The sequence below is a fragment of the Engystomops pustulosus genome, chromosome 6 (assembly GCF_040894005.1).
Source record: "Engystomops pustulosus chromosome 6, aEngPut4.maternal, whole genome shotgun sequence".
NCBI lineage: Eukaryota > Metazoa > Chordata > Amphibia > Anura > Leptodactylidae > Engystomops > Engystomops pustulosus.
In genome coordinates, this window is record NC_092416.1 from 177,733,387 (window position 1) to 177,805,475 (window position 72,089).

At 43.8% G+C, this 72,089-nt stretch overlaps 1 protein-coding gene across 1 annotated transcript; it reads right to left on the reverse strand.

Annotated features, from left to right (window-relative positions):
- Nucleotides 1-19,714: 19,714 nt before the first annotated feature.
- On the reverse strand, nucleotides 19,715-57,079 carry MAP2K6 (mitogen-activated protein kinase kinase 6). Its single transcript, XM_072112567.1, has 12 exons — nucleotides 56,745-57,079; nucleotides 41,633-41,699; nucleotides 39,003-39,051; nucleotides 36,096-36,209; nucleotides 34,867-34,986; nucleotides 31,532-31,648; nucleotides 30,257-30,308; nucleotides 29,758-29,885; nucleotides 29,421-29,498; nucleotides 25,709-25,848; nucleotides 24,311-24,356; nucleotides 19,715-22,666 (listed from the first exon to the last, which is right to left on the reverse strand). Exons 1-12 carry the CDS (start codon nucleotides 56,764-56,766, stop codon nucleotides 22,589-22,591), a joined length of 1,011 nt encoding a protein of 336 aa, XP_071968668.1. The 5' UTR covers nucleotides 56,767-57,079; the 3' UTR covers nucleotides 19,715-22,588.
- Nucleotides 57,080-72,089: the final 15,010 nt, after the last annotated feature.

A 72,089-nucleotide genomic window follows, 5' to 3' on the forward strand; every position in this document is an offset into this window, starting at 1 on the left:
TATTCTGCTGCTGGTGCAGTCACTGTGTACATACATGACATGACTTATCCTGTACTGATCCTGAGTTACATCCTGTATTATACTCGAGAGCTGCACTCACTATTCTGCTGCTGGTGCAGTCACTGTGTACATACATGACATGACTTATCCTGTACTGATCCTGAGTTAAATCCTGTATTATACTCGAGAGCTGCACTCACTATTCTGCTGCTGGTGCAGTCACTGTGTACATACATGACATTACTTATCCTGTACTGATCCTGAGTTACATCCTGTATTATACTCCAGAGCTGCACTCACTATTCTGCTGCTGGTGCAGTCACTGTGTACATACATGACGTTACTTATCCTGTACTGATCCTGAGTTACATCCTGTATTATACTCCAGAGCTGCACTCACTATTCTGCTGCTGGTGCAGTCACTGTGTACATACATGACGTTACTTATCCTGTACTGATCCTGAGTTACATCCTGTATTATACTCCAGAGCTGCACTCACTATTCTGCTGCTGGTGCAGTCACTGTGTACATACATGACGTTACTTATCCTGTACTGATCCTGAGTTACATCCTGTATTATACCCCAGAGCTGCACTCACTATTCTGCTGCTGGTGCAGTCACTGTGTACATACATGACGTTACTTATCCTGTACTGATCCTGAGTTACATCCTGTATTATACTCCAGAGCTGCACTCACTATTCTGCTGCTGGTGCAGTCACTGTGTACATACATGACATTACTTATCCTGTACTGATCCTGAGTTACATCCTGTATTATACCCCAGAGCTGCACTCACTATTCTGCTGCTGGTGCAGTCACTGTGTACATACATGACATTACTTATCCTGTACTGATCCTGAGTTACATCCTGTATTATACCCCAGAGTTGTACTCACTATTCTGCTGCTGGTGCAGTCACTGTGTACATACATGACATGACTTATCCTGTACTGATCCTGAGTTACATCCTGTATTATACTCCAGAGCTCCACTCACTATTCTGCTGCTGGTGCAGTCACGGTGTACATACATCACATTACTTATCCTGTACTGATCCTGAGTTACATCCTGTATTATGCTCCAGAGCTGTACTCACTATTCTGCTGCTGGTGCAGTCACTGTGTACATACATGACATGACTTATCCTGTACTGATCCTGAGTTACATCCTGTATTATACCCCAGAGCTGCACTCACTATTCTGCTGCTGGTGCAGTCACTGTGTACATACATGACATGACTTATCCTGTACTGATCCTGAGTTACATCCTGTATTATACCCCAGAGCTGCACTCACTATCCTGCTGCTGGTGCAGTCACTGTGTACATACATGACGTTACTTATCCTGTACTGATCCTGAGTTACATCCTGTATTATACTCCAGAGCTGCACTCACTATCCTGCTGCTGGTGCAGTCACTGTGTACATACATGACGTTACTTATCCTGTATTATGTGAATGAAGTCCATAGCTATGTATAGAGAAATAATAGGGAACATACAGGCCCACCTGTATTATTGGTGATGCAGTGTGTACTATCTGGCGTATCCTGCACACTTATGTCGGACTTGCAGACATAAATGTGTTGCACGGTGTGAATGTGCACCGGATGCCCCTTTAGGCACGATAATAGTGCAAAGACTTGATAGATATATGTGCAATCTACGCCATAACACGGGTGCAGACTCCTTCATAAGTGTGGCCCATAGTGAAGAGACGGAGAACATGTCCTCGCCTCCTACTTCTCTTGAGTACGGTCAGTCCGGTTTTCCGAAGAGATCAACTGTCTCGGAGCGTCTGTCTCTTTGTTATAATCCTGTGGAAACCTGGAGCAGACAGAAGAGACAGCGTGGGAGGCCGGGGACAGGCGTCATAGCCGGGCATAGTCCTGCCAGATGGCCAGAGATGGTCCCCATGTGGAGCTTACCAGTCCGTGTAAATCCTTGCCCCATAATTCCCAAACTTTGTGTCTCTTGGTCGGATTAGAAGAGTCGGTGGTGATAATGTTCCCGCTGGCCGTGCTCCGAGCATCCTACATCCAATGTCACATCCATGTCACCACTGCCGACCCTAGTCCTCAATCACTACAAGCTTTACTAGTAGTAAAGAGATAATAATTCCAGAGCATTTTTAAGGACTTGTTATGGAATGGTCCCCAACAGCAATAATCAATAATACACACAGTGATGTCACAGTACAGGGATAATACACACAGCGATGTCACAGTACAGGAATAATACACACAGTGATGTCACAGTACAGAGATAATACACACAGTGATGTCACAGTACAGGGATAATACACACAGCGATGTCACAGTACAGGGATAATACACACAGCGATGTCACAGTACAGGGATAATACACACAGTGATGTCACAGTACAGGGATAATACACACAGTGATGTCACAGTACAGGGATAATACACACAGTGATGTCACAGTACAGGGATAATACACACAGCGATGTCACAGTACAGAGATAATACACACAGTGATGTCACAGTACAGGGATAATACACACAGTGATGTCACAGTACAGGGATAATACACACAGCGATGTCACAGTACAGGGATAATACACACAGCGATGTCACAGTACAGGGGTAATACACACAGCGATGTCACAGTACAGGGATAATACACACAGCGATGTCACAGTACAGGGATAATACACACAGCGATGTCACAGTACAGGGATAATACACACAGCGATGTCACAGTACAGGGGTAATACACACAGCGATGTCACAGTACAGGGGTAATACACACAGTGATGTCACAGTACAGGGATAATACACACAGTGATGTCACAGTACAGGGATAATATACAGTGATGTCACAGTACAGGGATAATACACACAGTGATGTCACAGTACAGGGATAATACACACAGTGATGTCACAGTACAGGGATAATACACACAGCGATGTCACAGTACAGGGATAATACACACAGCGATGTCACAGCACAGAGATAATACACACAGTGATGTCACAGTACAGGGATAATACACACAGTGATGTCACAGTACAGGATAATACACACAGTGATGTCACAGCACAGGGATAATACACACAGCGATGTCACAGTACAGGGATAATACACACAGCGATGTCACAGTACAGGGATAATACACACAGTGATGTCACAGTACAGGGATAATGCACACATTGATGTCACAGTACAGAGATAATACACACAGTGATGTCACAGTACAGAGATAATACACACAGTGATGTCACTGTACAGGGATAATACATACAGTGATGCCACAGTACAGGGAGTATACACACAGTCGTGTCACAGTACAGAGATAATACACACAATGATGTCACAGTACAGGGATAATACACACAGTGATGTCACAGTACAGAGATAATACACACAATGATGTCACACTACAGGGATAATACACAGTGATGTCACAGTACAGGGATAATGCACACATTGATGTCACAGTACAGAGATAATACACACAGTGATGTCACAGTACAGGGGTAATACACACAATGATGTCACAGTACAGGGGTAATACACACACTGATGTCACAGTACAGGGATAATACACACAGTGATGTCACAGTACAGGGATAATACACACAGTAATGTCACAGTACAGAGATAATACACACAGTAATGTCACAGTACAGGGATAATACACACAGTGATGTCACAGTACAGGGATAATACACACAGTGATGTCACAGTACATGGATAATACACACAGTGATGTCACAGTACAGAGATAATACACACAGTGATGTCACAGTACAGGGATAATACACACAGTGATGTCACAGTACAGGGATAATACACACAGTAATGTCACAGTACAGAGATAATACACAGTGATGTCACAGTACAGGGATAATACACACAGTGATGTCACAGTACATGGATAATACACACAGTGATGTCACAGTACAGGGATAATACACACAGTGATGTCACAGTACAGGGATAATACACACAGTGATGTCACAGTACAGAGATAATACACACAGTGATGTCACAGTACAGGGATAAGACACACAGTGATGTCACAGTACAGGGATAATACACATAGTGATGTCACAGTACAGGGAGAATACACACAGTGATGTTATAGTACATGGATAATACACACAGTGATGTCACAGTACAGGGATAAGACACACAGTGATGTCACAGTACAGGGATAATACACACAGTGACGTCACAGTACAGGGATAATACACACAGTGATGTCACAGTACAGAGATAATACACACAGTGATGTCACAGTATAAAGATCATACACACAGTGATATCATAGTACAGGGATAATACACACAGTGATGTCACAGTGCAGGGATAATACACACAGTGATGTCACAGTACAGGGATAATACACAGTGATGTCAGAGTACAGAGATAATACACACAGTGATGTCACAGTACAGGGATAATACACACAGTGATGTCACAGTACAGGGATAATACACACAGCGATGTCACAGTACAGAGATAATACACACAGTGATGTCACAGTACGGGGATAATACACACAGTGATGTCACAGTACAGGGATAATACACACAGTGATGTCACAGTACAGGGATAATACACACAGTGATGTCACAGTACGGGGATACTACACACAGTGATGTCACAGTACAGAGATAATACACACAGTGATATCACAGTACAGGGATAATACACACAGTGATGTCACAGTACAGGGATAATACACACAGTGATGTCACAGTACAGAGATAATACACACAGTGATGTCACAGTACAGGGATAATACACACAGTGATGTCACAGTACAGGGATAATACACACAGTGATGTCACAGTACAGAGATAATACACACAGTGATGTCACAGTACAGGGATAATACACACAGTGATGTCACAGTACAGGGATAATACACACAGTGATGTCACAGTACAGGGATAATACACACAGTGATGTCACAGTACGGGGATAATACACACAGTGATGTCACAGTACAGAGATAATACACACAGTGATATCACAGTACAGGGATAATACACACAGTGATATCACAGTACAGGGATAATACACACAGTGATGTCACAGTACAGGGATAATACACACAGTGATGTCACAGTACAGAGATAATACACACAGTGATGTCACAGTACAGGATAATACACACAGTGATGTCACAGTACGGGGATAATACACACAGTGATGTCACAGTACAGGGATAATACACACACTGATGTCACAGTATATATATAATACACTGAGTAATGTCACAATATATATATATAATATACACAGTGATGTCACAGTATATATATAATTTACACAGTGATGTCACAGTACCAGTATGCCACATATATTCCATCACCTATAGCTATCACTCGCTGCACTGTAAAAGGTGATGGTCCGACTTGTGATTTGCACCCGGTAGGAAATGTGCTATGAAGAATAAGGCCCAGTTGTCCCGTGCATGGCACAGAAGTGGTTAAAGATGAGAATAATCTTCCTTTAAGCAGCAGGAAAACTTGGGATGCAGAAGCTTAAAGTGTCTTCCTCACAGGATATCCAGCCTCGGCCCATCGCCAGACACCCCCGTTAGATATGACCTCTATTCCATATGAGGGAACAATGCACATCATCTCTGAGAGACTTAACACCTCCGGGGCCCACTCCTAGGATCTGCCATCTCAGGGGCTATGGCAATAACAGGTGTGCGGCGGAGACTCCCGGGAGCGGAAGGCAGAGGTGGATGGAGCTCCACCACACTGAGTGGGCTCCACCGATTGTCAAGTGGTATGATGCATCTAATCTGCGTCTGTCTGCTCGGAAAGAGTCTGTCTCCATCCCAGACACCATTTACAATGGATTTGGCCATGTAACGAAGATATTTTTCTGTTTTGGATGTTGTCTCGCTCAGTAGAGTCTGGACAGTAAGACCGATGTCTCGGCATTGAAAGCTTCACCACCACCATCTGCCAAATAGTCTGAAGTACAAGAGATGTCAAACATTTCTACTGATTATATTTCCAGTCAGTCCATTGGTAATCTGGTGGCGGGGCAAGTAATTCCCTACAACTGGACACAGGCCTAGAACCCACAACTTCTTCAAAATAGTAAAATTGGTCACCAATAATCTTTCCTTCATTTGTAGTCAAGTGGCAACCTCCAAGAGTATAGGTCAAGGAGGCAACTGAGGTCTAGAATCCAGAACTTCTTAACTCAAGAGATTTGAGTGGTCATGTTCAGTGAAGTCCTTTACTTAGAAGTTGTGATGCTACTACTCCAAGACAAAGGTCAAGGACACAGCTAAGATCTAGAACCCACAACTCCTTCAAATCAGTAGACTTGAGTGGTCATGTCCAGCCAAATCACTTATATTCATGACCCTGAGTCAAAGATGCAGCTAAGGTCTAGAATCCAGAACTTCTTAACTCAGGAGACTTGAGTGGTCATGTTCAGTGAAGTCGTTTACTTAGATTAAAGTTTTGATGGCACTACTCCAAGACAAAGGTCAATGATACAGCTAAGATCGAGAACCCACAACTTCTTCAAATCACTAGACTTGAGTGGTCATGTCCAGCCAAATCACTTGTATTCATGTGGTACTAAACCAAGATCCTGGGTCAAGGATGCAGCTAAGGTCTAGAATCCATAACTATTTTAACTCAGGAGACTTGAGTGGTCATGTTCAATGAAGTCCTTTACTTAGATTAAAGTTTTGATGGCACTACTCCAAGACAAAGGTCAAGGACACAGCTAAGATCTAGAACCCACAACTCCTTCAAATCAGTAGACTTGAGTGGTCATGAGCAGCTAAATCACAGATTCCTCCACTTATATTCATGTGGTACTAAGCCAAGACTCTGGGACCCTGCAGCTAGGGTCTAGAATCCATAACTTTTTTAGCTCAGGAGACTTGAGTGGACATATTCAGTGAAGTCACCAATAGGCATTCCTTCATTTAGAGTAAAGTGTTGATGGTACTACTTCAAGACTATGGGTCAAGGACAGAGCCAAGATCTAGAACCCATTACTTCTTTGACTCGGGAGACTTGAGGGGTCATGTTTGTGAGGTCACCGAAGCCTTCAACTAAGGACAAGAACCTACAATAACTTCTTTAACTTGGAAGATTTGACTGGTGGTGTCTGGTGGAGTCACCGATAGACATTTCTTCATGAAGTATGAAGTGATATTTATGCTACTCCATAACTATGAATCAAAGAGGAGACCTAGAACCCATCTTTATTTGGATAAAATTTATTGACATCCCTTAACACAGCGTCAGTACTCAGTACTCAGTACCTATAACTTCAAGTTGGGAGGCTTATATGGTTAATGCACGTGTCCCCACTAATTTAGGGTGAACCCATTTCCTTTTTTAACTCCACAGACTTAACTAGTCAAGCCCAGTGTTGATGGCAATACTCCGAGAGTATTTATCAAGAAAGGAGCTGAGGCAGGAGATGTGACTGATCATGGTAGACTCAGGAGACTTGGTAAATGTTCAGTTTACACCCCTACCCTTGAATTAATGCTTCTGCCCTGAGGCACATTCACAGGTAGTCCCCCATCTTGTCACTCCTCTTGTTCTTCCATTAGACATGAAATGGTGGTCTTGTTATGGACATTGCCTAATAGACGGGCCCCTTCACTCATGACCTGAAAGAGTTTGCACCTGGACAATGCCCCATCGTATTATTAGATGTAGTTTAGAGGATTACAGGATGTGAATCGAGCTACGTGTGATCGACCTGTGAAGTCAATAGTTTTCTTATCATAAGAACTCCCATGGGTTACAAAGATGAGCCACGGTCTGTTTCCTGGGTCACTAAAATGTGACATCTTGCAACCCATTTGACCTCCCGGCCCACCACACTGGTCAGTGTAATTCAAATCCACCATCAAAGTCAAAGCAAATGTTACACCTAACGAAGAAACGATAGTGCAGGATTTAGGTGTAGACCTTTGGAGGGTCCTGTGAGAAGTTCTGTTATCAGGCCTGACGCTCCATCAAAAAAAGGATTAATTACCCGCAGGGGTCTTTTTGGACTTGGAGTCGTTTGGGCAGAAATTCTGTTCTTTTTCGGCACAGTTAAAAGAAATAAAAATCTATTGAAACCAAACAGGATTATGGATGAAAGCTTTTGTCCGGCCGGGCTGTTGTGGGATTTGTACGGCGATGATTATAGAAATAAGAACCTCTTACATGTTCAGGATTTTTATATGAAGTGATTAGAAGTTATCCAAAATAATACATAAATCCAAGTAACATCAAAGTGGGAAATTCATTCAAAACCAGAAAATTCGGATGTTAATACCTTCAGCGGGGCCGGATGCTGAGATCTGTATGATGTGACCCACATGGCCGTCTACTATATGGTGAAGACTTCATTACAAGGCACTTTGTAGCTCAGTTTTTTCGATTGCTGTGTCAAAGAGTGTGTATTTTGGGGGAGAAAAGGAATAAAGACAATGTCAACAGATCATCAGAGGATCCTCCATCAGGCCAAGACTCTCACCCAATACTGGACCACAAATCAGTAGGAGACAACAACCCAACTGAGAGGCTATTAGAGTCTGTTTACTTGGGGTTAATGGAGGTCACACCATATAAATTATTTAATCTGGCGGGTCCAAGGAACCATAGTCCAGTACTACATCGCAGACATGGATTATATTGTAGGCAGTTTGAACGGCCGTCCAAGGCCCATGGCCACTCGATCCATTCAACAAGTTTGATCCTGCCCTTTAGAGATTTTAAGGAAGGGGCATCCAGGACTGTGCCCCTCATACATCTGTGCCCTCTACCAACACACATGTATACAAGAGCCCTACTTGGACCTTTAAAGGTCTTCAAAAGGTCCGTAAACTGCACCACCTTCCTCGTAATGCTTAACTTTTTGAAAACTTGATTTGCAAACGCATTCTGATCATCTAGGATCCCTTTAACCAACAGTCCCAAAATAGTTGAAGTTATGAGATGTTGTTAGGAATCAAATTAAGAAAAACATTACTGAATTCAAACCCATAAAGATGCTGCTGGCCAGTGTTTTGGTGGATCTAAACATAGAACTATGGGGCAGATTTACTTACCCGGTCCATTCGCGATCCAGCGGCGCGTTCTCTGCGGTGGATTTAGGTCTTCCGGTGATTCACTAAGGCAGTGCTGCTGCACTGAAGAGCATCGGAACGCACTGGAGTTCACGATCTATTGCTGAGTGAAGGTAAGCACGTGTCCCGCAACACTTTTTTTTTTTTAAAATGCGGCAGTTTCTCTGAATCCGTCGGGTTTCAGTTCGGCCACGCCCCCCCCCCCCATTTCCGTTGCGTGCATGCCGGTGCCGATGCGCCACAATCTGATCGCGTGCGCCACAACCCGGGGCAATACAGGGAAAATCGGCGCAAATCAGAAATATTCGGGTAACACGTCGGGAAAACGCGAATCGGGCCCTTAGTAAATGACCCCCTATGGGTCCTCCATGTGAGATAGAGACATTTGCAACTTTTTGACCAGAAATGTCATCTTCTTGGCCAAGACCCAACAAGGAGAGGATGCAAAATACATTAAAATAGTATATCCCCTTTCTATAAGACCCTACAGTGCACGTCCAAGCCGATATGCAATCTGTTGACCGTCATACGTCGTGTTCTCCTAAAATAACCTGACGGCCTCAATCAGCGACTCGTCAGCAAACAGCCAAGGAGTTGAAAGTTTTCTATAATCTCTAGCAAAATCCCCCAAAGTCTTCTCCATTTCAGATGACTATTGATGTGTTGTGATGGAGCGCGGCTCGTGAGTCATCTCCTCCGCCCGCGCCCATATTGAATTATTATCCCCCAGCTAGATATTGGATTCTCCTAAATTACAAAACCTCAAACATGGAGAATCTAGGAAGCACGGATTCATTGACAAGTTTTTATGCAGAGTCCAGAGAATTTCAACATTTTTGGATTTACTCTATTTTTTGTTGTTTTAGGTTTATCTATATATATATAATTTTTCCTCGAGAACTTTTACGTTTCACACCAAAGGTTTTCATGTTTGTAGAACTTCAATAGAAATGTGGACGTTGACCATCCCTGGAGGAGGACTTCTGGAGATCTTTTCTTGTACAGGCCAATCTCTTTGATCTACTGTAGGTCCTCTTTGACCGTGAAGCTTCAAGTGTACCTCAACTTTGATGATATATTTATAAAAGGACTCTGCCAGGATATGGGGCACATAGAAACTAAACATACGGGAAGGTTCCTGCATCATAAGGTTGACTTTTTTTTGTGAAAATCCATGACAAAAAATGCTGAGAAAGCTACATAGTTTTTTTTATATGCAAATTAGCATTTAGTTGAATTGTGGGTGTGGCTGTGTGGTGAAGTGCACCCTCCCTTGCCCAGTTTTATGACCCACCGCCTCCCACTAAGCCTTAGTGACAGTAATTTATTTGCTACTTGGATGCGGTTTAATGCACAGAGCACAGCAGTGTGAGAATATCCAGTATTGCATTAGAAAACAGACACATTGGGGCTTATTTACTAAGAGTCCCGTGACCGCCTTTTCATCGGGTTTTCCGTCTTTTCAGGGAGCAAGCCGCCAGGACAGGTATTTAGAAGGGAATTGTGTCACACGCGATCGGATTTTGGCACAATCACGGCGGCTTCCATACAAATCAGGGGGAGGGCCGTCGGACGATCCGACAGATTCAGACAAACCGCGGGATTTAACCTTGAAATTGTGTCACAAGACAATGCACTTACATGCACCAGGAAGAAGAAGGTGAACTCCGGGGACCTGAGCGGGGAAGCGACACGTGCAGGATATCTGGTGCACGATCTTAGTGAATCGCGGCAGAGTTCATCCTCGTTGGACATTCCAGATCGGGGATCGCGCAGGGACCAGGTCAGTAAACGAGCCCCATTTTTCTCAGTCCTGCTACTATTAAAGACCAACACAAAGGTAGGATTACACAGATCTTCAGGGACAATAGAGAGAACAGAGCACAGCAGTGTGAGGATCTCAGCTATTGCACTCGCAGAAGCTATTATCCTGGAATATAAATCCATTTTCACAGTCCTGCAGCTACTAACAACACAAAGTTCTATAAGTGGTATGAGGGTTTTATTTCAGCATTAAACTGGGTGCAACTCCTGGCACCCTTACCGATCATCTGATTTGCACAAAGAACAGAATTGGAAGTAGACAGCTGCCTCCATTTTTAGTGCCCATCAAAGCTTCATCCGACTCCACGGATCAGCTGTCACCGATCATTGATCTTCACATACAGGTCATTAAGTATGAGCGGACCCGAGTTCACAGAGAACGGCCAAACCCAACAAGACCAGTCCGACTGGCTGCCAGTGTTTAATTGGTTGGTTGGAAGGGGGGGATGGGGGTATCCCAAACACGTTGGAGTTCGGTTCATTATTAATTTAGGGTCAGAAAACTCCTTAAAGTGTCAAGATCACTGACGTGCAAGATTTCCACCGTACCAGGGCACCTGCCCAAATTTTGTCGAAAACAACCCCCCTGCTGATAATTCTCAGCTTTTAGAACGACGCACAATACCTGTTGTCAGAGATTGACGATTGACAAATCTTCCCGGAGAATAAGTCATCAGCGCTTTGTTATAAGGCGAAGACGTGTGACACCACAACAATTACATTTCAGCTAATTGTTATATAATAACAACAACTACGTCAGATAATGTGTTTATAATGGTTCATTCCTAGAGGTTATCCACATACTCACACAGAAGTGCACCCTGGGAGATGACTCTGCTACTTCTGTAACCCTCATTCTGTCTTATATCTGAATTACACAGCTTGGTAGTGTATGAAGCCAGCCACAAACTTCATATAGCTGTCATAGACGACCATGATCAGATCATCCGAGCATGGACATGTTCCTTAAAGGGGTTGTCCAGAGTTTGAAAAAGATGGATTCTTTCTTCCAAAACCAGCACCGGACCATGAATAGTGTGCGACATTTCAAATGTGCTCCATTTATTTCTATACATCTAAGCTGCAATACTGTGAGGGATGATACTGTTTTTGGAAAAGTCGGACAACTTCTTTAAAGAAAAATCTTGCACCAGGATGATGGTTTGTAAACCAAGCCCACTGACATACTCCTGTGTGCTCCCTCTGGGAGGATCTGCTCTTCTGTTAGCTTCTTATTCCCTGTTTTTTTTTTTTCTTTACAAAAAAAAGCTTTTAAATTATGCAAATAAACCTAAGGGGCTCCAAGCTCCATAGGTGTTAATGGAGCCTGGAGCTCCTCAGGCTAATTTGCATAATTTTTAAACCATTTTGACTTAAAAACAAGGGTATAAGAAGTTAAAAGAAGAGTGGATCCTGCCAGAGAGGGCACACACCAGTATGTCAGGGTGCTTGGTTTACAATCCTTTGTCCTGGTGGTAGATGTCCTTTAAGGGTAGAAGGGAACACACCGCTAATCTTACAAGAATAAAATGATTGGAAATACTGTAAGTAGAGATAAGTGGACCCGATGAACGTATGCTGCACAAACCGGACATAATACCGGATCGGCAGCTGAATAGCCAATGCGACAAATGGACGACCCTTTCAACTAGCCATGGCTATGATTGGATCACACCGTGAAACCTGAACAACGGGTCTGCTCATTCCCAATTGTAATCCAACTACAAGGTTCTTTTCAGTCAACCTCAGTCTTGAAGGTCCCTATTTAGTGGCCTCTTAATTTCCATCAACTTTGCAATTACCTGTTCCAAAAAGTTGGATCTTCCCAAAAAGAACCCATAATCAGATAAATCTTTTCTCTGATCATTTGAGCAACAAGACGAAGACAAGTAACAATTAAGCAAGATCCAAAAGATGGTAAAGACATAAGAATCCTGTGGTCAACAGGCAAAAATTGAAGGTTCTTGATGAGATCACTCGTGAGATTGGATCATTAACTTATCTTCGATATTTTACTGCACCGTTTTCAATCTAATAGTCATGGTACATGTTCCATTTAGAACTCGAAATTCAACTAGGACCAAATCAACAGTGGTCAGATTGACCTAAAACTTGTGAAGGACACTATCTCCTAGTACTTCTTTCAACCCCTTTCCATCTCCTAAATCCAAGAAAATGCACGGCCAGTGGTACCAGCTCTCAGATCCTGTATTTATGATCCTGGATAACCAACTCGTACAGCAGGAGAAATCCCTTAGGTCAGTGATGGCGAACCTTTTAGAGATCGAGTGCCCAAAATGAGACCCAAAACACACCAGCTTTTCCCAAAGTGCCAACACAGCAATTTAGGCAGTAACAAACTTATTGCTTCCAGAATCTTTGAGCTCCAATCCGACCCTGTCCACATATTCTCACTCTTCGGACAGGACCAATCAGCACAGGATGGATCACTTTAAAACAGCAGGGCACTACTTGGACTGCAAGAGACAGAAGGAAGGTGCCATGTCTGGCAAACTCTGAGACAGCCCGCGTGCCCACAGAGAGGTCTCTGAGTGCCATCTCTGGCACCAGTGCCATAGGTTCGCCACCACTGCCCTAGGTTCTCGAGAGTCATCCTGTTGAACCTTCCTTAGATCATTAAAGGGTGAGGCCAGCGACCATAGTCCAATTATTCCTGGTCAAAAGTGAATTGGGTGGAACAGGTCAAATATAATTTTTGGGAAATTTGTAACAAATTTGGTTCTAGACCCAACTCGAACTCAACGCACCTTAGGGTAGGTCAGAAAACTGGCACACTATCCAAAAGGTTGACCAATTTTTGGCTGTCAGTATCAGGGTGGCTTCATGAAACTCGGTGGTACTAGGAGCCTATCATCTAAAAGAATTAGATGCACAGGAAACGTACAAGCATAGTAAGCGGGATTAGACAAGGAGCATGGGAGTAATGAGAATTACGGGATGTCAATTATGTTCCCAAAATTCCCACGATGACCACATAGGAAGTCCCAATGGATGGAGGCAAATAAGATGACAGCAGGTCGAGACATTGTAATTTTGGATGCTCCATGGAGTGATTCATCTTGCTTCCCATTATCAGTTCTATGGCTAAGGATGAGTCTCGTTTTCCAGGTTATTTCTTTTTTTGGGGGATGTTGTCAGTGTGATTGATGCTGCCCATCCTCTTCGTTCCCATCGATTGTGAGCAAACAGAAACACAATGGGGCGTTTTTCCCTCGTAGAAATGAGAAAACAATAAAGTCAACTTTTTTTTTTTTCTTTAAAACCATAACAGAGATTTCATCATTTCCCCCTACAGTTATAGATTTCTGATGCCAGGAACATAAAATGAATTGCACGCAGGTTCCTGCCGATTGTGTTCCCTATTATTCCATCTGAAGAAAAATAACACAAATAACCTCGTCGTCACCAGTTACCTCGAAGAGGGCAGGATGCAGAGAAACAAAGACATCAAGATCCCCCGGTGCAACTTTTTGAACTATTCTTATCCCTAAATGCCTCTTCAGACCTCTTTAGGACATTTTTGGGCAATCCATGTACATGTGGATTGCCGGTTCGCCCCGTTTTCCCCAATGGATGTTGAAGAGGTCCTTCACTTACTCTACCAAGTTCAACCCTTTCCATTTTTTCATAGTTGTCATTTTGCCAATTGCAATCAAGTTGGATTTTTGTTTAGACCCCATTATTTCTCCGACGCTTGGGACCAGTGGGACCTACAGAATAACTTTTTAATTTGGGCCAACAGCTGTGCATGAGCACCCGTCAAAGGGGACCTCTCAGGACAGTTTGGGACACTAAAAGAACCCACAGGTCCTTATCACCAGTTGTTAGCCCATTATGGGCAATAACTAGAGCACCATACTTACCTAGAGATTACCTTCAGACTCAACTTTGGAGAATTTAGTGGAAGCACGGTGGTTCGGTGAAGCTGGAGATGTACACTTCAGATACGTTCATGGTGGAGCTACTCCAAACCACTGCCCTGGTGTCGAGAGCACCGCGCCCAGGTAGGTCTAAGAGTTTGTTTTCTTCACGTTGTCTAAGACAACAGACTCTTTGGGACAGTAGAACACTGGGCCATTTGGACATGTGGGATGTTTAGTGTTCAAAGATTTAATCTTATTGGTTAAAGGCCTTCCTAAAGAACCAGAATAACCCCAGAGGGGCCCCATTGGCTCATGTGCCACAACTAGCATTCGTTATGCGATAGTCACAACCCCCATAACTTTCCCAAAATTCTCCAGGACCACTGTTAGATCTTCATTCCTAATTCCATATGGAAGTCTGGAAAGCACCGTGGAATACATAGGCACATAGGAAATAATGCCTCAAGTTGGAAGCTCCTGGAACCTCAGTACCCATATCCACGTATACTGTAACCTTACACAATGGGGCTCATTTACTAAGGGTCCAAATTGCTAATTTTTGTCCGGTTTCACAAATATTTCCAATTTGCGCCGAATTGCCCCGGGATTTTGCTGCACGATATCGGATTGTGGGGCATCGGCGCCGGCTTTCACGCAACAGAAATCGGGGGGCGTGGCCGTCGGAAAACCTGATGGATTTGGAAAAACCGCACAACAGCACTCACATACACCGGGACGAAGAAGGTGAGCTCCGGCGCAGCGCAGCACGACCTTAGTGAATCCCGGTAGAACCCGAATCAACGTCGGACAATGCACCGCGGAATGGACAGGGTAACTAAATGTGCCCCAATGTACTACAAGATTTATGGCAAATACAATATCTAGGGTTGCAGATTTACTCAGAGCCTCTGACTATAATTTTATATACAGTATTAAAAGAAATCTAGCATCAAAATCAAGCAAGTATAAACCAATGGACACTTACCCATAGATCTAGGCACCGGGGCTGTGATGATATTCTTAAATCTGCTATCCATGCCTTCTTTCTAAAATCAACTAGTAAAATGATGCAACTGAGGTTTTGCACCACGATGCAAAACAGCTTCACCGGCTGTTACACGGTCTCATCCACCCTGTAACAGCCTTCGAAGCTACAGCATGGAGCGGCTCTGATAATACCCAGAGCCCTTTTGAATCATTAGCATCATTTTAGAAAAAGGGAGGTCATGGGCTATAAATATAAGAAGATTACCACAGTCTTGGTGCCTGGATCTATGAGTAGGTGCCTTGGTTTATTAGACTTGATTTTGGATGGTAGATTTCGTTTAAACTCTTCACATGGGGAAAGACACACCACGTGGCTCCCTGAGGCCTGCTTGGCATGGGAATGACCACCTCTTTCACATGCTAATAGTTTGAGGCTTCACAAATTTCTGCACTATACAGAGTCCAGGGCCGGCTCCAGCACTGGTCATACCTGGGTAAGTGCCGGGGGCCCAGAGCAGTTTGGGGGGGGGGGGGCCCACATAAGGCTGTACATAAGGAATCCATGGAGTTGAGATGGGCTGGATCTAATGAATACATAAGGGGTGAGAGGGGAGGGTTATATAAAAAAATAAAAAAAACAGGGGCTGTTGGGATGATAAACTAGTTACTGAATTTAATGCCGCCACGTGAGTTCACTGCAAAAGGGCCCACTGAGGCTCTGTCGCCCAGGGGCCTACTGAAACCTGGAGCCGACTCAGAGTCGTATATCCCCAGTACAGCCAATCAAAAAATAGCCAAACTATCGAAATTAAGGAATGTAAAAAAAAAAAACCTTATTTTTTGGTAACCTCAAAAAACCTCAAAAATTATTAAGCATTTCAGATTAATTGTTTTTTCCTTTGTTGCGGTTGTTGGCTTTCCCTTTTAATTGATACTCCCAATAAAATGGGTAGTGAAGAGCCGTTACTAAAGATATCACATCTCGCACCTCTGCCAAAAAGATCCTGATAAACTGCAGACGCCTGACAAGAAAAACCCGAATCCAGACTAGAAAAATAAATATTTACCCCTGTAAAGAAGTCTTTGTAGTCATCAGCAAGAAATGTGCAAACAGCAATTTATTTTATCTGGACAGAGTCGCTGTTGACATTTCTTCTCGCTAATTCGAGGAATTTAAAAAAAAAAATTTTTGAAAGAGCAAAAATTTATTTGAAAAAAGCCAAAAAAAGGGGTCACCCCTCTTACTCATAGACACAAACAAATCCTATAAATACACAGAGGATCGCAAGAGGCGTCCAGATGGATCGACTTTCTTCCTTGAAATCATCGATATTCCCGTCATAAGTCGGGGAAGTCCAGAAACTTGCAAATTATTTTTGCAAAAAACAAAAAGAAAAATCTAATTTTAACCCGTACAGACCAAACGTGCCTAAATATTTCAGGATCTTTTATATACAGACAGTCCCCGGGTTACGTACAAGAAAGGGTCCGGAGGTTTGTTCTTAAGTTGAATTTGTATGTAAGTCGAAACTGTATATTTTATAATTGTAGATCCAGACAAAAAAAAAAATTTTTGGCTCCAGTGACAATTGGAGTTTCAACATTTTTTGCTGTAATGGGACTAAGGATTATGAATAAAGCTTCATTACAGACACCTCACAGCTGATCATTGCAGTCTGGGACTATAGACTTCACCAGAGGTCAGAGGGGTCTGTCTGTAACTATGGGTTGCCTGTAAGTCGGGTGTCCTTAAGTAGGGGACCGCCTGTATTCATCATATGATTTTCCATTACCAAGAACTGGTATTTAGGACCATGGAGGAACCATCTCCCTTTAGAGGTTACTCCCCAAATCTTGAAACCAGAGGCCTTCGATTCCTTGAAGAGTCGCCAAATGGAGCATTCGGATTTTGATCCGTTTATAAAAAATTATGGACATCAGATTGACCGGGGATCATGATTGGAGGAAGGCGCCGTGATCTGGTGGATCTCTCCAGTTCTGCGTTACATTACACACTCTTCATGAATAGACAATGTGTAATACCAGATTCCTCCTTTAGGGGTGCTGCAGGAAAATTCAACAGTCAGATTTCCTCAGATTCCAGATAATCATTGTGGGCTAAAGCCAGATTCTACCACTGTGGGACTTAATGGTTTGGCTTGGGGCTGGATTTATCCATAGAAAATTGACCGATTTTTACCCTTTGACCCCTTTATAGGTATCTGCAGGTCACTAGGTCAGTTCCATCATATGATCTCGGAGGTAGGTGACAGAGATAGCAGTAGAAGCCAGATAACATCATGGAAAGGAGAATTCAGGTATGGTTCATAGTCAGGTCATCGGTTGGGACAGACAAGCCAAGGTCAAGACTGGAGATTGGACAAAGGCAGAGGAACAAAGTTGCAGAACAGAATCATGGGACACTGCTGTCAAGAAACAGGAAATGGCCAGCTGGGAACCCTTAGCTCAGGCACCCGAATCATGGCACACTGCTGTCAAGAAACAGGAAATAGCTGGCTGGGAACCCTTAGCTCAGGCACCCGAATCATGGGAAACTGCTGTCAAGAAACAGGAAATAGCCAGCTGGGAACCCTTAGCTCAGGCACCAGAATCATGGGACATTGCTGTCAAGAAACAGGAAATAGCCAGCTGGGAACCCTTAGCTCAGGCACCAGAATCATGGGAAACTGCTGTCAAGAAACAGGAAATAGCCAGCTGGGAACCCTTAGCTCAGGCACCAGAATCATGGGAAACTGCTGTCAAGAAACAGGAAATAGCCGTCTGGGAACCCTTAGCTCAGGCACCAGAATCATGGGACACTGCTGTCAAGACACAGGAAATAGCCAGCTGGGAACCCTTAGCTCAGGCACCAGAATCATGGGACATTGCTGTCAAGAAACAGGAAATAGCCAGCTGGGAACCCTTAGCTCAGGCACCAGAATCATGGGACACTGCTGTCAAGACACAGGAAATAGCCAGCTGGGAACCCTTAGCTCAGGCACCAGAATCATGGGACATTGCTGTCAAGAAAAAGGAAATAGCCAGCTGGGAACCCTTAGCTCAGGCACCAGAATCATGGGACATTGCTGTCAAGAAACAGGAAATAGCCAGCTGGGAACCCTTAGCTCAGGCACCTTCCAGGCGTGTTATATAACCAGGGTCATTAGGGCAATGTTACTCCAGTGGGTGCACTGCCCTTCAACTCTTAGCGATGCACTGCACATGCCTGAGGGAAGGAAAAGGGAACGGCCAAGAAATAGGGAGAGACAACAGTCAGTGTCTGACTGTAGGCGGGGTCAAGACCCTGAAACCCACTTTAATAGGGATTGGAAACCCCCAGTCTGTAAGGGCAATTAAAGGAAATCTACCATCAAAATCCATCCTGATAAACCAGGGACATTACTCATAGATCCAGGCACCAGGACTGTGGTATCTTCTTATATGTATTACTCATGGCCTCCTTCCTTCCTTCTAACATCAACTTGTAAAATTATGCTTATGAGCCAGCAGGGCGTTACCAGAGCCCCTCCATGCTGTAGCTTCACAGGCTGTTACACTGTCTCCCCTTAAGCTACTCCTCCCACCTCCACCACCTCTCTCTGTCTGATATAATCTTAACACAGTGGGAGTGCTCCTGCACTGTGTGACAGCCTGTGAAGCTACTGCACTGAAAGGACTCTGGTAACATCCTCAGAGGCTTTCTGATTCATTAGCATAATTTAAAAAGTTGATGTTAAATGTAAGGAGGCCACGGATGACAAATGTAAGAAGATTACTACAGTCACGGTAAGTGTCCCCGTACTTAATTGTAATAATAGCGAAAGTTCTAGAACCTTTTAAATTAGTTAAAAAAAAAAAAAAAAACTACATAAAAAAAAGGGACACAGACTCGTTTTGACATTAAAAAATATAATTGATATGCAAGACATTTCATTGGATTGGAAATAAAGAGAGAATTATTTCCGGTTGAGTAGAATTTTTTTTTTCTTTTCTGACATGGCACAACCCTACAGTATCCCCCCTCCCCCCCGGACCCACCAACAAGAAGATCCATACAAGACTGCAGGCCAGAGGGATGGACCAGCCCTTCAGTAATAGAAAACATTACTATATGTCATGGGTGCCATGACCCCGCTGACCCCTTGCAATGCATTGTATGGCTGGTTTTTTCAGGGGGAGGGGAGAAAACAAAACACAAAATAAAACCAAAATCTGGGGGGGGGGGGGGGGTTTCTTATTCAAGGAGGAAAAATATATTGTGTGTAGGCAAAAAAAAAAAACCTTAAACAAAATTAAATGTGAGAAATAAGGGAGGTCGTGGCTACGAGGGGAGGGGTCTGAAAAAACTTTAACAAAAAAAAAAAAAGTTTAGGATAAAATTATAAATCACAGATTCTCTTCTTTTGATAGAAATTTCTGTGACCATCGATCCGTATGGGGTTCTTTTTGGTGGCAGGGACATCGATTTCTGCAAACCCCGTTAAGGATTCTCAAAAATCTGACTCTTAAAGGGAAGGTGTCAACAATTTTAACAAAGGAAACGGCAGGCGGTGTCATGTATTGTCCCTGGAGAGATGTGTAATCAGACCTTTGTGTGTGTGTGTTAGTAGCAGCAGGACTGTGATATATGGATTTATAGTCCAAGTGCACCGAGGGCGTGTCCTCACACTGCTGTGCTCTGTGCAGCCAAGTGTTAAGACACTGAATTCATGTGTAATCATACCTCTGTGTGTGTTGTTGGTTAGAACAGGACTACGAACATGGTTTTATATTCCAGGATTGTTGCTGGTCTTTGTGAACTGAGGGGGGTTGTACTCACACTGCTGTTCTATTAGATTTTTACATTGATCTGTTCAACAGTCTCACCCTTCTGCGTAGTAAAAGTTGTAGCATTTAACTAGGACCCTACAGCTTTGACTCATAGGGGAGGAGCTGTGTATAAGCTCAATGCAGAGAACTAGGAGCACAGCAGTGTGAGGCCATGACTCCAGTGCACAATTGTGGGATACAAGTCCAATTTTCACAGTCCTGCTGCTCCTAACAACATACAAAAAGGTATGATTGCTCTCTGCAGGAGGTGATAGGTATTGACCCTAGAGCACAGCAGTGTGAGAATATGCTCCCAGTGCACAATCGTGGAATACAAGTCCAATTTTCACAGTCCTGCTGCTACTACTAACAACATACACAAAAAGGTATCATTGCCCTCTGCAGGAGGAGATGGATATTGGCCCTAGAGAGATATGTAAAGAGCACAGCAGTGTGAGGATTGCTCCCAGTGCACTAAGAGAAGCTATAAGCCAAGCATACAAATCCATATTTCACAGTCCTGCTTCTACTAACAACATACTCAAAGGTATGATTGCTCTCTGCAGGAGGTGATAGATATTGGCCATGGCGAGATGTGTTAAGAGCACAGCAGCGTGAGAACATACCCCCAGTGCACAAGGAGAAGCTACAATCCTGAAATACAAATCCATATTTCACAGTCCTGCTTCTACCAACAACATATACAAAGTTGTAATTACTCATCTCTCCAGTGACAATAACCAACAATGACTGCAGAGGTCACAGCAGTGTGAGGACACCCCCCCAGTGCACAAGGAGAAGCCACAATCCTGAAATACAAATCCATATTTCACAGTCCTGCTTCTACTAACAACATACACAAAGGTCTGATTACACATCTCACCAGGGACTATACCTAGTCTGCATTGCCATTGCTGCTGACAGATTCCCTTACTGGCAGCCCAATGCATTGCAATCCCCCGTGTCTGTGATCGAGGGACTATTTTCTATATATCCTGAGGAGTAGATTGTACACAGAGGGCAATGGTCTGACCTTTAGTACCAGTCACGTGCCCGTACGAAAAAATAAACCTGCGCCATTCTGATTGGACGGGGCAGATTCGCCTCTGTAGTAGTAGTAGTAGTATACATTATATATATCTATATGCAGACAGTCATCTTTAAATTACTCCTCCATTAACCTCAGACACCGTTATCCTAGTGTATCATTAGCGTCCCCTGTTTCGGCCACCATAAAAACAACAAAAAAAAAAAAAATCTATATAAATCGATCTAACTACTTGGCTTTAAAATGAAACAAAATTGTTACTATTTATAAAAAAAAAAAAAAAAAAAAAAAAAAAATAATAATATATATTATATAGGAGGAGGTCATTTCTCACGCAGCCACTGCAGAATCATTGCGTAAAAAGGGGGGGAGGGGGTCCCCAAAAAAAAAAAAAAAATTTTTTTAAATATTCCAAAAAAAAATTCACCCTTTCACCAGCAAAACCCTATAAATATTTGCCACCGTACGTTACCCGGATCACACACACTCTTCCTTGCGAAAAACACAGACTGAAAAATCGGAAAAAAAAAAAACAGAACATAAATATTGTCGGAGGAAGGAAGGGGGGGAGGGGGGATCTACATAGAAAAAAAAAATCTAGTAGCACCTAGAACCAAAAAAAAAAAAAAAAATCTAGAATAAGAAAAACCTAAATTGCTATAAACCCATACGGCAGCAAAAATGGGTGAAAAATTAAAAAAAAAAAAAAAAATCCCATTCTGGTTAGACGCATTGTGAAACTCCTGCACCGTCAAAAGAGGCGGCGGTGGCAGCGCAGGGGTTAAAGGCCAAGAGAAACAATATGGAGTCCAGTTTTCCCAGTCCCGTGATGCGTTTCTATGGGATTACGCCGCCGCCCCCCCCCGCGTCCTGTAGGAAGAAGAGTCCGTGCGCAGGAGGAGACAGGAGGAGGGTCGAGGGGAGGTCGTCGCTCGCTTCTCCTTACTCTCCCAGGACGAGTTTGACGAAGGACGACACATCAGTGTTCTTGGATGCGTGCAGCGTAAAGAACGGGTGTTGCTGCGGGGAAGAAACAGTTAACGTTAGATTTCAAATTTTGGGCAAATTTTTTATTATTTTTTTTTTTTAACCATTTACATTTATCGCTTGGTCATTTCTTACCGCGGCATCCAAGAGGTTTCACATGGGCGGATCTTCTTTAAGAGGAAACCTACCACCACGAATCTACCTATCAAGGTAGATCGGGTTGTAGGTACATCTATTGTACGTGAGGATAGTCCTGTTAAGGGCTAATCCTCGTGTCCTCTATCTTTTTATACCTTTTAGCCGGAGCTGAGGCTAAACGGCGCGGCTACTCCACACCCTTTGATCCTCCTACCCGCATATCTTCGGAGCTGCGCATCCTCGTCCACGAAGCCTGCCACCTGCGCATGCCCAGAACAGCAGGCCTGCAGCTGCCCCTCTTCACTACTCTGAAGCCCGTGCTACTGCGCATGCGCAGAGCGTCGCCTTGGAGGACTTGGGAAGAGATGCGAGTAGTAGGATCATAGAGGCTACTGGGGCGTGGAATAGCCGTGCCGTGTAGCCTCAGCTCCGGCTAAATGTTATAAAAAGATACAGGGGACGTGAGGATGAGCCCTTAAAAGAGTTATCCTCATGTCCAATAGAGGCACCTACCGCCCGATCCACCTTAGTAGATAGATCCGTGGTGGTAGGTTTCCTTTAAGACAATACTGAGGACAGGATGCCAGTGCCTGAAGATGACCCCCAGGAGCATTAGGCACTGTACATGACATTGCACTGTATATAAACCAGGGTCATATATTACGTAACCCCTTTAAGACCAAGCGTTTTTCACATTTCCGTTTTTTTCACTCCTTTCCTTCCACGAGATAGAACTTTTTGGTTATTTTCATGTACAAATCTATACGCTGGCTTTTTATATGCGAGACAAATACGGAGAAGCTGGAAAAAAAAAAAAGTTCCAAAAGGTTGGAATTGAACGGAACGGAAGAATGAAACTGAAGGTCGGACATGAGCAGTGTCTATGGCACTGATGGAAGTAGAATCCTCCGCTCAGCTCCAAAATTAATATAGATCTATATAATGGTTCTGCCCATTTAAATTGTACAATGGACCTCCGGTCCCGTGATCCTTGGGGGTCCCAACATGAGGGCCTCCACTGATCAGCAAGTTATCACAGTATTTAGTGGAGGTAAAACCTGGTGACAGGTTCCCTTTAATTACAGTGCAATGCAATCTTCAGTGCCTAATAGCCACATACTGAAGGTAGACCTGGCAGAGCCTTCTTTGGGCTCCCCCAATGGTATCCCGTGATCAGCTCCTCATGGGGTGCAGGGAGAAAAGCAAGGATCAGGCGCCTGAAACCATTCAGATGCTGCGGTAAGGAACGACAGAGGCATCTAAGGGGTTGTTATCATTGTATATTCCTCTCCCCAATAACTACACATCAACTACCTCCCATGCAGATTTATGTCTCCATAGTAAAGGCAGCAAAAAGAGTATTAAAAAAAAATAGCAATAAATAGGGAACAAACAAACACATAGTCTGTAGCCATGGGGATGCACAGGTTGCACGTAGGCGCTGGAGACACATGACAATATCATATATCACAACCCCGAATTTACTGGAGCAAAATAAAAATTGTATTAAAAAGTTTGTTTAAAACTCTCCGTCCTCACCATAAGCTCTGCATAAGTCGGACGCTCTTTGGAATTCTTCTTCAAGCTGCGAACACAAGAAAGTTAACATGAGACACACATCCGAAAAAAATCAAAAAAAGCCCCCAAAATGCACAATACAGGCCAGAGAAATGCCCACGTATGGGGTTATGGGGGGTATATAACAATGGGTTTCCGATGCTGGAGTTCCCCTTTAAATCTCCATTAACGATCATAAATGGATAAATAAGACCCCCCCCCATGACAGGACGCGTGAAGGGTCTGTGTCACAGCCGCATCCGTTCCGGCACAGCCTTGCCACTTCTCCGCGCTGGAATAAGTTACCCATCCTCCGTCAGGATGTTTCCTGTGATTGCTTCCGGCTCAGTGATCTTAGGGAAACTTTCCAGACAGACAATAGCAGGACAGGTCACACTAGTCCCGACCCGTAACACGTGAGCCGGCACACTAATAGCACCAAGGCCTGCGGGATTCCTGAAATCTGAGGGGAAACTGCCGGATGCACTTTTCCTGCTCCTTGTTAGTGGTAAACACATTGCTCACATTTACTGTATTATATTCGGTATAAATACGACACGTAAATAAGCCAAAAACAATAAAAATCGGTAAATGTGCTGAATGCTGCACCTCGTGATGACCATCCATCACAATCTAAATTCCGAATCAGAAAACAGCAAAAGGATACATTTACTTAAAAAAATACAAATACATCCCAAATGTGTTATAAATTTGTAACTAATGCTAATAAAAGTTACATTTGTAATCTTGATAAGTGTCATGTATCCGCTCGCTGTATTTAATAAGACGAGGTTTGGATTGGGATGGAGCAGAGGCTGATGGGACGCTCAGCGATCCTCTAAAAAAAAAAATCGGATTAATAAGGCCCGGAGTCTGCTCCGAAGCTGCGGCTCTTCCCATTGTACTGGGCTGTCAGGCAGAGCGGAGGATAGACAGACAGACACAGATAGAAAGAGATATATATAGAATATACAGGCGGTCCCCTACTTAAGAACATCCGACTTACATACGACCCCTAGTTACAAACGGACCTCTGGATGTTGGTAAGTTACTGCACTTTAGTCCTAGGCTACAATGATCAGCTGTAACAGTTATCACCGGTGTCTGTAATGAAGATTTATTACTAATTCTGGTTCTTATGACAATCCAACATTTCCAATTGTCACAGAGACCAAAAAAATTTTCTCTGGGGTTACAATTATAAAATATACAGTTCCCACTTACATACAAATTCAACTTAAGAACAAACCTACAGAACCCGAGGACCACCTGTATTTTAGTTTTTAATTTTAGATGAGAGGAATAGATTTTTAGTAAACAGATAAGAGACAGAGAATTGATAGACCCGTTACGGATGCCGCAGTCACACTCATCACTCACCACTGTGAGGTAAAGTCCACAAAATCGGCAGAAAACTTATCGGCCGGCAGCTGTGGCGACGGCTCCTCCACCACCTGTTTGAGTTGCTGGAAAGGAGTTCCCCAGGAGTCGTAAGGAAACCGCAGGATGGCGAGTTCAATCTGAAAGACGGGAGGAGAGAATGACATCACTGATGACATCACAGACGGCGTCGACATAAGAGAACAAAAGGGATTTATTACATGTAGACAGTTTCTGTGTCACCATCTGTAATAATGATCTGTACGGGCAGAATGTATCCAGGTATGTACGGGCACAATGTATCCAGGTATGTACGGGCAGAATGTATCCAGGTATTCACGGGCAGAATGTATCCAGGTATGCACAGGCAGAATGTATCCAGGTATGCACGGGCAGAATGTATCCAGGTATGCACGGGCAGAATGTATCCAGGTATGCACGGGCAGAATGTATCCAGGTATGCACGGGCAGAATGTATCCAGGTATGTACGGGCAGAATGTATCCAGGTATGTACGGGCAGAATGTATCCAGGTATGTACGGGCAGAATGTATCCAGGTATGTATGGGCAGAATGTATCCAGGTATGCACGGGCAGAATGTATCCAGGTATGCACAGGCAGAATGTATCCAGGTATGCACAGGCAGAATGTATCCAGGTATGCACGGGCAGAATGTATCCAGGTATGCACGGGCAGAATGTATCCAGGTATGCACGGGCAGAATGTATCCAGGTATGTACGGGCAGAATGTATCCAGGTATGTACGGGCAGAATGTATCCAGGTATGCACGGGCAGAATGTATCCAGGTATGCACGGGCAGAATGTATCCAGGTATGTATGGGCAGAATGTATCCAGGTATGCACGGGCAGAATGTATCCAGGTATGTACGGGCAGAATGTATCCAGGTATGTACGGGCAGAATGTATCCAGGTATGCACGGGCAGAATGTATCCAGGTATGTACGGGCAGAATGTATCCAGGTATGTACGGGCAGAATGTATCCAGGTATGTACGGGCAGAATGTATCCAGGTATGTACGGGCAGAATGTATCCAGGTATGTACGGGCAGAATGTATCCAGGTATGTACGGGCAGAATGTATCCTGGTATGTATGGGCAGAATGTATCCTGGTATGTATGGGCAGAATGTATCCTGGTATGTATGGGCAGAATGTATCCTGGTATGTATGGGCAGAATGTATCCAGGTATGCACGGGCAGAATGTATGCATGCAATGCATCTATGTAGGAATAGAATGTGTGTATAGAATATATGTATAACATGTAACTGTGTACACACAGAATGTATGTACGTAATGTACATTTATGTATGTAGGAGTAGAATGCATGTATGTATAGAATGCATGTATGTATGTAATGTTCATATATTTATGTATGATTATAATCTATGTAGGTATCTTATGCAGAGAATATATCTGTATGCACAGAATGTATGTATGTAATGTGTATCTATGAATGTATGAATAGAGTATATGTATAGAATATATCTATGTATGCACAGAGTGTATGTACGCATATCTATATAGGATTAGAATGTATGTATCTATACATGCATAGACCATATCTGTAAGCACAGAATGGATGTACGTAATGAACATAACCCTATGTATAGAATGCATGTATGTAATGTATGTATATCTATGAAGGCGTAGAATGTATGTATGCATGTGTCTTTGCATGTATAGAATGTATGTATGTAATGTTCGTATAATATATGAATAGAACGTATTCATGTAAACAATGTATCTATGCATGCACAGAGTATGAATATACTGTGTGTATATACATGTGTAATGTATGAATATCTGTGTATGATTAGAGTGCATGCAGAGAATATATATATCTGTGTATGCACAGAACGGATGTACGTACTGTACGTAATTCCATGTATGTATTGAATTCATCTGTAAAGAGTCTAAAAGGTGAAATCATCAGAACTGCAGACTAGGACGCGGGTGATCCGCTGTGGGAAAATGTTAGACTCTGCTGCCACCATGTGGTGAGAAATGGCAGCTGTGAAGTGCGCTCCCTAAACTACCCTTATTACCAAGCAAAAACCAAGTTTAACCTCTTCACGACTGCCATATAGCTATATACATCCTATGTGCACACGCCTCCTGCAGAAACAACGTTTATAAACATCGTGACAGTTTCCAACTTCATGCAGCTATATCTATGGAACCCCGGCACCTAGAAACACAGGATAATCCCCCTTCAATACGATGGCTGGGCTGTATATGGAGGCTTCACAGCACCAGAGATTTCCACTCTTACAGTTGTAGTAAAAACCTTAGATTTTTATATACATATTTTCAAGATGTCCAATTGCAACTTTAAGGGTGACCCCTCACCTTTCCATAGCAATGCATTAGGCACGGCCCCGTAACACGGGAAAAAGTAGGACACGACCTAGTGAATGGAGCGGTACGGCGCCGTCTGTGCGGCCATTGCCGCCTATGGGGGATATATGTATGGCCGCAAGCTTATGTCCATATATACGTCCCCCATATGATAGTGTGAATGGGGCCTAAGAGTGGATATCTCCAGATCTGTGCAGTGTCCATACACAATCTGTACATCATTAAAGGGGAGCTGGGGTTTGGGAGATATAGGCGTTTGTGCCCCCCTCCAGCCAGAATGTAGACGCAGCTGCATGCAGAAGTACATGCACCCTCTGTATCTATAGCTGGACTTGGGGAATGGCTGATGGGATGACGCTGTACTTATCTATAACATTTTTGTAAAAGTTTATACCGTTTTACTACTTATTAAAAAAATCTTGCATTTGAAAAATGCCCAAAAAAATCTTATTTTTTCACATTTGTAGTCAATCATCTGCAAATTTTATAAAAGAAAAAAAATGTAACTGTAAGGCGCACCATCAATAAATGCCTACTAAAGCATCTAGGTTCACATATAATGCGCACTGGACTATAAGGCGCACCTGATTATAAGGATGAATGACCAGCAGGTGGCAGACCTGTGCACAGTTCAAGGCAGCTGTTGTCTGTAAGTACGGTTCATATATAAGGTGCACTGGAGTATAAGGCGCACCTGATTATAAGGATGAATGACCAGCAGGTGGCAGACCAGTGCATAGTTCAAGGCAGCTGTTGTCTGTAAGTACGGTTCATATATAAGGTGCACTGGACTATAAGGCACACCTTTGATTTCTGAGAAAATCAAAGGATTTTTTGTGCGTCTGAAAAACACGGTAATAAACTTTCCAATCGAGTTAAAGTCTCGCATTTGATGAATCAAAAAAATACGAAGTAAAAATAGTTTTGATAAGTAAATCTTTTCCAAAAGCGCAAAAGGGAACCGCAAAATTGTGACCTGGAAGTTCAGGTACCGATGACCCCCCCCCATAACGAAGGGGTTAATGTGTTTTCAGTGTCCCATAAAAGTAATTTATTCCCTCTCATGTAGATAGGGGGGAGGAGTTACAGAATTGCTGGGGGTCCGAAAAAATTAAACTCCCCCTGTAACTGGAGGTCCCAAAATTTGAACATGGAAGATTCCATCCATAGAACAGGGGATAATCTTTTAACCCCTTTAAAGTGATGGTATCCTCCGAACCGTGATGAACTTTTTATCACCGGCAGTGACCACAGCGCTGTCATTGCAGACACGGGGACACGAAATGTAGTCAAGAGAACGGTGAACTACACCATGTCCCCCCGACACTTACCATAGTGATCCCCAGACTCCAGATGTCAGACTTGACGCTGTACCCCTTCTGATTCAGCTCCGGGTTTATCCTTTCAGGCTGTATTTATGGGAGAGAAAGGCGCATTACTATATAGCACCAACATATTCTGCAGCGCTGTACAAAGGTAAGTCACCACGGACCTGAAAGCGACTATGAATTTACAGATCTGCCTGAGACATAACTAGATGCAGAGTTATCTGGGAGCATTGTGTAGCGGCAGGACACAGGTGCCCCCGTGTGGCCATGCCCGGTACTACAGTCACACCCAGGTGATTCATTTCTTAATCTTACGATTTAGGGTACAAAAACGACTCACGGCCATGTAGGGTTTGCAACCGGCGTCCATGGTTTTGGCTACGGAGTCAACTAAGTATCCGCTGATTCCAAAATCGCACATCTTCACCTGGCCCTGCTTGTTGATGAGAACATTGGAGGGTTTCACGTCTGCGAAATCAAAAGGAGGAGATATCGTTCAGGAAAGACGTAAAGCTTGTAGACATCGTGTCCACATGACAACACTTCCTGGCAGTGCTGTGACCAGTCTAGGCAATCTAAAGGACTATCAAATCTGGAGGGATTTTGTTTGTATGGCACAAGACTAGGAACCAAAATTAACCCCCAAAAGAGGAACTAAATTAACCCTATCCCGCATTGATGACCTACCAAATAGAAAACCCCTTTAAATTTTAGGTACTTGGGCTATGCATTAGATGGGACAGGTTAACACTGGTCGTCGGTAACACTTGAAACCAGTCATCTGTGGATCAACAAGACATACCTGGACGCCCCATGTACACGGCAGCAGGGTCACTTACCTCTATGGATGACAGACAGCTTACTATGTAGATGTTCTAACGCTCTAACAATCTGTCACAAAAAAACAAACAAAAAACACAAATATGAGGGAACAAAAAATCAGAACATGCAATGATATGTAGGTGGGCATTGTGTATTAAATGGAGACCGTCAGCAGGTAGGACTGTGTAGAGTGCAGCCAATGTTTGATATTGGCCCTGGAGAGATGTGTAATCAGAACTTAGTCATTAGTAGCAGCAGGACTGTGATATATGGATCTATATTCCCCTTGGGAGTGTCCAAGGACAGCATAATCATACTGCTAAACTTTAAAGGGGTATTCCTACAATGACAAGATAAATATACTCAGGATTAAAAAAAATTACATTCCCTAATTCACTGTTATTAACAAAAATACAGCATTTCACAGATAAAAGTCCAACCAGTCTCTATCAGTCCTGGTGTATACAATTTTAATTGCCCCTGGATACGACCGTAAATCTTCTGACTATGGTCGGTTCTTTTCATGAATAGCTTCTCCTATCTGCACACTGCGACACCCTCTACCTTCTGCCACTCCCATTACAAGACCAGCTGAATCACAGGCACTTCCTGCCAACAAGCAGCAAGCAGAGACTTACTCTACAAGCTACAGACAGATAAGCTCTTTAAAGCAGAGCTGACTTTGTGTCTTATTGATAAGGTAAGTTAGCAGAGCCAAGAATGTCATTATGCTTTATATCCATTTCATGGATCTCATCTCCAATCTGTCTCATCTCTCTTTCTGTGTGTCAGATACTAGTACAATGTTCAGAAGCTAAATAAAAGTGTATATAAACCCTGTAACATCATAAACTAAGCACACTGTCAGCACAAAGCATCCCATAGCACTAGAGGAATCATGAAGTGTCTGCTTAGAGAGTCCCCGCTCACACTCTGGAATGATAGGAGCTAAAACAGCAACAAAACCGAGTAAAAGAGTAAAGTAAGGGGTTAACAATGATCTTTATTGTGTAAACATCACTAGGGGATTAAAATTTGAGGGGCCGCATCAGTAACCAGCCCCCTAGATGCACCAACAACCACACTGCGGTACAAGTGTGAAGAATTGTGAGGACAGAACTTGAAATTTCTCCAATCCTGGAATAAAAATCCATTTTCACAGTCCTGCTGCTACTAACATAAAAAAATATATGATTGCAGATCTATGCAGGGACACTAACACAGTCAGCAACCTCACTGCCGAGAAGGTTTGTAGTCAACACAAACAGACAGCAGACTTTCAGGCCACTTACAGAAACTGCTATTTTGCCCAGGATATCTTCTGGGATTGTCAAGCCTTTGTCTATCACGTTCTTGTAGAATTTGTCCAGTGATGTGTCCATGAGTTCCATGCAGATCCAAACATCTCCCTGCAAAATAGATACAAAAATGAATTATCCAAAACCTCAAAAACTGTGCGGATCAGCTATGATCTGGTGGAAAAGCTGGCAAGAAGCGATTAGTTTCCCTGCAGCGCCACCTCAGGTGACATGAAGTATTACACTGTATACATTTTAGCAAGGGATTGTCTGTGTTATGCAGGACAGGACAGAGGTCATAAAGAGCGACTTTCACGATAACCCACATCGGATTACAGAGCCCCACCCCCTGAGCCTGCGCCACAGACTATAGGGCAGTATATAATGTGTGGCCGATCTGGTGTTACATTCTGCACACACCTCAGACCTATAGAGGAGCCATCACTATAAAATTACATAGGAAAGAGTTTCCTCATAAAAGAAACTTTCCAAAGTGACAAATTACACGAGGAATAAACAACTAGAGAGAGCAGCAACCACATATATGACTGCACACAAGTATAAAAAAATTACCAGACCAGTTGTGGTGCACAGTTGGCAGTATTATAGCAGTTATATTCTTGTACATACGGAGCAGTATTATAGTCGTTATATTCTTGTACATAGGGGCAGTATTATAGTCGTTATATTCTTGTACATAGGGGGCAGTATTATAGTAGTTATATTCTGGTACATAGGGGGCAGTATTATAGTAGTTATATTCTTGTACATAGGGAGCAGTATTATAGTAGTTATATTCTTGTACATAGGGGGCAGTATTATAGTAGTTATATTCTTGTACATAGGGAGCAGTATTATAGTAGTTATATTCTTGTACATAGGGAGCAGTATTATAGTAGTTATATTCTTGTACATAGGGGGCAGTATTATAGTAGTTACATTCCTGTACATAGGGGGCAGTATTATAGTAGTTATATTCCTGTACATAGGGGGCAGTATTATAGTAGTTATATTCTTGTACATAGGGGGCAGTATTATAGTAGTTATATTCTTGTACATAGGGAGCAGTATTATAGTAGTTATATTCTTGTACATAGGGGGCAGTATTATAGTAGTTATATTCCTGTACATAGGGAGCAGTATTATAGTAGTTATATTCCTGTACATAGGGGGCAGTATTATAGTATTTATATTCCTGTACATAGGGGGCAGTATTATAGTAGTTATATTCCTGTACATAGGGGGCAGTATTATAGTATTTATATTCCTGTACATAGGGGGCAGTATTATAGTAGTTATATTCTTGTACATAGGGTCAGTATTATAGTAGTTATATTCTTGTACATAGGGGGCAGTATTATAGTAGTTATATTCTTGTACATAGGGGGCAGTATTATAGTAGTTATATTCCTGTACATAGGGGGCAGTATTATAGAAGTTAAATTCCTGTACATAGGGGGCAGTATTATAGTAGTTATATTCTTGTACATAGGGGGCAGTATTATAGTAGTTATATTCTTGTACATAGGGGGCAGTATTATAGTAGTTATATTCCTGTACATAGGGGGCAGTATTATAGTATTTATATTCCTGTACATAGGGGGCAGTATTATAGTAGTTATATTCCTGTACATAGGGGGCAGTATTATAGTATTTATATTCCTGTACATAGGGGGCAGTATTATAGTAGTTATATTCTTGTACATAGGGTCAGTATTATAGTAGTTATATTCTTGTACATAGGGGGCAGTATTATAGTAGTTATATTCTTGTACATAGGGGGCAGTATTATAGTAGTTATATTCCTGTACATAGGTGGCAGTATTATAGAAGTTATATTCCTGTACATAGGGGGCAGTATTATAGTAGTTATATTCTTGTACATAGGGGGCAGTATTATAGTAGTTAAATTCCTGTACATAGGGGGCAGTATTATAGTAGTTATATTCTTGTACATAGGGGGCAGTATTATAGTAGTTATATTCTTGTACATAGGGGGCAGTATTATAGTAGTTATATTCTTGTACATAGGGGGCAGTATTATAGTAGTTATATTCTTGTACATAGGGGGCAGTATTATAGTAGTTATATTTCTGTACATAGGGGGCAGTATTATAGTAGTTATATTCCTGTACATAGGGGGCAGTATTATAGAAGTTATATTCCTGTACATAGGGGGCAGTATTATAGTAGTTATATTCTTGTACATAGGGGGCAGTATTATAGTAGTTAAATTCCTGTACATAGGGGGCAGTATTATAGTAGTTATATTCTTGTACATAGGGGGCAGTATTATAGTAGTTATATTCTTGTACATAGGGGGCAGTATTATAGTAGTTATATTCTTGTACATAGGGGGCAGTATTATAGTAGTTATATTCTTGTACATAGGGGGCAGTATTATAGTAGTTATATTCTTGTACATAGGGGACAGTATTATAGTAGTTATATTCCTGTACATAGGGGACAGTATTATAGGAGTTATATTCTTGTACATAGGGTCAGTATTATAGTAGTTATATTCTTGTACATAGGGGGCAGTATTATAGTAGTTATATTCTTGTACATAGGGTCAGTATTATAGTAGTTATATTCTTGTACATAGGGGGCAGTATTATAGTAGTTATATTCTTGTACATAGGGGGCAGTATTATAGTAGTTATATTCCTGTACATAGGGGGCAGTATTATAGTAGTTATATTCTTGTACATAGGGGCAATATTATAGTAGTTATATTCTTGTACATAGGGGGCAGTATTATAGTAGTTATATTCCTGTACATAGGGGGCAGTATTATAGTAGTTATATTCTTGTACATAGGGGGCAGTATTATAGTAGTTATATTCCTGTACATAGGGGGCAGTATTATAGTAGTTATATTCCTGTACATAGGGGGCAGTATTATAGTAGTTATATTCTTGTACATAGGGGGCAGTATTATAGTAGTTATATTCTTGTACATAGGGGGCAGTATTATAGTAGTTATATTCTTGTACATAGGGGGCAGTATTATAGTAGTTTGTGCTCTGTTTGTAAAAAAAAAAAAAAAAAGAGAAGTTCGACAGAAAGTGAAATGACTTTATAACCACAAACCATCTTTACTATGGTATTAGTTATCACTTCTCAGTCCCTATGTCTTGTGGACGCTTGTACATTGCTCTGCAGGAAGAAGCTCCTTTTAGAAGTTATTTAGAAATAATATTTTTTCCCATGTGGCTTCAGTTTCATTCCTTATATTGATAAGTCCCGGCTGGAATCGCTGTCGATTTCTCATGATGGTCTGAGCTCCTGTTCAGTTCTATAAATCCCATGAAATGCGGTATAAATACCTCTCTAAATAACGCTCCATAAAACGTGACGGTGAAGTCGCAGTCTACCGTGCGCATAGATATATCCAGATCCATCAGAAGTCGCTTCTGTTCCTGGCTGTTCACGGTCGCCCGGATGCGCTGCACAGGAGGAAACAAACTTAGATTGGGAACAGGTTCACAGCAAATCAATCTTAAAGGGATTTTCTAGGCCCAAACTATTAATTACACAGGTTTCACGTTTTATTTAGGGAAATTCTCCATTGCTTTGCATAGAAAGTCATGGAGGCCTAATGTACACACAGAGAAGGTTATAAGAGAAGGGGAAACGTCAAGTCACTTATTTACCCAAGGAATAAATTTACTGCCCCCCATTAAAATAAAGGGAAGAAGATTTTGGAGGTTTTCTTTTATTAATGAAGTTTGCAATGATCTCGCTATATGTATGTATATGTATGCACTTGTGTGTGTGTAAGGTTGCCAGGTAACCTCGTAGGCCCAGACACTGGCCAGGCCTAATGGGTGTACAAAGATGGCCGCCATGTTATTAGGCTCCTGGTTTCCTTAACAACCAATTGGGTCCCCGCACTAGAGGTGTAGTGATCCAATTGTGGCTTTGATCCGTCTTCAATGTTAAACAGTAATACCCAGAAATAATCTCGCTCCTGGGCGCACACAGCCTAAATGACAACCATGAACTTCTATTGATCTGCACTAAGGTTTTAATAACCAAGCCTCTAACGACCATACAATTCCCACGCACACTTAGAGGGGACACTGGAGGTGTGTACTTTTTGTGTGGACAGGAAGGGTTCAACAGGGCAGCCATGTATACCCTTTCAATGGGGAGGCTTATAGTTGTGATTGTGACAAATAATAAGACTAAAGATGGGCCAGCTGCATACGAAAGTGCTCAGCTGGTGGAAATGAAACCCATATGCTGGTAAGATCAGAAATACTAAACATAGGATGGGAGTCCTTGCATCGTATAGAAATCTGATGCTAGGACTCCCTGTCTGCTGGCCAAACTGCAGCTTATTAACAGCAGTGTATTCCTCGCTTAAAGGGACAGGAGAAATGAATTGTAACATCTGCACCAGAATCCATTAAAAATAAGCGATAAAGTGCACCTTGCACGTGCAGATTCACCACAGGTTACACCTGGATTTAACGGTGTGCAATTACCCATGGAACTGCCAGTTATGCAATTCCCTAGCACAAAGATATAAAGTGAAATTTCCGCTTCTTACCTTTACCGCCATGATCAGCTCACTGGGGACGTGACGCATCTTCTCCACCACGCCATAGGCCCCTCGGCCCAGCTCTTCGATGGGTAATAAGTCATCTGCTTTTACCTCGTAGTTCTACGGACAAGATAATGAGAGAAGATTATAATCACGGACTGCCCTCTATATGAGTAATAGGACTGTAATAAGAGGCCATCTGCAGGCACAGCGCCGCGGTTCTCCGTGCTGGCTGAGTAGCGAGTCCGCAGTGCTGTGGCGATTATGTGCCATGGACAGCTGCCAAAAGGGTCATTCCCATCGGCATGGCGCCTCCTTCCCTCGCAGGCCAGCTGAGAATGTGCTGCGTAATTACAAATCTCTTGACACGCAGCGTCATCGCACGCAGCTCCTGGAATGGCCTTAAATTAACTTTCTACGGCCGGGCCACCTCCGCGCCAGGGCAATCGCTTCTCTCCGACAGCACATAAAAGTTTAGAGCAGCCATTTGCACGTAAGCTTCCTACGGCACGGAGCAGCCGGGGTTTACTTTAAGTCACAGCCGCGTCTCCGTCATAAGGCTCAGCCCGTCGAGGGGGGGGGGGGGGGGATTGTGCGTATTTTGGCAGCCCCATGGATAAACGGGAACACAATGTTCCATTCTTATGTCAGGGGCATATGTGAAGTGACAGGTACACAGAATCGTACTTAAAATAAAGAGCAGTTCATTCGACGCTAACTTTAAAAAGTTTCCAGTGACTCCGCCGCCCGCCTTGTGTAAACTCAGCAGGTTTCCTTCAGCCGACAGACGGGATTAGGAGGGAACATAGCACAAGCCTCCGCTGGTTACATGAGCCGCTGAGGATATTACTGTGACGCTCGTTTAAAAAAAAAAAAAAAAAAGTCACATCAAGCAATTGCTTAAATTGCAATTCCAGAATAAAAAAAGTTGCTAACAGCTAATCAGTTAAGTAAACTGCAGAGTCAACCTTAAAGGGGATCGGGTTGCAATGTTCACCATGCAATACTGCAGCCAGTGCTGCGTATTGTGTCTGGAACTTTGTATAAGCACAACTTGGTGTATGTTGTTAGTAGCAGCTGCACTGTGAAATATGGATTTAAATTGCTAGATTGTAGCTTGTTTAAGTGCACTTGGGGTGTGTCCTCACACTGCTGTGCTCTGTACAGCCAGTGATCGGTACTGTCCCAAGAGAGGTGTGGAATTATACCTTTGATTAAAGGGGTTGTCTGAGTTTTGAAAAAAAAATTATATGTGGCCGGGAGCGGGCTGCTTAAAACAATAAAGATGTACTTACCTTCCGGTGCCCTCCGGTATCCAGCGCTGCTGTTGCTCCGGTCCGGGCGCCATGTAAACAAACATGGGCGCCGGAGCAGCGCTGCATTCAGCTTCCGGCCGTGGCCGGGTACGCCTATCCGTCCCTATACACAGCATTGTGTATGGGGGCCGGAAGGTTGTCGGGTCCGGCCGGAAGCTGAATGCAGCGCTGCTCCGGCGGCCATGTTTGTTTACATGGCCCCCGGACCGGAGCGACAGCAGCGCTGGATACGGGAGGGCACTGGGAGGTAAGTACAGCTTTATTGTTTTAGGCAGCCCGCTCCCGGCCACATATAGTTTTTTTTTCAAAACTCGGACAACCCCTTTAAGATGTCAGTACGAGCAGGACTGTGAAATTTGGATTGAAATTCCAAGATTGTAGCTTCTCCAAGTGCACTGAGGGCGTGTAATCACACTGCTGAGCTCTATACAACCAGTGTTGTAAAATGTGTCCTGCTGTGCTCTAAGCTCTGGTCTAGAGCCCCTCCCCTACGCTCTGTGTAAATGGTGAAGCACGCTTCTAGTGAGCACTGCAGCAGTTTCTCAGAGCAGAGAAATCGGGATTCATTAATCTTGATTATATCTCTGCATGCTGTCAGTGAATGCAAGTAAATGCCGAATCCAATAACAGCAAAAAAGCTCTACTGTACTAATGGTCTGTTTCAATGTATCAACAAAACTTAAGTGTACTCTGAGCCAGACGCCATACTGTTTAGACCAGAGCATTAGGCCGGAGGAACACCTGGACTTTTAAATACAACTGAGGAAGTCCCAAAGTGGAAGTCAACAATTGAAAAAACCTAAAGCGCCTCCCCCTACCCTCTCCATAGACTTCGCACTGAGCTCCTGTGAAGGAATTGGACAGGGATTTCGAAGTAAAGGTCATTTTGCCAGGAACGAAGGAGCAGGAGAGGAGCCAAGTAAGTGAAGTAAGAAGCAAGTTACTGACAATTTCAGGAGGATTTTTATGGGCAACGGATGATCGGATCATGTAATAAGAATGAAAGGGGTGCGGCTCAGATTTGCTTTATGGAGAAGGTAGTGGCAGATGTTAGTAACCTGTCAGTCAGAAGGGAGTCGAGTTTAATTTCAGGAGAGAGATTAAAAAAAATAATAAATAGATGTCAGCAAAAAAAACAAAAAAAAAATGTAAGCTATTTTTTTGAAAATAATACATCTATATAATATTTTTTTAAACTATTATTCATTCAAACTAAGACCGTATACTAGAAACAAGGGACAGAAACGGCAAGATTCAACGCTAAAAATTTTAAGGAATTCCACCTGACAGGACGGTTGATGGGGGCTTAGCCAGAGGACATAATCTGGCAGAAGTGGCCTCATGCATCACAATCAAGTTACAACAGAGAACCAGATATCTGCACTATGTGGGCGACCGGAAGGACGCGCGGTGGGATCTACCTCGGCTTCCCACAATACACCTGGGTAGAATATATACAATGACAGGTAACAGATCAATGCATCGCCTGCAAGACATGTTGGAACCTGAAATCAACACCCGGCACTATCCCTGGAGCATCACAAATGGGACAAAATAGTACAATATGGATATTTATATAAAAAAAATATACACCTACCTTGTCTCCGATCAGGAGGTGTGCTTTTGAGTCCAAGTCACGTGGTGGCCTAAAATGATGGAACGACATATACAGCATGATATCCCAATACATGGTGCTGCGGGTCAGATATTATGGCAAGATTATACCCCATCAACATTCCCCTCGGGTCACTGGTCCGTATACTAAGGGTATGTGGTGGTCTTACTGGTCAGTGGTCTAGAACCAAAGGCTCCGCGTGGTCTTACTTGTCAGTAGTCTGCAACCTTAGGCTCCTGGTGGTCTTACTTATTAGTGGTTTGCTACCCAAGGCTCCTGGTGGTCTTACACGTCAGTGGTCTGCAACCGAAGGCTCATGGTGGCGTCACTGATCAGTAGTATGAAGCCCAAGGTTCCTGGTGGTGTTACTGGTCAGTGGTGTGCAATCTAATGAAATATTGGTGGTCTTACAGGTCAGTGGTCTGTATCCCAAGACTGCGGGTGGTCTTACTGACCAGTTGTGTGCTACCTAAGGGACTTGTTGAACCTTATGCTCTTAGTGGTCTTACAGGTCAGTTGTGTGCAACTCAAGGCTCCTGGTGGTCTTACTGGTCTGCAACCTAAGGCACTTGTTGACATTACTGGTCAGTAGTATTGAACCTTATGCTCTTGGTAGTCTTACTGGTCAATAGCCTCCATCGTAAGCCTCTTGGTGGTCTTAGTGGTCAGTAGTTTGCATGCTAGAGCTCTTGGTGGTCCTACTGGCTTGTGGTGTGCAACCTAAGCCTCTTGGTAGTCTTACTGGTGAGTGACCAGCAACCTTAGTCTCTTGGTAGTGTTACAGGTCAGTGGTCAACAACCTAAAGCTCTTAGTGGTCTTACTGAACAGTAGTGGGCATCCTGAGGTTCTTGGTGGTCTTACTGGTCAGTAGTGGGCATCCTGAGGTTCTTGGTGGTCTTACTGGTCAGTAGTGGGCATCCTGAGGTTCTTGGTGGTCTTACTGGTCAGTAGTGGGCATCCTGAGGCTCTTGGTGGTCTTACTGGTCAGTAGTGGGCATCCTGAGGCTCTTGGTGGTCTTACTGGTCAGTAGTGGGCATCCTGAGGCTCTTGGTGGTCTTACTGGTCAGTAGTGGGCATCCTGAGGCTCTTGGTGGTCTTACTGGTCAGTAGTGGGCATCCTGAGGCTCTTGGTTGTCCTACTGGTCAGTATCCTGTATTTTTTGGCTCTTGGTGGTCCTACTTCCTTGTGGTATGCAACCTAAGTCTCTTGTTGGAGTTGCAGGTCAGTGGTCGACAACCTAAGTCTCTTGTTGGAGTTGCAGGTCAGTGGTCGACAACCTAAGTCTCTTGTTGGAGTTGCAGGTCAGCGGTCGACAACCTAAGGCTCTTGGTGGTCTTACTGGTCAGTGGTTCTGTAACACAGCCATTTTGTTTCAGATGTTGAGGTCAGTTTTGAATTCGGAGGAACACCTCAAAACCTGGTCCAATAAACATTGGCCAAAGTCATGCAGCAAGACCCTGGCTATCAGCTGAAATAGTTGACAGAGCCGCTTATATCATGGACTCCTACTGAATAGATTTCTGCATTAATGGACCATCCTATGATTTAAATTTGGGATCTCAGCCTAGGATGGGACAGGAGGGGCTTAATGTAGCGCTCACTTTACAACTCGCACACGTTTGATGAAACCCATAAAATATTCATTGGTAAAGCGATGTCAGAAAGAGCCAGCGGCAGGGGGCAGGAGCGAGGCGCGGACAGTCGGCTCAGCTCCATTCCGTCAGCAGCTGGAATGTCAGGAATGTAACAGCTGGGGATTCTTTCTGCTGCAGCTCAAGTGTGATGTCAGCTCCGCAGCACCGCTGATACTCGAGGAAGTCCCTACAGCCGGATCCTAGCGAGCTGCGGGCAGATAACAGCGAGAACAGGCACAGACCCCAACACACAACATGGCACTGCTATATATTATCCCATATTATCCCATGTATTATCCGTATGCCATACATAAGGACGGCAAGTCTTGCATCGTGCTCTGCTATTGCATGCTCAGGCACCGTAGTCTGCGTAGTCTGAGAGGGAGGGGGGGTGGTTGGGTTGGACCACCATAAATTGTTTTTTTTTTTTTAACTTTCTGAATACATCATATTCAGCCCTACAGAATATGATGACGCCATATAAAGAATATTATTATAACTATATATTATAAATAATTGTGTTACAATTCCTTAATATTAGAGACAAGTAGACCTGAAGTGTCCGTTCGGGATCGTCCCGCGCGACACGGACATATACAAACAGCCAATCTGTCAAATCGACATTCCCAGCAATTAGCCGATGCTATGATTGGCTTGGGGTGTCCCTCTCCTTACGTAGAACCAAATTTTATTTTCTGGGTGTAGAGTTCTGATATGGGTCGTGTTCAGTATCTTCTTTAATAGGCCGAAATTTAAAGTTGGCTACTAAGAGCAGCTACTGCTCTGGAGGAACTAATACTTCCAAATATTATGCAGCCAAAGTTGTATTAAGACCGGTGTAATGCATCATTTCTCCTGTGGTGGCGCTGTAGGGAAACTGTACAGTTATGGGAACCTCCAGCGATCAGTGATCGGCACACAAAATGGGATTAAAGACATAAAAACAGAATATATAGTAAAGATTTGCAGCCTTACGTGGGTGGAGAGGGTTCCGGTTCCGTAAAGATTGGGAGTTTAGGCAACTTTGGGTTTCTCCTCTTCCCTAAAATGTAAAAGAAAAAAAAAAAAAAAAAGGTTAAAAATAAAAAAAATAAAAATATAACCACATGTAAAAAATAAATAATACTAATAAAAAGAGGTAAAAGGAAACGTAAAGAAGCCATGAAAACTCGGAGCGCACATGACAATGGAGGAGACTTCTTACACATTGCTGAATGGCTGATCATGTGTGGGAGAGGCCCCGACTATAGAAAGACAATGAGCATTAGGTCACCATTACTCATCGCTCCCGGTGTGACCCGACCTCACTCCACTATAGGGAGCGTGATGGAAAACCATGGCTGTGCTCTCAGGGAAACAGCGCCCCCACTGTCTACAGGTTGTGTCTGGTACTACAGCTCAGCCCCACTAATGCCAGCTGCAAACAGAGCGCCTGTTCTCTTTTTACATCTAGCAACACAGGAAACTGTAACAAGGTGCTGGCGACGGATCCAACATCCTATTCATGGTTCTCTATTAAGAACCAAGTGTCCAATAATGAATTGCTTGCCTGTGAAGCAGGATAACCCCACTACTGTACAGGCTGTTAGGAGAACCCGTCACCAGCTTTTACACCACTAAACTACTCACCCCCCTTAGGTGGGGATGTAAAAGTGGTTTCTAGAATTCCCTCTTTTGTAATAAATATCGCTGAGAGGAGTCAATTTTTACATGGATTGAGTCACGCTGAGAAGCTGAAAGGGGAGAACTTCAGATACAAAAATGTGCAGTTTTATAGCACCCAGAAACACACTTCTGGTGTCATATTAAAGACAAGGACCTCCATTTTCATATAACAGAGGATTGTGGTTCCAATTCCTGCCTATATCTCCAGTTATGTAGATGGCAGAACCACAAGCCTGATTCTCATCTGTGATATGATATGAAATCTGTGATATTACACAATAAGCATGGCTCTAGGTACTATAAAACCAAAGACGGGGGCATCTCAAGTGACTCCCTGCAGCCTCTAAACTTGACACATCACAGGCAAAAATGACTCATTTTCATATGACTTTGAAGGAGTATTTTTAACATAATTTTAAATTTTACCATAAGAGTGAATTCTAGAGAACAGAAATTTCATAACCTACCCGAGGATGATGGTAGTTTAGTTGGGTAAAACCTGGTGGTAGTTTTGACCTGGTCTTTGGAGAGATGTGTATTCATACCTTTATGTAGAATGTGGGGACCCCCTTGCAATAACAAAACAGAGGTTCCTTCTATTCTCATGTATGGCCCATTCATTTATTTATACCATTTTTGAGAAGGTGCGTGGGACCCCCTATAACTGGGACCCACAGTTACCCCCACCGTAAGTTACCTGTTATCCATAGTAGACTTTAAATAACCGAAAATAGTTTTCTCTGAATAAAACCTTAAAGGGGTTATCCATAGTATACAAAAACCTCCACCGTGTATTCAGATTCCCCCTAAGGGACCAGGAGGCAGTGCCTTTACACTGTCCTACAGTGACCAGGCCACATGGTCCCACTGTTCCTCATTGTATCACTTGACCAGGATTCATTGGATCGGCTGGGGCGGAGGCCACGTGATCCAGTGACATTGTAAGGTAGTGTAAACACACTGCTTTCTGGTCCCTCGATGAATTACTTTAAAAGAGCAGCAGCCACTAAAGGGGATTCCAGGACTTTTGCCCTTATTAAAAAGGGGTCAGAAAGTTTTAACAAGACAGAAAGATGATCACTGCAATCCCAGCCCAAAATGGAACCCACAACAGCAGGTCATCGAAAGATAGACCCTTTTAGTTACAGTATGATACAAACATACAACTTTTAGGTATCCGCTTGCTGTCAGTGAACGATATTGCTCTTGTTCACATACAGAGGCTGAAAAACCTGTCCGGATTGCAACAATGTATCAGAGCAATTGTCATTCTTTAAGAGGAATTTGGCTTTTGTGAGGTTCAAACTCCATTTGGAAGGTGACAGCAAGCAGAGATTTTAAAAATAAGTAACTGAGCAAACATTCCGGAAGCTGATTACGTTTCCCCTTTAAGATTGATCTGTCCAGATTGTAAACTCGATGCCCTGGATTGTGTAGAACCAGAGTATAACACAGCAGCCCATAGTGGGGCAGGCGGAAAACAAAAATACACTCAAGGGTTAAATTAGTGGCAACACAAGGCAGATCCTATATATAACCTTCCAACTGAGCTCAGGGTCCTCTACCTAAATCGTCTTTATGTGGAGGAGCAGACAGCCCACCAGCTACTTTAACCCCTTCAAGATGATCACGGTGCAAATTTTAAAAGGGCATGTCCACCTTCACAGAACATTTCCCAGCATATTAATATAATATACAAACCACGTGACAACAACTTTACTTATTATCTACTGTTCCCCAGTTACAGAACGTCTGCCAAATGTTGTTGGAAACTGTCAACAAGCGTACGATCAGGTAATGCCCAGTAATCAGTGTACAATTTTTGTGAAAATTGTTTCAGCTAATAGTGAGCGCACCAGCAGCAGAATAGTGAGTGCAGCTCTGGGGTATAATACAGGATGTAACTCAGGATCAGTACAGGATAAGTAATGTCATGTATGTACAGTGACTGCACCAGCAGCAGAATAGTGAGTGCAGCTCTGGGGTATAATACAGGATGTAACTCAGGATCAGTACAGGATAAGTAATGTCATGTATGTACACAGTGACTGCACCAGCAGCAGAATAGTGAGTGCAGCTCTGGGGTATAATACAGTATGTTACTCAGGATCAGTACAGGATAAGTAATGTCATGTATGTACACAGTGACTGCACCAGCAGCAGAATAGTGAGTGCAGCTCTGGGGTATAATACAGGATGTAACTCAGGATCAGTACAGGATAAGTAATGTCATGTATGTACACAGTGACTGCACCAGCAGCAGAATAGTGAGTGCAGCTCTGGAGTATAATACAGGATGTAACTCAGGATCAGTACAGGATAAATAATGTCATGTATGTACACAGTGACTGCACCAGCAGCAGAATAGTGAGTGCAGCTCTGGGGTATAATACAGGATGTAACTCAGGATCAGTACAGGATAAGTAATGTCATGTATGTACACAGTGACTGCACCAGCAGCAGAATAGTGAGTGCAGCTCTGGAGTATAATACAGGATGTAACTCAGGATCAGTACTGGATAAGTAATGTCATGTATGTACACAGTGACTGCACCACCAGCAGAATAGTGAGTGCAGCTCTGGAGTATAATACAGGATGTAACTCAGGATCAGTACAGGATAAGTAATGTCATGTATGTACACAGTGACTGCACCAGCAGCAGAATAGTGAGTGCAGCTCTGGGGTATAATACAGAATGTAACTCAGGATCAGTACAGGATAAGTAATGTCATGTATGTACACAGTGACTGCACCAGCAGCAGAATAGTGAGTGCAGCTCTGGAGTATAATACAGGATGTAACTCAGGATCAGTACAGGATAAGTAATGTCATGTATGTACACAGTGACTGCACCAGCAGCAGAATAGTGAGTGCAGCTCTGGGGTATAATACAGAATGTAACTCAGGATCAGTACAGGATAAGTAATGTCATGTATGTACACAGTGACTGCACCAGCAGCAGAATAGTGAGTGCAGCTCTGGAGTATAATACAGGATGTAACTCAGGATCAGTACAGGATAAGTAATGTCATGTATGTACACAGTGACTGCACCAGCAGCAGAATAGTGAGTGCAGCTCTGCAGTATAATACAGGATGTAACTCAGGATCAGTACAGGATAAGTAATGTCATGTATGTACACAGTGACTGCACCAGCAGCAGAATAGTGAGTGCAGCTCTGGGGTATAATACAGGATGTAACTCAGGATCAGTACAGGATAAGTAATGTCATGTATGTACACAGTGACTGCACCAGCAGCAGAATAGTGAGTGCAGCCCTGGAGTATAATACAGGATGTAACTAAGGATCAGTACAGGATAAGTAATGTCATGTATGTACACAGTGACTGCACCAGGAGCAGAATAGTGAGTGCAGCTCTGGAGTATAATACAGGATGTAACTCAGGATCAGTACAGGATAAGTAATGTCATGTATGTACACAGTGACTGCACCAGCAGCAGAATAGTGAGTGCAGCCCTGGAGTATAATACAGGATGTAACTCAGGATCAGTACAGGATAAGTAATGTCATGTATGTACACAGTGACTGCACCAGCAGCAGAATAGTGAGTGCAGCTCTGGGGTATAATGCAGGATGTAACTCAGGATCAGTACAGGATAAGTAATGTCATGTATGTACACAGTGACTGCACCAGCAGCAGAATAGTGAGTGCAGCTCTGGAGTATAATACAGGATGTAACTCAGGATCAGTACAGGATAAGTAATGTCATGTATGTACACAGTGACTGCACCAGCAGCAGAATAGTGAGTGCAGCTCTGGGGTATAATACAGGATGTAACTCATGATCAGTACAGGATAAGTAATGTCATGTATGTACACAGTGACTGCACCAGCAGCAGAATAGTGAGTGCAGCTCTGGAGTATAATACAGGATGTAACTCAGGATCAGTACAGGATAAGTAATGTCATGTATGTACACAGTGACTGCACCAGCAGCAGAATAGTGAGTGCAGCTCTGGGGTATAATACAGGATGTAACTAAGGATCAGTACAGGATAAGTAATGTCATGTATGTACACAGTGACTGCACCAGGAGCAGAATAGTGAGTGCAGCTCTGGGGTATAATACAGGATGTAACTCATGATCAGTACAGGATAAGTAATGTCATGTATGTACACAGTGACTGCACCAGCAGCAGAATAGTGAGTGCAGCTCTGGAGTATAATACAGGATGTAACTCAGGATCAGTACAGGATAAGTAATGTCATGTATGTACACAGTGACTGCACCAGCAGCAGAATAGTGAGTGCAGCTCTGGGGTATAATACAGGATGTAACTCAGGATCAGTACAGGATAAGTAATGTCATATATGTACACAGTGACTGCACCAGCAGCAGAATAGTGAGTGCAGCTCTGGAGTATAATACAGGATGTAACTCAGGATCAGTACAGGATAAGTAATGTCATGTATGTACACAGTGACTGCACCAGGAGCAGAATAGTGAGTGCAGCTCTGGGGTATAATCCAGGATGTAACTCAGGATCAGTACAGGATAAGTAATGTCATGTATGTACACAGTGACTGCACCAGCAGCAGAATAGTGAGTGCAGCTCTGGAGTATAATACAGGATGTAACTCAGGATCAGTACAGGATAAGTAATGTCATGTATGTACACAGTGACTGCACCAGCAGCAGAATAGTGAGTGCAGCCCTGGAGTATAATACAGGATGTAACTCAGGATCAGTACAGGATAAGTAATGTCATGTATGTACACAGTGACTGCACCAGCAGCAGAATAGTGAGTGCAGCTCTGGGGTATAATACAGGATGTAACTCAGGATCAGTACAGGATAAGTAATGTCATATATGTACACAGTGACTGCACCAGCAGCAGAATAGTGAGTGCAGCTCTGGGGTATAATACAGGATGTAACTCAGGATCAGTACAGGATAAGTAATGTCATGTATGTACACAGTGACTGCACCAGCAGCAGAATAGTGAGTGCAGCCCTGGAGTATAATACAGGATATAACTCAGGATCAGTACAGGATAAGTAATGTCATGTATGTACACAGTGACTCCACCAGCAGCAGAATAGTGAGTGCAGCTCTGGGGTATAATACAGGATGTAACTCAGGATTAGTTACTCATTTCATGCAGATTCTAACTATGTGGATCATACAAGTGGACACACCCTTTAAATAATGCCCATAATGGAGATGAAGGGGAGCGGGTTTGATGTGCCGTATAACCACCGCGCTTATGCACACAGCACGGACAGTTCACCCCACAGACTCACCCACTCCTTTGCTGGCGGGTGCCTTCTTCACGTGACCAGGGGCTGTGTAACAAATTAAAGGAACACCTACATATGAAAAGTGTTCAACTCGCTTTCAAAAACATTGGAAAAAAATAAATAAATAAAAAATCGTCATTTAGTACCAAACTTGGGGACAGACCTCTATAGAACAATAAAAAAGGGCCCAGTATCAACCGTACACAGTGTCCACAACCGAAAAAAAAGTCATTGCTGGAAGATGCGTCGGCTACACTTCCAGCTCCGTAGACTGATGGACCTTTATGAAGAAACTTCACAGTTTCCGAGCCATCAAGTCCTTTACAGTCACCGAACAAGCAGGTAGTGCCGCGTGATTTCAACATTTAAGTCTTTAACAAACCTATTCCAAATTTATGTGAAAAAGAGCAGAGAAGAGTCAGATTTTGCCTGAAAAGGGTCAAGTCAGCTGCAGAATGAGAGCAATTTGCTTTTGGTGCCATTTAAAGATAAGAATCTCATCTTTCAAACCACACCAGACTTGTGGTTCAATGAGCTACATAACTATAGTAGGGAAGTAAGGTGTCTCCTTGTGGAAACTTTGCCAATGAAAGCCACCTTGTAGGCCTATGGAGACTTATAGCCATTGACGCTAGGGGATTCTGGGGAAATATGCAAATACGTTTTCCCCTAGTGGTGCATCAATGGCTATAAGTCTCCACATGGCTACAAGGCAGTCTCCAGAAGTGACCCTTACACTCCAACCCTGTTCCCTACACTGTACTGAAGAGATGCAACCACATCATAACAGTGCCGTCAACATCTGGACTAGATATACCAGTTTGGTGTTAATCCTGCAGCACGTCATTAGGCTTCCTGTAAGTCATGCCTGATGAAAAGGCGTGGTTTCCCTTATCCCATCCTGGAATACTTATTTGCATATTTTCCCAACAAAACTAGAGACCGTGAAATACATAGATGGAAATGTGAGCTCTGTATAAAGATCCAGTTCCTACCTATTTCTTTGTCTGTAGATCCCAGAACCACAAGCCTTGTGTAACCTGAAAGGAGAGATTCTTATCTCTAATATGACACTAGCAAAGGACTTTCTGGGTCCTACGGAACCACAGATACGCCGCCTCTAAACTTGAATCATCACAGCCGAAAATTGGCGCTTCTCTGCTCATTTTCATGCGACTTTGGAGGATTTTCTATAGATAAACGGATGAGATTTCACCTGCAAGAGGGAATTCTAGGACAATTGTAGGACAATTCTGGGACAATTGTAGGACATTCCATACCCGGTGGAGGCTTATAGGTTAACAAGGGAAAATCTGGTGAAGATATGTACATAGATCAATAAAAAAAAATTAAAATCAGTGATCGCTCGCTAGAATCTACTTCCTGTTCTGGACGTCACAGCCAATCACTGATCGGCTTGGGTCACAAAGCAGAGTTTGATGCAGGAAACGAGTCAATATTTGACGACATGGAGGTTTGGCCCAGTAAACCCACCATTCAATGTTACCCTCTATCAGGATACAGGATAGAAAACAAAAATAATGAACTGTGGGGGTCCAACTGTGTCATGAGAACGGAAGTCCCATAGGAGGAAATCTGCCATCACAATCCATCCTGATAAAGCAGGGACATTACTCATAGATCCAGGCACCGGGACTGTGGTAATATTCTTATATTTGTCATTCATGGCCTCCTTCCTACTAAAAATCAACTTTAACAATTATTCAAATGAGTCAGAAGGGCTCTGGGAGGGTGTTAACAGAGCCCCTCCTTGCTGCAGCTTCACAGGACGTTACACTATCACACCCTGCCTGATGTAGGTGCAGTACCGCATCCAGATTTGCCCAGTCTGGGCCTACTTACATAATGGTGGGTGCCCGCAGCAGAGAGATCCCAGTTACACGTGTCCATGAAGAGACAATCAAAGAGAAAGACGCAGCAGCATTCTGGAGTGATCCAGTAAATCAAGTGTTCTGCTCACTCATCAGAAATTAACTGTTTGTAATGAAATACATATTAGAAACCTCCTATATATCGCCCCATTTACACACCTGCACCCCTCAAACTATTATAAACTGTGTTTACGAAGATTTTTAACCCTTTGAGATATTCACGGCAATTAAAACAAGATGGAGGTGAAAATTTAAAAAGGTCCAATTCTGTCAGTATTATATTCATTTAGCCCTAAAATTTACTGATTCACAAAAAAAAAATGTAAAAAAGGGGAAACCCATCTTAAAATTTGTTATGCAATTTCTCCCAAGTACAGAGACCCCCCACATGTGGACATCACTTGTTTTATGGGCTCACAAGGGAAGGAGCGCCACTGATTGGACAGTTTTGTCCTATAGAATTTAGTGGCACTTTTGTGTTCTGTAAAATATTTGTTTTTTCCATTAATGTTGCTTGTTTTTTGTGGGATGAGATGCATTTTCAGTGATACTATTTTGGGGTGGCTTTCCCCTATTGCAGAAAATGTATTAATTTATTTGTGCGGAGGGTGGTGGTTGTACACTAGGTGTTTACCGTATACCTGTTACATTTATTCTTTGGGTCAGTACGATTGCGGCAACACCAAATTTCTATATTTTTGCTAATGTTCTAATTTTGTTAGATAAAACCTAATGTGGGGAAATAAAAAAATATATATAATTTTTCCACCCCGTTGCATAAGCGGCATAACTCTTAAAGGGAACCTACCACCACGAATCTACCTATAAAAGGTAGATCGGGTGGTAGGTGGATGTAAGGGACGTGAGGAGAGCTCTTTTTAGAGCTAATCCTCACGTCCCCGCTGACTTTTGGGAAACTTTATTAACCTAATATGTAAATTTAGTTATGCGGCTACTGGGGCGTGGAGTAGCCGGGCACGAGGCTACACAGCGCGGCTACTCCACGCCCCAGTAGCCACATTACTCCTCCTACCCTGTTGTGTCCGGCGCGCAGCTCCTCGTAGATGCGCGCCCTCGTCTGACAAGCCGGCTACTGCGCATGCGCAGTAGCTCCGGCCTCGTGCCGGCTACTCCACGCCCCAGTAGCCGCATAACTAAATTTACATATTAGGTTAATAAAGTTTCCCAAAAGTTAGCGGGGACGTGAGGATTAGCTCTAAAAAGAGCTCTCCTCACGTCCCTTACATCCACCTACCACCCGATCTACCTTTATAGGTAGATTTGTGGTGGTAGGTCCTCTTTAATTAATGGTCTAAATGGGTGGATGAGAGCTTGTTTTTTGCAAGACATGTTGTACTTTACAACTGTACCATTTATGTATTGATACGCTTTCTGATCACTTTTTTATTCCACTTTTTTATCATAATCGTGGCAGGTTTTTTTTTTCTAAAGAAAATTTTACGCCATTCATCGTGTGGGTTGTATAGTGATACTTTTTCATTGAATGGGTCATTGCTGACATACTGCCTGCAGGGTCCTGTCACAGGAACTTACAGGCATTTACTATGGCTATAGTGCCAATCAGTGCCCTGCAAAAAACGGTTTGGGGGGGGGGGGGGGGGGAGTTGCCCGATTGAGCAGAGAAACCTCTGCTGCAATGACCGGAGCATTTAAAAGGGTTAACACCTACGATCGGAGCTTGCACCAAATTCAGGTGTTACACAGGGATGTAGTCTTTCTTCTGCCGACTACTGTGCTTAGCCCAAGAATCTCAGACTAGCGCAGAGGATGAGTCTCAGTGGATTATACGTAACTATGATGTTTGGAGTCCTGTCCCTGGGGCTGTGGTTGGTCCACGATTCAAGGACCAACCACGACAACGTGCAACACCCCCTACGCTGTGACTCCAAAGAAAGACCTCAACCGCAACCTTCTCCCATCCAATTCCATGAAAGTACAATACCGAATATTTACAAATTTGGGCCCGGAAAAACATTAAAAAATAAAAAATTTGTCTGGAGATCCAAGACCTGTAAAGTGATAGCTACCACTAGAGATATCAGAACCTTCCATCGATTTTACCCAGTAGCAGAGCTAAAAAAAAGAAAAAAAAAAAAGCAACATGGCCGACAAAAAACATTACTTCAATAAAACTGGAAATATAACAAAAGAGGTTACACTTCCCATTCAAGCATCATAAAGACATTTTCACTTTCAATTTTGCTTTCACTTACAACGAAGCCCAAAGCCGGGGGACTTCCACTAAAATCCCCCAATTCAGTCTCCAAATTACTTTCTAGTAAAATCGATCTAGACGTTATAAATAAGGTTTCTTCCAATTTGGACCTTCTCTATTAGCTGGGATCTCCAGCAATCAACTGTGATCGGTGAAGTACCGTATAGTAGTACGTTTTTAGTTTTCCTGCAGCGCCACCACTACAGAAACAAGGTATTACACATTGTCCATCAAACTAATGTAATGCCGGGAGGGACGGGTCGTCTGAGAGTGGGAGATGATCTTTATAACCGTTCTGCACCCAAAAAGATAAGGATCCAGCTCTGATTAAAATGGGCCTCCTATCTCCAGATCTACAACTAACCCCGATTCCTGTTCCCAGCGCAGTGCTAGTGGGAAGTCTGACCACGGTCAAAGGGTTTCTAAAGGAAGAAGTCCTTACTGATTACAGAGGCAGATCAAGAGGAGTTGTCTCTTTGTAAGCATCCATCATGGATTACCAGATCGGTACTCGGCAATCTCCGTCAGCTCCAATAGAGATGAACCGGGAAGGTCGTCAAGTGTCACCGGCTGCTACGCTCATTTTAGGGAGCTTTAAAAGGTTCAGAAGGGGGTACATCGGACCCCCCCGTGAACAAGCAAGTTAGGGCCCAACTTGTTTCATGGGAAAAGCGCTTTAACATCTGCGTTTACGACCACTTATCAGGTCTCAGGACTGAGTGAACTTTTGTTTCTGCAGGCCCTATAAGAAATACAGACGATCCCCTACTTAAGAACACCCGACTTAGAGACGACCCCTAGTTACAGACGGATCCCTCTGCCCCATGTGACCTCTCTGGATGTTACTATAGCCCCAGGCTGCACTGATCATCTGTAAGGTGTCTGTAATGAAGCTTTATTGATAATTCTTGCTCCCATTACAGAAAAAAATGCTGAATCTACAATTGTCCAGGGGACAATTGCCTAAACCCCATGTCTGAACGCACCCTAAACATCATGTAAGCGCATGCATTAACAGTTGCGTTTTGTAAAGAGGTCTTCTTCGTTTTTCTTGGAACCACAATTTTTATGAAAAAACGCCTTTAACCCCTTAACGACTTGGCCTTTTTTAGTTTTTTCACTTCCATTTTTCACTCACCAACTTCAAAAATCTATAACTTTTTTATTTTTCAACATAAAGAGCTGTGTTATGGCTTATTTTTCTGTGTAACAAATTGCACTTCATAGTGACGGTATTTAATATTCTATGGCGTGTACTGGGAAGCGGGAAAAAAATGGTGAAAAACCACATTTGTGACGTTTTCTTGTGGGCTTGGATTTTACAGCTTTCACTCTGCGTCCCAAATGACATGTCTACTTTATTCTTTGGGTCGGTATGATCACGTGGATATCAAATTTGTATAGGTTTTATAATGTTTTCATACATTTAAAAAAATTAAAACCTCCTGTACAAAATTTTTTTTTTTTTTATTTTGCCATCTTCTGGGGCCAATAACTTTTTCATACTTTGGTGTACGGAGCTGTGGATAGTGTCATTTTTTGTGAATTTTGATGCCGTTTTCATTGCTATAATTTTTGGGACTGTGCGACCTTTTGATCATTTTCTATTAATTTTTTTTATATTTTTCAAAATGGCAAAAAAATTCCATTTTCGACTTTGGACGCTATTTTCCGTTACGGGGTTAAACATAGTGAAAAAACATTATCATATTTTGATAGATCGGGCATTTTCGGACGCGGCAATACCTAATGTGTTTATGATTTTTACTGTTTATTTATTTTTATATCAGTTCTAGGGAAAGGGGGGTGATTTGAATTTTTAGGTTTTTTTTATTATAATTTTATTTTTTTAAACTATTTTTTATTTTTACTTTTACTATTTTTCAGACTCCCTAGGGTACTCTAACCCTAGGTAGTCTGATCGATCCTATCATATACTGCCATACTACAGTATGGCAGTATATGTGGATTTTACTCCCCATGCATTACAATGTGCAATTAGCACATTGTAATGCATGGGTTAAAACGAAGTAGCCTCGGGTATTCGGAACACCCGAGGTTACCATGGCGACGGATCGCCGCTCCCCGTGACGTCATCGGGGAGCAGCGATCCACGACAAGATGGCGGTGCCCATGCGGCGCCATCTCTTTGAAGCCGCCGGCAACATTGCCGGCGGCGATCACGGAGAAAACACCCGCGATCGGTGCTAGCACCGATCGCGGGTGTTACCGGTAAGCCTTTGCTGCAATATGCAGCAAAGACTTACCGGCTCTGGAGAGGGCTCGGCCCGTACGGCGCGCGTCGGGAAGGGGTTAAGGAAACTGTATAAGGCTACATTCACACTGCCATAGCACGGCAGGCACAGGGCAGTGCGCGGGGAGAGGAGGAGGGGGAGACCACCACTCACCCCAGACGTATATATATCGGCCGTATATACGTCCCCCATACGTTCGTCTGAATGTAGCCTTACACAGTAGATCTTCCATGCATAACCTGCATTGTGTAGTAGAAACTTGAACTTTCTACTTCGTCAACACGCGGTTGCATTGCGGGGATGAAACGAATATCGTGAAACTGTAAACATATTTTTGTATTTCACTAATTACTAATTTAATAAGGAACATATTCGGAGAGAATATCTCGATATAGACCACACTCTGACAGCAGACAGGTTGTTCCACAACATAGTATGGAGAGACATACATGAACCCTCAGGCCCAATCCACCAGTTACATCCACACAAAAAGGACATTTGAGGAGATTTATCACAAGTGTCTTAGAGCAAAACTGTTGTAGTTACCCATGGCAACCAATCAAAGCTCAGCTTTTATTTCATAAACAGCTGTTGGAAAAAGTAAGCTGAGCTCTGATTGGTTGCTATGGGCAACTAGAACAGTCTGGCTCTCAGACACTTCAGATAAATCTCCCCCCAATATGTGTGGCGAGAACGTATCCCTACAGTAAAGATATATATGGAGTCTATTATGGACCATGGGAAGATTTAGCATATCCTCACCCACCCGGATCAATCAGGAGACTGTTGTTTCCCAATAAATCTGGCAACAGTTGTGCAACAGGCCCGAGCCTGGCAACGAATTGCGCCTGTGCCAGTTCTTGGCGCAGGCTATGGGTAGTGTACAGGCCAACTTGGCGTGGAGATGGCGTAAGAGGGGTAAGAATTCTGGTGCAGAAACCCCCCTGCCCCCAAGGACTACAAATTGGTCTCTTCGAAATACGGACTTGTGGCGCGAATTGGAAAGACCAGTCTCATGGATGCGAAATACACATTGATAATGGTGAGAGTAATACAACAATAATCCCACCGCAAAAACGTCCAATAGATTACATTTACTAAAAGTAAATCCTGGGTATGAATAACCCTGGGGGGAAAAAAGTAAAATTGTATGACTATTATTATTATTATTTCTTTCTTTAACCAGCCCCTTCATGACTCATTTAGATCCAAGTTCCCTCCTCTCTATTTCCAACCAGCCCCCCCGACCATTCATCCAGAAATAAACCTAGAAAAACACTTGACGGATCCCATCAGCAGCAAAGCCAAGACTTTTCGAGAGAGTCCGCAAACAGATTTCACACTTAATCCTCCCCCTATTAACCCTCCGCCAGAGCCCCCAAGATTTTTTTTCTTCTTCTTTCCAGTGTGTAATTTCATTGGCCTCCACAGCCACTCGCATAAGGCCTGAGGGGCCGGGCTGCAAAAATAAGGCTTTCATAAAGGACGTTTTAAATAGCTCAGAGTATATAATCAGCGCCGCTCCGATCAATAGCCGGCCTGACTGTGCAAAAGGTGAGCGAAGAGAGGCCGTAACTCCAGACCGTCTATAGGGAGAGCACGGCTCAACACATGCAGCAATGTGCAATAACACAGCAGGAACAAAATGCATGCAATTACTGGAGCTACTGCCTGCACTCTACCCGCTGGTCAGGCCGAGAATAAGATTTAAAGAAATAATACTGCAAATGCAATAGTTAAAATAATAATATAAAGTGAAAATAAGTTGCCAGGTAAAAAAAAATAAAAAAAGGTAATATAAAATAATTGAAATATAATTACCTTATTTTATATTAACTTTTTTATTACCTTAATAATCTTAAATTGTAAAAAAAAAAAGAAAAAGAAAATACAAGTGTAAGTTGCAGAAAAATCCCATAGAAAACAATTTTAAAAAATTTAAGTTGCAAACATTTCCCGTACGGTAAAACAAATGAAACAAAATTGAAAAAAACTGCACTTAAAATTGCATAAAATCCCATATAAATAAACCAGAGGGGAAAAAAAAAAAGTTTGCAAATTGCAAACAAAATTAAAAAATAAAAGCATAAACCCAATATAAAGTGCATTTTTCAGGAAATACAAGCAAATTAAATGAGGTTTTTGCCTGCATCTGCAGAATTGGTTGCAACAAAGTAAAAGTGATCAAAGAATTTGGTTTCGTGCATTAAAAAAAATGCACTAAAAATTGCATAAAATCTCATAAAAATGAACCAGAAAAAAAAAAGGTTTATTTTGTTTGCAATTTGCAAAAAGCATAAGCGCCAAATTAAATGCATTTTTCAGGAAAAACAAGCAAATTAAACAAGGTTTTTGCATGCATCTGCAGAGTTGGTTGCAATATAGTTAAAAGTGGTCAAAGAATTTGGTTTCTTGCAAAAAAAAAAAAAATTTAAACCTGCTAATTTTTAATGCAATTTCTGCAATGATATAATTGCAATTATTTACCCTGCTGCAAAAATGACTAAAGCTTTGCAATCCTGCAGCAGCAGAGGGCAAGGAGAGGTGGCTGCAGCTTTAACCCCTTCCTGCGCTGGACTCCAGTGTGAGATGTGCAGCCCTGCTCATGGCTGGGAGGAGTGCTGGCTGCCAGACATGTTGCAGGAACTCTGCAGCAAACAGGAAATGCAAGTGCAGCAGGGGAGCCTCAAAGTGGCCGATGCACTTGCCCCCTGGTGGCTGCACCCGTGCCCCTCCGTGTGCACAGGCTGGATCTTGCATTTGCAGCTCTTACCTCCTTTACCAGGCTGAGACATTCTCCCTTTGGCTTCGCTGGGAGGGGGGGAGGGGTGCACAAAAGACTTTTGCCTCTCCTCCTCTCTTCTCTCTTAGTTTTTACAACAAAGATGCAAACTGCAGGCTGTGGCCGGGGGTGCACGGCTGCCGGGGCTGCAGGAGGTGCTCGCACGGGCTGGTCCTGGATTGCACGGCGGCGCACGAGCCCCCCTCCGCCGGGTGCACGGGGATCGCCGTCCTCTCCGCTCTGGAGCAATGGGTTTGCAGCACTTGCAGTTGCAGCCGAGATCCCGGGGCTCTGCACCTACATGATGGGCCAAGGGCTGCCAGCTGAAAAGCTCCAAACTTGGAATCAGGAGGAGGAGGAGGGAAGGGGGGTGTGAATCGCACTGCGCACGCGCGGCTCCGGAAGGGGAGAACGCGCGCGGGGCACGACGGGACGTGTAGTCCCAGGGTGAGGCGCGGGAGGCGGCCCTTTCCCGCCACGCCCTCCATTCCAGTTCCAAAGTAAAGCGAGGAGCGGGGTACTGGACATTTTGGGGGGTTTTTTTTCTTATTTTTTTTAATTAATCCATAATTTGATACTTCAGCTCTGCTTTGATTAGACTTTTGTCAAGTACAATAAAGTTTTTTGTTGTTCGCTCCTTCGTCTAATTCGCGCGGCGCGCGCCCGAAGGAGGTTTGTGCGAGAGGAATTTCCTCACTGGAAAAATAGTCCCGCAAAGTCTCTGAAGGAAGATGGTAGCATGAGGATTCACACTGTGCTGTGTGTGTACGTGCGTGTTGCTTCCGTTTTGCTACCGCATTGTTCCGTTTTTTTCACATATGCCAAAAAAAAAAAAAAGGTTTAACATTGGTTAGAAAACACAACACATGGTGCCTCAGTTTAAAAAAACAATAATAATAATAAATGGACCTATAGACTGATCCACATGCATGGAAAACGGATCAGTAGAAAAACACTGAAATATGAGAATAGATTGGTAAATCCGTGCGCCCACGTGGCGCTTTCTCACCCGAATAGCAGAGATTTGCCTCATTACGTTGCTGTTAACATTTTCATTTACATATCAGTATGTTAACGCATGTAACACGTGGCGATAGCGCGGCAGAACCCGTGTCTTGTATACACAGTCCGTTAACGCATCGTTAGCGTTGCTGGGAAGAGGTGATTTGCGTAATTACGTTGCGTTTATGAGCGCGACGATAGCGGAACGTGTGAACGCACCCTAAGGTTCGAGTAACCATCTTTTTTTTTTTTTTTTTGGCGCATTGAGGTGCTTTGGGTTACAGCAACCATTGGCCACCCCCACCTCTAGACCCCCGGACACTGTACTCTACATAATCCATGTGAGAAACAAGTGGCATGACCATACATTGGACGTATTAAACAATGCTGTGTTATCAGAGCGCAGACACCTGACCCCATCTATAAAAATTCCTTACTATTTGTCAGTCCCTGGAGAACGGAAGTGAAGTGTGCACTCCCAGGGGTGACCCCTCCTGGGACATGTTTTGTTTTGGTGGCCCCTTGTCACACCCCATGTACAGTATTTGCATAATGCACAATGGTCTTTGCACTGCTAACTAGAACAGACACTAGACTTGATCTAAACCAACATGGTGTAACACTGGTCCTAATCAGCTGTATATATACCGTATATACTCGAGTATAAGCCGACCCGAGTATAAGCCGAGATCCCTTATTTCAACACAAAAAACTGGGAAAACTTATTGACTCGAGTATAAGCCGAGGGTGGGAAATGCATTGGTTACAGCCTCCCAGTATATAGTCTGCCCAGCCCCTGTAGCATACAGCCTGCCCAGCCCCTGTAGCATACAGCCTGCCCAGCCCCTGTAGCATACAGCCTGCCCAACCCCTGTAGCATACAGCCTGCCCAGCCCCTGTAGCATACAGCCTGCCCAGCCCCTGTAGTATACAGCCTGCCCAGCCCCTGTAGCATACAGCCTGCCCAGCCCCTGTAGCATACAGCCTGCCCAGCCCCTGTAGCATACAGCCTGCCCAGCCCCTGTAGCATACAGCCTGCCCAGCCCCTGTAGCATACAGCCTGCCCAGCCCCTGTAGCATGCAGCCTGCCCAGCCCCTGTAGCATACAGCCTGCCCAGCCCCTGTAGCATACAGCCTGCCCAGCCCCTGTAGCATACAGCCTGCCCAACCCCTGTAGCATGCAGCCTGCCCAGCCCCTGTAGCATACAGCCTGCCCAGCCCCTGTAGCATACAGCCTGCCCAACCCCTGTAGCATACAGCCTGCCCAGCCCCTGTAGCATACAGCCTGCCCAGCCCCTGTAGCATACAGCCTGCCCAGCCCCTGTAGCATACAGCCTGCCCAGCCCCTGTAGCATACAGCCTGCCCAACCCCTGTAGCATACAGCCTGCCCAACCCCTGTAGCATACAGCCTGCCCAACCCCTGTAGCATACAGCCTGCCCAACCCCTGTAGCATACAGCCTGCCCAGCCCCTGTAGCATACAGCCTGCCCAGCCCCTGTAGCATACAGCCTGCCCAGCCCCTGTAGCATGCAGCCTGCCCAGCCCCTGTAGCATGCAGCCTGCCCAGCCCCTGTAGCATGCAGCCTGCCCAGCCCCTGTAGCATACAGCCTGCCCAGCCCCTGTAGCATACAGCCTGCCCAACCCCTGTAGCATGCAGCCTGCCCAGCCCCTGTAGCATACAGCCTGCCCAGCCCCTGTAGCATACAGCCTGCCCAGCCCCTGTAGCATACAGCCTGCCAGCCCCTGTAGCATACAGCCTGCCCAGCCCCTGTAGCATACAGCCTACCCAGCCCCTGTAGCATACAGCCTGCCCAGCCCCTGTAGCATACAGCCTGCCCAGCCCCTGTAGCATACAGCCTGCCCAACCCCTGTAGCATACAGCCTGCCCAGCCCCTGTAGCATACAGCCTGCCCAGCCCCTGTAGCATACAGCCTGCCCAGCCCCTGTAGCATACAGCCTGCCCAGCCCCTGTAGAATACAGCCTGCCCAGCCCCTGTAGCATACAGCCTGCCCAGCCCCTGTAGCATACAGCCTGCCCAGCCCCTGTAGTAGGAAAAAAAATAACACTGTACTCATCTTTCCAACGTCCCCTGTAGGTCATCTTCTGTCTCAGACTGTCTCAGACAGAAGAAGACCTACAGGTGACGTCAGAAAGGTGAGTTTTGTCTTTATGTTTTAGTTGACTCGAGTATAAGCCGAGTTAGGTTTTTTGAGCACAAATTTAGTGCTGAAAAACTAGGCTTATACTCGAGTATATAAGGTATATATCTACACGCTTTACTGAGAGGTACTTACCTGTATTTAGCAACTTTTAAAAATGGGTATCAGGAAGATTCTGAAAACAGGCTTCATGGCCCCTCAAAATTTTTGGCCTCATGATTCATCTTTTTAAGTGAACCCGTGTTTTGCCGGTTAGGGTGATGCCACACGTGGCGTTTTGAACCCGTTTTTGGTCCGTTTTTAAGCAGTCTGTTAAAAAATGCATGCATTTTTTGACCATTTTCAATCGAGATGATTGGTAAAACCTGTAATTAACTGATGCATTTTCAAAAAAACTCATACGTTTTTAAAAAAACGGATGCGTTTTTTAACGGACTGCTTAAAAACGGACCAAAAACGGGTTCAAAACGCCACGTGTGCCATCACCCTTAATAGGGCAAACAAGTGTTGCTAGTTCCCGATCGAGTCTATCTCACAGCTTTCCAATGTTTCCTCATTAAAAAAATGCAGATTTTTACAAAATATTTTACTAAAATGCAGATCACTAAAGTAAGCAGCTCCTAGTGCTACAACAGATGCAACAGTGTTACAGTGCTAGTGTTATCAGAAACCTCCGATAACGCTAGCAGACACTGCTGCGCTGTACACTAGAAACACCGGAGCGCTCGCAAAGCGGTCTGGCGTAATCATGAGGAGGGCGGGATTAGGGGCGGTGACTGCCACATGACGCACGGCAGTCACCGCCAGCCTATGGAGTGGGGGTGGGCGGGCCGGCATTTCTAGTGTACATCGCGGAAGTGTCTGCTAGCGTTATCGGAGGATTCCAAAAACACAAGCAGTGTAACACTTCTGCATCTGTTGTTGCCCTAGGAGCTGCGCAGCTTCTAGTGCCGTTTTTAAGGGTGACAGGTCCTCTTTAAAGGTGAGCAGGGACTGAAATGCAACGTATATAATAGTCCTCCTTTGCTGACATGCGTTAGTCCTACAAAAACATGTGGACATTAGCAAGCATGTAAGCACACCCCAGCCATTAGCTGTATACCACATAAACAGCAGCTTCCACTAGCTTAGTTTTTGAGAAAAAGGTATTTTAAAATTATGCAAATGAGCCACAGGGGCTCCTGTCTGTATCACAGGAGCCTCTGCTGGCTCCGTCATCTGCTAATTATTCACAACTCCATTCGGAGGGAAGGAAGGAGGCGGGTAGAAACCCTGAATAGAGGCTCGAATAATTAGCTAGCAGGGGCTCCTGTGATGTAGACAGGAGCCCCTGAGGCTCATTTGCATTATACTAAATAAGGACATTTTTTATGGGTTGGAGCAGGGAAGGAGCCATATTGAGAGGAGGACCACAATGAGGGGGGGCATTGTGTGGGCCCTTGATCTGGGTATAATACTGTGAGGGAGTACTAGGGTGCTAGGTAAGGACAATGGGCATGGCTTCCAAAATTTGGAATGTATGTATTTTCCCTTTTTGCTGCCTCTGATTGTTAGTGTCTCCGGAGCCGGGGGATGGAGACTGGATGCTATGATGTCTCCCATACGCTGCACACAGAAAGCAGAGGAGGACCCACTTCATAGCTCACCCTCAGGTGCAGCATGGAGGACATCATGTAGAAGTAACAAACAGTACTGATGTAAGCAAAGCACTTGGGGTGAGATGGAAACTTACTATCAGCTCCAGCAGCCTCTGTACACATTATATCTCCCCTTATCTCTTCTCCATGGGGTGAGATGGAGACACTTATATAATGATACATCTATGAGCTGCAGCACATCTTGGAAGTCCAAGGCGGATTCTACACAAGCGGAGACTGAATCATTTCCCTCTGGTTAGATATATGACATAGTTTGGCCTCTCTGATTACTGCTTTGAGAATAGTGGAGGGACATTCGCTTTGAAGTGACTCTGGCTCTGAAGAGACAACAAGGACCATTCTTATTGAAATCAATGGGTTGTCCAGGACCATTGTGCAGAACATTGAGCTGCTGGTCGTCAGCATGGCCGCTATTCATCAGACAGAGGCCTCTACCTCTGTCCTGTCCTGTCTGGGCTCCATCCCCCGACACGTGAGCGCAGTGTCTTGGCTTTGGTCCTCCAATCACAAACTGATGACTGATACTAGGTCTTCAGTTTAACCACTATATAGGAAGCCTAAGGGTGATGCCACACATGGCGCTTTGAACACGTTTTTGGGCCGTTTTTGAGCAGTCCGTTAAAAAAGGCATGCGTTTTTGTCCATTTTTTCCGAATTTGCGCAATTAAAAGCGGACAAAAACTGATGCGTTTTCAAAAAACTAATGCAATTTTAAAAAACTGATGCGTTTTTTCACGCATGCATTTTTTAACGGACTGCTCAAAAATTGCCCAAAAACGTGTTCAAAACTAAGAGGTTTCCTGGCCCTCAATTTTTGAGTCACAAGAAAGGTCATCAATATCCAATCGGTGGGGGCCCTGTACTTGGACCCCCAACCAATCAGCTGTCCCAGAGCCTAAATACTGGAGGTCCCAAAGGCCAGATCACCCAACAATCATAAAGGGGGGGGGGATATCATCACTTTACAAGATGGTTTACCCTTTAACGACGCTACTTTCCTAAGGTATTGAGTTGTGCTTTTTAATTCTGTTTTGCCATAATGCATTATGGTCCTGAAAATTGCATTAAGAGGTATTGATTTTTTTGTGGGCAGGTCTGTGAAAGGGAACATGTCAACACGAAAACGTGTCAACTCTGCTGGAAACGTGTTGTGAAGCAGGAGGAACCCCGAAGCTCCAGGTTACTACATGTTAACAGACATCTACCACCAGGAAGAAGGATTGTAAACCCAGCACACTGACATACTGGTGTGCGCCCCCTCTGGTAGGATCTGCTCTTATTTTAGCTTTTTTATTCCCTGGTTTTTACAAAAAAAAGTTGTAAAATTATGCTAATGAGCCTGAGGGGCATCTGGCCTCCATAGGTTTGAATGGAGCCCCTCAGGCTCATTTAGCCTCATAGAAGCCTAAAGAAGAACGGATCCTGCCATAAGTGCCACACACCAGTATGTCAGTGCTTGGTTTACAATCCTTCATCCTGTTGGTAGATTTCCTTTAAGACAGGGCACAGGGCACCACTATCAAATTTTCCCAATATCTCCATTCTGTGTTTTTAGCACACCGGTGAGGTTAGAAAAGATGGGCTGCAGCAGCTGCTTTATAATTATGCAAATATGCAGGTTTTTCCATCATTACACATAGGTTTAGCTATATTTTATGTTTGAGGATCATGCAAGTGAAAACGCTCCAGGCGATATGGCACAACTTCAGGGGTCGATTTGTTCAACCGGACATATAAAATGACACCACGTTTCGGCTATGGAGGGAAGCCTTCATTGGGCTAAAAACGGTGACATGATATTTCATACTTACCATATACCGACCTGATGAAGGCTTCAGTCCAAACCGAAGCGTTGTAATTGTATATGTGCTCATGGAAATGAAAAACCAAAGCTTCCCGTGGTGTTGCGCCCTCGCTCCAAGAGCGTGATGACACCAATAGGAGCTGCTGTGGATATTGGGGCTTATTTACTAAGGGTCCCGCAGCCGCATTTTAGTCGGGTTCCCCAACTTTTCAGGGATCGCGCCGGGGAGGGCGGGCCGTCCGATGATCCGACTGATTCGGTCTGAGCCGGTATTTAACATTTAAATTTGTGTCGCAAGCCAAGCACTTACATGCACCGGAAAGAAGAAGGTGAACTCCGGCGGACCTGAGTAGGGAAGTGACACATGCAGGATATCGGGCACACGATCTTTTGTGAATCGCGGCAGAGTTCATCCTCGGCGGACAGTCCGAATGGGGGATCGCGCAAGGATCGGGTAAGTAAATGTGCTTCATTGTGTTCTTGGACTTTGCAAAGGCATAGTACGCCTGATGGGTAAAATAAGGTGAGGAATTGTTTCCTTTAGCTCGGACGAGCATCCAGCCGGGTCAGGAGAGAGGAGGGGTGAGTGCTCTTCACCCCTCCCCTCTCCATAGAAATATTAGTGACCGCCGCCGTAATTTGGCAAAATATAAGACACGTATACTATATTTTTCTGTGCAGGTTGACAGTGCAGTGAGACAACGTTTGCCCATCGTGACCGGAACACAGTCTCCGTTATGTTTGTGTGCAAGGGTCCTATGGAGGATGTTCATAGGCTGTAGGTGACTTGGACACACTGGGGGTCATTTAGTAAGGGCCCGAATCGCTTTCTTTCGTCGAATTTTTCCAATCTGCGCCGAATTGCCCCGGGTTTTTGGCGCACGTGATCAGATTGTGGCGCTTCGGCGCAGGCATGCATGCGACGGAAATCGGAGGCGTGGCCGTTGGAAAAAAACCGACGTATTCGGAAAAATCGCAGTATTTTTTTTTTTTTTTTAAAGTGTCGCACTTACCTGCACCAAGAAATAGAAGGTGAACTCCAGCGGACCTCGGCGCAGCAGCGACACCTAGTGGATATCGGTTCACGGACCTTAGTGAATCAGCGTCGGAGAACCCGCCGTTGGATCGCGACTGGACAGGGTAATTAAATCTGCCCCACTGAGTGATTGGGAATCTACTTGGCAAATGAGATTCAATGTGGATAAATGTAAGGTTATGCACCTGGGGGGGGGGTAATAATCTGCATACAGTATATGTCCTTGGGGGAGTAAATCTGGGGGAAGACCTGGGTGATTATAGATAGTAGATTATCATAACAGCACAATGTATATCTGGCCCTAAAGCCAGCAGGGTCTTGTCAGTGTATGTTACCACTGTACATTGGTTCGGCCTCACCAATTCTAGGCACCGATCAATGAAAAGGAGGCCCTGGAGCTGATACCTGGTACAATGAAGAGCCACAAATATATAGGCTATGGAGGGTCTGAGTTATGAGGAAAGACTAAAAGGATTAGATTTATTTGGTCTCAATAAGAGATGACTAATAGGGGACATAATTAAATCATATAAATTGATGAATGGTCCATTATGGTGTAAAGTCGTTCCAAGATAAATCAGAGACAAGGGGGCACTGTCGCCGTCCGGAGAAAACAAGGTTTAATCACCGGAGGGGACAGAAAGCTTCTTTACTGTGAGAACTGTGAATCTGTATAATAGCCGAGCTCAGGCGCAGAGCACAGCAGAGAGCTGTTATTTTATAATATAGAATTGTTTCCCTTACATCCCTTCTCCATCCAATCCCTTTTCAGTCGGACATACTGTATGTCTTTTTGTCAATCACCAGGAGCTGTACCTCTCTAGTGCAGCGCGGTATTTTATAATACATAGTGCAGCATAGAATAGGATTGAATAGTAAGATCTAATCATCAGGACTGGGGGCTTTCAGAAGGCAATAGAAACAGGAAGGGTTGATATACGTTCACTTGCCGGCAAATGAGAAGTTAATTTGTGCAGATCATTAACCACTTAGATACTGCGGACAGATGTAACCACAGCATCTGAGAGGTTACTTTCACCATTAGTAAAGCAAACAAACAGCTCTCCTATAGGAGCCTTCTGTCGGCTCTCAGGCCTGATAATCTCTTATTACTGGGGGAAATGTTTCTATTCACACTGCCGTATGTTCTGCCCCCTCCAGCTCCTGGGATTGGATTGGATTGGATGAGGAAGGGATTTAGGAGAAACAATCCTATATAACATAACCATCACTGTTATTTAGGTGTAAAAAGGCATCTAGACCCTTCTTGAAGCTCTCTGCTGTCCCTGCTGTGACCAGCGCCTGAGGCAGGCTATTCCACAGAGTGACAGTTCTCATAGTAAAAAATCCCTGTCACTTATATTATAAGATAACCTCGTAAGCAATTGAATTCCACATACATCCCAAAGTTTCCGGTGTTATAGAGAACACGCCATATTGTATTTCCTTGTGCATGTGAATATGTCATAGATAGTACAGCGCTTTGGGAACGTGAGGCAGGATATGTACAATCATAGCCGAATTTTATGAGACTACAGAGCGGTGCCAAACCTGAGAGACGCTCATTGTCAGACAGGAAAATGTGTGTTATTAGTTGTCATACCAACAAGGGAACTCCGGAAGTGACAAATCAAACTAGACGCCACCAGCTCCCGTGTCAGTAATAGTACTATGTATTACATCTCAGGGGTCACACATTCATCTTGTCATATTGTGTATAATCAGAAACATTGGGGGTCATTTACTAAGGGCCCGATTCGCATTTTCCCGACGTGTTACCCGAATATTTCCGATTTGCGCCGATTTCCCCTGAATTGCCCCGGGATTTTGGCGCACGCGATCGGATTGTGGCGCATCGGCGCTGGCATGCACGCGAAGGAATGAAAACCTGACGGATTCGGAAAAAACGCCACATTTAAAACAAAAAATCTGTCGCGGAGCTTGCACTTACCTTCATTCAGCCCGAGCCGGTGAACTCCAGCGCGTTCCGATGCTTTTCAGCGCAGCAGCGCCACCTGGTGAACAGCGGAGGAACTACCTTAATAAATCCCGGCCGGACCCGAATCCAACGCAGAGAACGCGCCGCTGGATCGCGAATGGACCGGGTAAGTAAATCTGCCCCAATATTTCAGTGTCTCTCTCCATCCCTAACAGTCCTCCAGCTAGACCCCATAGGAGAAACTAGGGATAAACTAGGGATACAAGTGTATGATGCCAGGACCTCACAGTCTCTATCCCATCTACAGTGATACATACAGAGGAATGCTCAAAATACCGATATTATGAGAGTAATCATATATATTGATCACCTATTCTATGGACAGGACATAAATCATAAACCTGGAAATCCCCCTTTTATTCTTACAACAAACTCATTATAATAATAATAAATCTTTATATAGCGCACACAGATTACGCAGCGCTGCACAAAGCTTGTCACATCAGTCCCTGTCCCCAACGGTACTCACAATCTAATCACCTACCAGTATGTTTTGGAGTGCGGGAGGAAACCGGAGGACCCAAAGGAAACCCACGCAAACACAGAGAGAACATACAAACTCTTTGCAAATGTTGACCTGGATGGGACTTGAACACAGAACCCCAGCTCTGCAAGGCTGTAGTGCTACCCACATTTTCCACCCAGCGCACCACAGTGGCCTAGACGGGGAAGAGAATGGGGCAGGCTGCATACACTATAATTTCCATCAGGAAACGGGAGGAGAAAAAGTCGTAACTGGTTCAGATCACGTCTACATCTACTGAGAGGCCAGAACCTCTTAGTGGATCCTGGACTAGGCAGAGAATTTTTTTGCCGCTTTATACACAACGAAAAATCCCAAAAGATGAAGGAGAGTGAAAAATGCGAAAATGCAAATACCCTCCAAAAAAATGGTCTTTAAAGGGGTCGTCCAAAAAAACAACCTTGGTGGGTGGGAGGGGGGGTGCTTAAAAAAAATAAGTATCCCGCTTATAAGCGTCACGCGCTGCCATCTCTCTGGTCCGTGCCACATGTAAATAAACGGGTGCGCTGCTCTCAGGCCACGCCCACCCATCCCACACAATACAGCGCTTGGAATCGGGACAGGTGGGCGTGGCCGGCCAGAAGCTGTGCCCCTACTTGTTTACATGGGGCTTGGACTGGAGAGAAAGCACCACAGGACGCCGGGAGGTAAGTAAATGTTTACTTTTAGGCAGCCCCCTCCTGACCACCAACTTTTTTTTTTTACAGTCTAGGACAACCCCTTTCATGAGTAAATGACAATTGTTGGTGTCTATGTAAGACTTGGTACAAAATTGTGATTTATATGCAAATCATACGGCGTTTTATGTCTTCTTGGTGCTGATTGGGATTTGATAACTTTGTATCAAGTGATGGAATGTTGACGTAAGTATCAAGTATCCGGCGGAGGAGAATATCAGGTAGGTCACATCTATAAATAGTCACTTTTTTTTCCGAAATCCTATTGTTTCCCTTCCTAGAAGGATCTGACCTCCGCATCGGGCAGGTGTTATACAGTAGTCACTCGCTGTCCTTGTCACAGTAGTCTGACCTGCTCAATGTGCTGCTCGTCCTCCTCGCGGGATAGAGATTTTATGCCAAAGAATTTTGCACATTTAAAAAAAAAAAACCTTCATTGCACAAGTCCAGACGACGAGAGCAAACAGCACAATAGAGCCGGGCACAAAAAGTGTTCTGAAGTATTGTTACATTTCTGGAAGTGATACACTACATTGTGCCAAACTCATAAAGGAAAGGAAATGTAAAACCAGACAGATTGTGTCGGCTACAGCCTTATTATATTCCAGAGCTGCGCTCACAAGTCTGCCGATTGTTATTGGAAATTACCATAAAGCTTATCATCAGAAACTCTCCTTACAGAATCGCTGAGTTTTTACTACATCAGAGGATTGCACAGATGACAATGCCATGTAAAAGAGCACAGACAGGGACACTGGACACACTGTAACTCAGCATAAGTAATGTCATTCCGGTCCAATGACTGCACCACTGGCAGCAGAATAGTGAGTGCAGCTCTGGGGTATAATACAAGATGTAACTCAGGGTCAGTACAGGATAAGTAATGTCATGTATGTACACAGTGACTGCACCAGCAGCAGAATAGTGAGTGGAGCTCTGGGGTATAATACAGGATGTAACTCAGGATCAGTACAGGATAAGTAATGTCATTCCGGTCCAATGACTGCACCACTGGCAGCAGAATAGTGAGTGCAGCTCTGGGGTATAATACAAGATGTAACTCAGGATCAGTACAGGATAAGTAATGTCATGTATGTACACAGTGACTGCACCAGCAGCAGAATAGTGAGTGCAGCTCTGGGGTATAATACAGGATGTAACTCAGGATCAGTACAGGATAAGTAATGTCATGTATGTACACAGTGACTGCACCAGCAGCAGAATAGTGAGTGCAGCTCTGGAGTATAATACAGGATGTAACTCAGGATCAGTACAGGATAAGTAATGTCATGCATGTACACAGTGACTGCACCAGCAGCAGAATAGTGAGTGCAGCTCTGGGGTATAATACAGGATGTAACTCAGGATCAGTACAGGATAAGTAATGTCATGTATGTACACAGTGACTGCACCACCAGCAGAATAGCGAGTGCAGCTCTGGAGTATAATACAGGATGTAACTCAGGATCAGTACAGGATAAGTAATGTCATGTATGTACACAGTGACTACACCAGCAGCAGAATAGTGAGTGCAGCTCTGGAGTATAATACAGGATGTAACTCAGGATCAGTACAGGATAAGTAATGTCATGTATGTACACAGTGACTGCACCACCAGCAGAATAGCGAGTGCAGCTCTGGGGTATAATACAGGATGTAACTCAGGATCAGTACAGGATAAGTAATGTCATGTATGTACACAGTGACTGCACCAGCAGCAGAATAGTGAGTGCAGCTCTGGAGTATAATACAGGATGTAACTCAGGATCAGTACAGGATAAGTGATGTCATGTATGTACACAGTGACTGCACCAGCAGCAGAATAGTGAGTGCAGCTCTGGGGTATAATACAGGATGTAACTCAGGATCAGTACAGGATAAGTAATGTCATGTATGTACACAGTGACTGCACCAGCAGCAGAATAGTGAGTGCAGCTCTGGGGTATAATACAGGATGTAACTCAGGATCAGTACAGGATAAGTAATGGCATGTATGTACACAGTGACTGCACCAGCAGCAGAATAGTGAGTGCAGCTCTGGGGTATAATACAGGATGTAACTCAGGATCAGTACAGGATAAGTAATGGCATGTATGTACACAGTGACTGCACCAGCAGCAGAATAGTGAGTGCAGCTCTGGGGTATAATACAGGATGTAACTCAGGATCAGTACAGGATAAGTAATGTAATGTATGTACACAGTGATTGCAACAGCAGAATAATAGTGGGTGCTGCTCTGGGGTATAATACAAGATGTAACTCAGGATCAGTACAGGATAAGTAATGTAATGTATGTACACAGTGACTGCACCAGCAGCAGAATAGTGAGTGCAGCTCTGGAGTATAATACAGGATGTAACTCAGGATCAGTACAGGATAAGTAATGTCATGTATGTACACAGTGACTGCACCAGCAGAATAGTGAGTGCAGCTCTGGGGTATAATACAGGATGTAACTCAGGATCAGTACAGGATAAGTAATGTCATGTATGTACACAGTGACTGCACCAGCAGCAGAATAGTGAGTGCAGCTCTGGAGTATAATACAGGATGTAACTCAGGATCAGTACAGGATAAGTAATGTCATGTATGTACACAGTGACTGCACCAGCAGCAGAATAGTGAGTGCAGCTCTGGAGTATAATACAGGATGTAACTCAGGATCAGTACAGGATAAGTAATGTCATGTGTGTACACAGTGACTGCACCAGCAGCAGAATAGTGAGTGCAGCTCTGGAGTATAATACAGGATGTAACTCAGGATCAGTACAGGATAAGTAATGTCATGTGTGTACACAGTGACTGCACCAGCAGCAGAATAGTGAGTGCAGCTCTGGAGTATAATACAGGATGTAACTCAGGATCAGTACAGGATAAGTAATGTCATGTGTGTACACAGTGACTGCACCAGCAGAAGAATAGTGAGTGCAGCTCTGGAGTATAATAATAATAATCTTTATTTATATAGCGCCCAAACGTCTGAAATGTCCGGCGACTTTTACTGCAATTTTACACAACATAAAAAAATTAATAAATAGTGATCAAAAGGTTGCACCGTCCTCAGAATGGTAGCAATGAAAACTTTAAAGTTATTATCGTCAGAAGATGGGGAAATTTTGTGTCTCTGAGTCTATTTTTTTTTTCCGTACACAGTGGGGCTCATTTACTTACCCGTCCGAAGGAGTTCAGCGAAAGTGCATTGTCCGTGTATAATAAGATCGTGCGCCCGATATCCTGCATGTGTCGCTCCCCCGCTCAGGTCCCCGGAGTTCACCTTCTTCTTCCTGGTGCATGTAAGTGCTTGGGCTTACAACACAATTTGAAAGTTAAATCCCGGCTCAATCCGAATCAGTCGGATCGGACCCTTAGTAAATGAGTCCTATTGTTCTAATTTTTGAAAATGTATTAAAGCACAATAAAACCGATATAGCTTTGTTGTGATTAGATTGTGAGCCCCATTGGGGACAGGGACTGATCTGGCGAGCTGTGTGCAGCGCTGCGTTATCTGTGTGCGCTATATAAATAAAGGAATGAGGGTATAACCGTGATTGTACCGAACCGAAGAATAACGTAGACGTATCATTTGGGACAGACAGCAAAAGTCGTAAAAACTGAGCCCACTAGAAAGTGACATATTGTATATACTCAAGTATAAGCCTACCCAAGTATAAGCCGGGGCCCCTAATTTTACCACAAAATCCTGGTAAAACCTATTGACTCAAGTATAAGCCGACGGTGGGAAATGCATTGGTGACAACCTCACCAGTATATAGCCAGCCGGACCCTGCCCCATAGTATATAGCCTGCCGGACCCTGCCCCATAGTTTATAGCCTGCCAGACCCTGCCCCATAGTATATAGCCTGCCGGACCCTGCCCCATAGTGTATAGCCTGCCGGACCCTGCCGCATAGTATATAGCCTGCCGGACAGTGCCCCATAGTATATAGCCTGCCGGACCCTGACCCATAGTATATAGCCTGCCGGACCCTGCGGCATAGTATATAGCCTGCCGGACAGTGCCCCATAGTATATAGCCTGCCGGACACTGCCCCATAGTATATAGCCAGCACCTGCCCCCCAGTATATAGTTTGCCAGACCATATCCCCCAGTATATAGCCAGCCCCCTTCCCCATTATATAGCCAGACCCCTACCCCAGTATATAGCCAGCTTCCTGCCCCAGTATATAGCCAGCTTCCTGCCCCAGTTTATAGCCAGCCCCCTTCCCCAGTATATAGCCAGCCCCCTGCCCAAGTATATAGCCAGCCCCTTGCTCCAGTATATAGCCAGCCCCTTGCTCCAGTATATAGCCAGCAGCAGGGGAAGCCAGAAAGGTGAGTTTTGATATATTTTTTTAATTCAAGTATAAGCCGAGTTTGGGTTTTCAGCACATTTTTGTGTACTGAAAAACTAGGCTTATACTCGAGTATATATGGTAAATGCGTTTTTTTTTACCAGTTTCACCACATTTGGAA

Bases quoted from the DNA above. Each gene is read 5' to 3' on its own strand.
- MAP2K6 (XM_072112567.1), bottom strand. From the start codon at position 56,766: ATGTCTCAGCCTGGTAAAGGAG. The intron at 41,700-56,744 runs GTAAGAGCTGCA...TTTACATTTTAG, and splicing joins GTCTCAGCCTGGTAAAGGAG to GGAAGAGGAGAAACCCAAAG. The intron at 25,849-29,420 runs GTAAGTGTCGGG...CCCGTCTTTCAG, and splicing joins GGAGTCTGGGGATCACTATG to ATTGAACTCGCCATCCTGCG.